Genomic DNA, 71,166 nt, shown 5'->3' on the forward strand with positions numbered 1-71,166 from the left:
CTACCAAGTCGATTTAAACAATTTGTCTACCGACTGTTCATTGTTTGCGTCAACACGATGACAGTTTAAGTCTATTTGGATGAAGTCTTTGAACAGTAGTCAGAACAACTATTTTGTGTGCATCTGTAGAGTTGTATTGAGATTACCCATTGAAACCCAGTGTGAAACCACACTAAACACCAATCATCTGAGAGGTTTGAATATTATACATAAATAACGCTTTATTTGAAAATATTTAAAGGAATCATTTTGTGATGTGTAAAAAGAATGCATCATGTATAATGAAAATAAAGATGGAAAAGCTGATCCATTGCAGCTAGTGGTTTTTGTGACAATTGTGCAATAGACCCTTCCCATGAAATATGTAAATTGCACATAGCGTGTGCGCACTAACGTTTTGGTTGGCAAAATGAGGGAACATCGCGCTGTTTTGTACACGGCTAATGGGTGCGTGACGCAGACGCGATTGCGCGTCTGCTTAGTGCACAACTCTATGGTGTTTGCCAACCAACAGGGTCTGTACGCATGCGTGAATGTAATTAACATTTCAGGGGATGGGTCCATTGCATCTTGTTCACCAAAAGCGTATAAGCATTTTACAATAATATTCATAAATACACGGGATAGTTTATCTATTCTGATTGGTCGAGAAAAAATCACACGGGCATGTTGAAATGTGCAACAATGGTGGGAAGTGCATTTTAACAATGGATGGTATGCAAGAATTTGCAGGTGCTTATTTATGCTTCATGCAATCAATACAGATTGGTACTCTATTATTAGTAAGCGTTGAGCATCGCATTTAATTTGACCATTCTCAAAATGGTGCCCAATGATGTGACAGAAAATGAAAATGTACACTCAGACTTCATGCTCCCCCTTATTATTTTGGAAACTGCATTGGTTTTTTTAAAAGCATTCTATAGGTGTTTTGGTCTTAGAAGCATTAGATTGTTTGATTTGGGTTTTATTTTTGTTGTAGAAGCATTCAATTGTTTTTGGGGTCTTAGAAGCATTAGATTGTTTGATTTGGGTTTTATTTTTGTTTTAGAAGCATTCAATTGTTTTGGGGGTCTTAGAAGCATTAGATTGTTTGATTTGGGTTTTATTTTTGTTTTAGAAGCATTCAATTGTTTTTGGGGTCTTAGAAGCATTAGATTGTTTGATTTGGGTTTTATTTTTGTTTTAGGAGCATTCAATTGTTTTGGGGGTCTTAGAAGCATTACATTGTTTGATTTGGGTTTTATTTTTGTTTTAGAAGCATTCAATTGTTTTTGGGGTCTTAGAAGCATTAGATTGTTTGATTTGGGTTTTATTTTTGTTTTAGAAGCATACAATTGTTTTTGGGGTCTTAGAAGCATAAGATTGTTTGATTTTTGTTTTTGATTTTTGTTTTGAAGCATTTGATTGGTTGATTTTTCGTCTATTGATTGTTTGATTTTTTTTTTTTTTTTGGGGGGGGGGGGTTCACTTAGAAGCATTCATGTGTTTGATTGTTTTTCTGTTGATTGTTCAACTGTTTTGGGGTTTAGAAGCATTTAATTTGGTTCCATTGTTTTAATCCAATAAAAATGTTTGAACGCAAAGTATACTTTTGAAAAGTATTCTTTGCCTTTAAACATTTTGTATCAATATGAAATCATTCATCATACCTGTACACTTGTTAGAACAAACTTGATTCCTAACTTTTAACTGAAGTTACAAACACTGCTTGTTTGTAAGTAAATGACGTTTTACTTGGAAATACTTTTAATTTTGTAAGAAAGTGTAATAGAGAATGCATCATGTATTTTGAAAATAAAAGATGGAAAAGCTGATCAAAGAATTAATACATTGCAGCGGTTAAATTTTTGTGACAATTGTGCCATTGCATCTTGTTCACCAAAAGCGTATATATATATATTGTGGTTTATTATTTTATATATATATATATACAGTGACTAGGGTGACAGCTATTGGAGAGAAGGTACTGGTGGGTGTCGGTGGGTTTACTGTAAACATCTGTGACAAGGCCATTAGGAGACTTGGTTATTGTCACATCTAGAAAGTTCACACTGGTGAGAGATTGTTCGGTAGTGAACTTTATGGTGGGGTGAAATGAGTTGATATGGGCAATAATATATATATATCAAATAATATATATATATCAAATAATAAACCACAAGGGAAACTGACTGGGAACATTTTTAAATGATTTTGGATTGAACAAAGAAAAATTGACTAGAGCGGGATTTGAACCAACGACCTCCGGTTTAATGTGCCGTCGCTCTACCAACTGAGCTATCTAGCCCTATGTTGGTGGTCTCCAAATTTTGTCAATATCTTTGTTCGGGGGTGCCTGTCAGAAGCCATTAAACCGCAAACTGCCGTGTAGCCAGGGATCACACCCGGGTAACGATACAACCTAGGAAGCGGCAGACAGGGGATCACCTGTCTATATATATATATATATAATGAATAGGGTAGATGGCCTTAGCTTTCGATCCAATCCGGACCTTCTTCAGAGGCATAAAACAAGTACAAACAAATACATATCCATTTATAGAAAAAGAGAGGGGGAAAGGGATTAAGGAAAGGATCCAGAAAGAAGCGGGAAAATAACAGCCAATCAAAGTTTCTATTTCAGAGACAATATTGGTGGCTATGAACCAATAGGAGTGAAGTGGCGAGGACAAAGTATGTTTAGAATGAAAGGATGGGTTACTGGACCATAAAAGTGGTAAATGTATTGTTCGACAACAATGCAGGGAGACATGAAAGGGTAGGATCAGAGAGCAAGTTGCATCATGATGCAAGTAACAATGGTCAATTAATAAGAATAGCAAGATCAAAGGTATGATGATTTTAAAAATAGGTATGAGGGACCTGTGGAAAAAAAGTGGGGGGGTGTTACTTACATCAGATAGTTACAGTGATGAATTTATAAAAACAACTTTAAACTAGATTAATTTATACTTTATGTACAGAATATATACAACATATAAGTTCTTAGGCAGAAGTGAAGTGGAGGGTAATGAGAAGTTATTTAACACCAGTGTTTATGTTAAGTCCAAAGGGTTTGACTGTCTTGAGTTGGTGAATCCAGTGTGATTCTCTATTCTTACGGTGTGTGTCATCACCATTGCAAGCTTCAATCACCAGAAGTTCAACATCAATGACACTATGATTGGGGCTGTTGAAGTGGATAGAGACTGGGTACGGTTTCTTAGTCTTTATGGAAGAGACATGATTCGCAAAGCGAAGACTAATATATATATATATATATATATATTAAAAAAATATTCATACCAAGGGTCCATTCTGTATGGTCGAGAGGAGATCATATTGGCATGTTTAAATGTGCGAAATAAACATGGTGAGAAGTGTTTCAACATAATGCATGGCATGCAAGAATTTACAGGTGCTTATTAAATCAGGTAATGATTGCTGACAAACAATTGAAAATGTATGTACAGTACTACTTGTACTTTTCATACATTACAAAGTACAGTGAACTTGAAAGCGTAAACTTTTGTTGTTGTTGCTGGATTAAAAACATTGACAACAAAGTGAAAAATGCGTTTACTTCGAAACCATGGCTTGGCTAATGGCTTCAGCTACCACGTAGGATCACTCAGTTATTTTGAAAACATGCCATTTCAGTAAGGGACTTCAATTAGGCAGGCAGAGCACTGTTGCCAGAGCCAAAACCATAGGTTTTAAGCATGAATGTGACACTCTGAAAGACTGGCATCCAGACCGAGATTACTGTTCATTGCGTGACTAGGTACATTTGTAAAGGTAGGAGGAAATAACATGCGTGGGTGTTTTTGTTCAAAATCAATTCATGCTAGAATATGCAAACTCATAAAATGAGGTTGTTTTGTCTGAATGGCTTGACATCACTAGTGAAGTATGCCATTTCTCATCAAGGGAACCCCCTTTTGGGAATAGATTGAGCAATAGCAGCTGAACTTTTACATAAAAAAGACCAACAGACTTTATAACTTTCAGAATTTCATCCAGACTTCTACACTGACAACAGAAAGGAAAATTAACTTCGAATAGTAACTCAAAAACATCTCTAAACATTTAGGATTGGTTTATGAAAACAGTACTTTGACTTCAAGGTGAGTATTAAGTGTTAAAAAAGCAAAGAACTAACTTTAAACCACTAAATAAATTCAAATAGATTTTCCTAAAGTGGATTAAATCAACTACCAGATGTAGCCAATTGTGGATGAATTAAAAAGAAAACACAAAGGAAGCTGACTAGCTAAATTTCAACTAATTTTGAATTGAACAAAGAAAAGTTGACTAGAGCAGGATTTGAACCTGTGACCTCCGGATTATCATGCCAGTGAGTTTACCAACTGAGCTATCCAGCCCTGTGTTGAAGATCTCATGCACATTTAGTTTTTTCCTTGACGTTATATACCCTGACTTACGGACATTGCCGAGTATCAAGTTAATTCAGTTAATTTTGTTTCTTTATTGTTACTTAGAAATAAACATGGATGTTCAGCGTGGACATTGCTGGCGTTGTGAAGTTCAACTGGAACAGACCATTCACTGTCCTGATTGCAAGATGGCGGAGTATTGTAGCTCAACATGTGAACACAGAGACAGAGTTAGACATAGGAGTAGAGAGTGCCCGTTATTTGGAACAAGATCATGCAACAAATGCAATAAGAAGGGTACAATGAAACAGGTAGGATGTATGTTGGCTTCTCCATGTAGCCCTACTTGAAGGTAAAACCCACAAATCTTTTCGAAAAAGCCCATTCTTATATGTGGTTTCCCCACCATTGTGGTTTCCCCACCACTGGTCAGGGCAGAAACCACTAAAATCTGACATTTTGGGGGAAAAATACCACCTTTTTGGTAAAAATATGTCATAACCATGTCAATTCTCATCACACATATGCAAATTTGGTATCAAAATGATGAGAATTGCATGCTGAAATCAATTCTTTTGTCAAAAATAAATTTTCTGAAATGTAAGTCACTGTAATTTTTATTATGTTATCGTGACCTTTGACCCAGTTTTTAAAATAATGTATCATTCCAAAAATCATTGAAATAAAATCACTTAATAGAGCATGTCTTCCTCTATCAGAATCCACTAAGAAACAGTTGGGCTCTTTAAAATTTACAACTTTATGACTATTTTTGTACAAGTCACCATGATCTTTAATATGTTGTCGTGACCTTTGACCCAATTTTTGAAACAAAACACCATTCCAAAAATCAACAAAATAAAAATCACTTGATAGAGCATGTCTTCCTCTATCAGAATCAACCAAGAAACAACTTGGCTCTTCAAAATTTACAATTTTATGACTATTTTTGTACAGTTGTTAGGTTACAAATTAGTCAATTTATATACTTACATAATAAATCCACCAACAAAACTCACTCTTCTGTTTTTAAAGTTACTTAAAGTGTTCATGGTGTGATTTTTGTCTTGTTGATGGCTGATGTGGTTTAACCAGAACCAGAATTTAAATTATCAGCAGTGACGCACCCAGGATTTTTTATTTTGGGGGGTGGGCCATATTTTCCCCAAATATTTCTTTCGAAGATTGTAAAATCAAAAATCAAAACAAATCAAACAAACAAATTGAATACCTTGGAGGGCTGGGATCAATCCCCAAAAAGGTGGTATTTTACCCTAAAAATGTCAGATTTTAGTGGTTTCTGCCCTGACCACATGGTAAGTCCGATCGGGCTAAAAATTTGTGTGCATTCATTGCTCATTAGGACCTACAAGCACAGCAATTTTTATCCAAATCGGAAGACATGAGGTAAAAAAGTGTGTCGGTCTGACATGGAATGACCCATTTAGAAAAAAGTGTTACCTTCAGGCACTATCAGTATCCCTATTTTACATCTTTTTGGTTCAAATCTAGGAATCACAAAAACATAATTTCCAAAATCAAGGTTTATATATTAAATCATTCATTCATTCTTTTCAGTGTGGAGGTTGCAACTACGCATGGTACTGTGACAAGGAATGTCAAAGAAGTGATCGGGCCAATCATAAGAAGTTATGCAAGAAGACAAAGGCAACTACAACAACAGCAGCAGCTAAACTAACACAAAAACACATTTTGATGCGTACCGATAGACTTGGTGGTGCCCCTTATTATTTTGGAAACTGCATTGCTGAAGACTTCTTGCAACTTGCTAACAATGAATGGTCTGATGGGTCAATAAAGAAAACTGACTTGAACAGAGATTATCATATATTGTCAGCTGGTTGCGGAGACTTACGCAACACTGTCTTAACAGCAGCTTCCCTTCCTGCCAGGTACCAAGGAAGTCTTTACATCACTCTCAATGACTTTGACCCTTTTGTCATGGCAAGGAATGTCTTGTTTCTCTTTATGTTGGTTCGGTTTGCAGACACTGAGGGAATTGAGAGCAGTCTGACTACCATCTGGTACTCAGTTCACATTACAAAGAAAGAGTATGACCTGATCAAGACCAGCTTGGATGAGCTCATTCAGATGACCCCTCAAAGCCTCCAAGAGGTCACTCAAGGGTTGGTCAAAGTTCAAGGTGGAGATCTTGCAGTCATGAGTCAAGTTTGGGACAAATGGAGATCACTAGAATGCCAACGAGGGAAACCATCCTCAATAAATCTCAGAAAACAAAGAAAAACTGCATTTGATCAATGTAATAAAGAAATTGGTAAGGGAAGGAAATTCATTCACACAAATTATTTAGAGTCATCCAGTGTTGAAAAGCAAATTGAAGAATGGTTTGACCATGGGATGTTCCTCCCCAAAGAAGAAAAACAAGAACTAATGTCATTTGATAACCCAACACTAACAGGGCGTGAAGCTGACATACCTCAGGGTTGTATAACTGAAATGAAATTCTCAGTCACTCAAAATATAAGCCCAAAGGATTATGCCTTTGTGTACTGTATCAAAACATATTTACATCCCTTCAAAGTGTGGGATTGCTTGAGAGTGAGGGAGTCCGAGACCAGACCCTGCTCATCCCCTATGGTGATGTACCACAACTACATCACAAAACTCCTCCAGAAATTCAAACATCTCATCCAGCAACAACGGCTTTCTTTCCAAATTTCTCTGGCTAACTGTATGGACTTTCCTTCGATTCATAAGTCTCTTAAAATGTCAAACTATGACAGGATATTCACATCCAATCTCAGTGACTACATCGGCTTTGCCAAGCTCCTGCAAAACTTCAAACCCCTTCTTAACCAAAGTAACCGCTCCTCAGTAATTGTTACTGAGACGATAAACTGGATTGAATTTTTCCCTAGCGACACATCTGACAAAGTTGAACTAATTGCTGAATCATACTTAAAGGACACAGGCAGGAATCCTGCCACCCTTCTTGCAAACCTAACTGACGTAGCACCGCCTACCTGGTTAGAGTACTTCGACAATGCCCCTTACTTCATTGCATATCTGCGTGCACAAATCATGGCAGGGGGTCTTGGGATACCACCATTGACTTATTTGCCATCATTTGGTGAAGTGATGAAGTACAATGGTCTAGAAATGCGTGACTTTCGTAAGAAGCTGAATCGTCTTGTCCCATTTCAGTATCGAACCAATGCTCGTGACTTGACCAGAATAAATGCAACTGACAGAGCAGTAGAGTGGTATCTGCCACATCATCTCATCATCATCATCTAGGCATTGTCCATCCACTGCAGGATGTAGCCCTCTGTCAGATCTTTCCAGGTATGCCGTTCCTTTGCTATCCTTGTCCAGGTCCCCCCCACCAACGTTGTTATGTCATCCCTCCATCTTTTCTTCGGTCTGCCCCTGGATCTTTTTCCTACTCGGGGTTGCCATTCTGTGGTTCTTATGGTCCATCTGTTATCTGTCATTCTTGACACATGGCCTGCCCACTTCCATTTCATTGTGCTGACATATTGGATAATGTCTTTGACTTTTGTTATATCCCTAATTGCTTGGTTGGGTATCCGGTCTTGCAGTTTAATCCCTAGCATCCTTCTTTCCATTGCTCTCTGCGTGGTGGCTAATTTCTTGTTTATCTGTTTGGTAGTTGACCATGTTTGGCATCCATATGTTATTGTTGGGAGTACACATAGGTCAAACATTCTTCTCTTCAGGGAAATTGGTAGTTGTTTGTCGCATAAGATTTCTTTGTATCTTCCAAAGAGACCCCATCCTGATTTGATTCTTATGGATACTTCTTCTTTGGTTGTGTCTTGCATTTTTAATGTTTGGCCAAGATACTTGTATTCATGCACTTTCTCTATAATGTCGTTATCGATTCTGACAAGACTTTGGGAGTCGATGTTGGTCATATATTTTGTCTTTCCTTTGTGCATTTTAAGTCCCAGTCGGTTGCTTTCTTTGTGGAGCCTGTTAAATTGTCTTTCCAGGCTTTCGATGGAGCTAGCGAATATAGCCACATCATCTGCAAATCGTAGGTTTGACAGCATCTCTCCATTGATGTTTATTCCTTCCTCCTCCATCTCTGCTTTCTTGAAAACTTCTTCAAGAGTAGCGTTGAAGAGTTTTGGAGACAGTGGGTCGCCTTGTCGGACCCCTCTGGATATCTTGATTTCGGTTGATATTTCATTGTCAAGATGAATTTTAGCTGTAGCATCTGAATATATATCTTCAAGGAGGTTGATGTAGGTTTCATTTATTCCTATGTTCCTTAATGCTCTAAACATTGCTGGATGTTCTATGGAGTCAAAGGCCTTTTCGAAGTCCACAAAGCCGATGTATAGTGGTAAGTTGTATTCGTTTGTCTTCTCTATGATCTGGTTAATTGCTTGCATGTGGTCTGTTGTTGAGTATCCCTTCCTGAATCCTGCTTGATCTCTTGGTTGATTCTCATCTAAGATCCTTTCTATTCTGTTGTGTATTACTCTTATGAATATTTTGTACTGGTGCGAAAGAAGGCTTATTGGCCTATAGTTCTTAACTTCGCTTTTGTCTCCCTTCTTGAAAAGTATGATAATTTTCGCTTCCTTCCAGTCTTTTGGAATCCTTGTTTTGTTCAGAATGTCATTGAATAAGGTGACCATTTCTTGAATGATTACTTCCCCACCTACTACCATTATATCAGTTGTCACTTGATCAGTGCCTGGAGCTTTGTTTCTTTTCATTTGGTTTATAGCTGTTTGGACTTCCGAATGTAGAATTGGTGGTATTTCTATTGCATCCGGGCTTGGTATATTTGTATCTTCTCCTGTCTCTACTTCTATTTTTGAAGCGTACAGTTCTGATCACTAAATTATAGTAAGCAAGAGCAGGTTGACATTACATCATTAAGAGTCGTTATATAAAAATGACTTTCCAAACTGTCACCTGTAAGTGTTACCAAAATCAATAATCAAAGAAATAGCTTAGTTTCAACAAAAGGAAAAATGTCTATGTTGGAAAATTGATGATTAAATCATCGGACTAAGCATTTAGATTTAAATACCAACTTGGTTTTGAGGCAATTTTGTAATCCACTTTAACTTGAGGTAACTTAAAAATGTTTACACTTCATGCTTATGTATATATTACATAAACTGACAATCATTTCAAAGATAGATGGTATCACCCTAATGTACCATCATTTGGTGAAATGATTAGGTAATGGTCTACAAATGCGTGACTTTTGTAAGAAGCTAAATGTGTGACTTTCGTAAGAAGCTGAATCTTCTTGTTCCAGTATTGAGCCAATGTTCATGACTTGACTCCAGTAATAAAAATGCAACTGGCAGAGCAGTGGAGTGGTATGTCCCACGTCCCACATACTGATGGCTAACACAAAAAGAAGTTTGACTTAAGTTCAATATAGCTTATTCTGATTGGGTACATGTATATCGTACTGTAAAGAATCATACTACCCAACATTTTTATGGAATATTTAATGAGGATTGAAGTGGTGTATTTACTCTTAAGTTTTTAGCATTAATTATTAATACGGATTTGCAAGCACCTCGTACATAAACTAAAGTTGTATAATGCCGCATAAATATAAGTAAGTTTTTTGCTTTCAAATGTAAATAACCATACAATTAAATACACAAGTATTGGTAAAGAGATCGTAAGTCAGTAACCAAGTAAATTGATGTATAGCACCTGGGTCAACTTTTGTTCATTCAGTCAAAAAGTTGCGTAACTTGTAGGAAGGTTATGAAGAGTGCATTCTACTTGTGTCATTTTAACTTGGAGTATAGAGCGATCAAACACACCCCTTTAAACATTAGAGACCTAAATTGCTTGTATGACTCAGCGACCAGTAAAAAAAAACCACTCTAATATAATTGTAGCTTTAATAACAATCTGATCAAAGCCAGATTTTAAGTTATAGTATTTAGACTGTAGGAACATTTTCAGTTACAAAGCAGGGTCTAATCTCTGTGGACAAACAATGAGTACAATTGAAACTTTATGAAGAAGTTGTTGGCCTTCGTAGCCTACAATGTTTATGCAAATAAATATGCCTTGCATGCTTTAGTAATTAATAACAATGCATTTTGTGGTGAAGGGTCAAACACAGTAACTAATTTTGACTGTCTGTCAGATATTTTATGCTTTATTATCCAAACTGCTTGTTAATATTTGATGGTGATGGGCTATTATTAATGTTGGAACTAAGAGAGTTATTGTAATTAATTTTATTTGTTTATTTGTTTCAATGATGATTATAATTATAACTTTATTAGCACTTTTTATAAAATCAATAAAAAGCGCTTAAAGGCAGTGGACACTATTGGTAATTGTCAAAGACTAGCCATCACAGTTGGTGTATCTCAACATATGCATAAAATAACTAACCTGTGAAAATTTGAGCTCAATCGGTCATCGAAGTTGCGAGATAATAATGAAAGAAAAAATTACCACTGTCACACGAAGTTGTGTGCGTTTAGATGGTTGATTTCGAGACCTCAAGTTCAAAATCTGAGGTCTCGAAATCAAATTCGTTGAAAATTACATCTTTCTCGAAAACTATGGCACTTCAGAGGGAGCCGTTTCTCACATTGTTTTATACCATCAACCTCTCCCCATTACTCGTTACCAAGTAAAGTTTTATGCCAATAATTATTTTGAGTAATTACCAATAGTGTCCACTGCCTTTAAGAAATACAAACGCAACCAAACAAAAGGGGTACAAAAACTACCCGTTTTTACAAACAATAACAATGCAATGTGTTTGAATTACAATCTAATACAAACAATCTTAAGACTGAAACTGTTTGTGTGCAAAGACGGTCTTACTTATTAACCACAATTATTGTCTACTTTTTAGTTGCAGTGAAATAGGAACAGTTAAACTAAAGGCTTGTTATTGTGAGCTTTGAACAGGACCCCCAAGTGTATGAATTGAAATCTTCCCCAAACCAATGGTGTAAAATATGTTGTTGTTATTGTAGTAAACCGGATTCATCAGTCAATTACATGTCAATACTTGATCAAAGTTACTTTACTTCCTCATTTAGGAAGAAGTTACATGCATGCTAGATAGAGCTAAAGTTTGAACTATGCGCAGAAACAATTTTTCCCCTGATAATTGTATACTAAAAAGGCGTTCAAAGATTGATAAAGATGAAATGACTGCTGAGTTTAAGAGAATAAAATATCAAGGTCTTTGGCAAATATATTTCAGTTTCCTTGGTTGTTCATTCAGGCTCAACTTTGTTGAGCCCTCCCATAAAAAATACTCTACAAGATTTTTTGAATAATAAAAAGCTAACGATATAAGCCTAGAATGCTGAATTAATCTTTTCAAAATTAAATTCAATAGTAAATTTGACACTGAACAAAGTTTGTATTTTTATAAGAATATATAAGAATGACAATGAATAGTGTGTTATCAAAGCCCTAAATATTTGTTCAGCAACATGGTACTTTTTATTATGAGGGTCATTGTGTTGTTTACATTGAATGAGAAAATGTCAACGCTCTAAAGTGTGGTGGCGCTATACAGCCAAGGTCAATGCTACTGTACAACTCTACACTAGTCTGGTTCAATGACCAAAGATTCCTTGACGTCTCTTGTTAAATTTGACAGAGCCTAGTTGGAGATTTTTGGGTCTGGGAACCAGACTAACTCTACAATGGGGAAATACCCAGCACAGTGCAATAACAACCAGGGCTGATACATGGTGCTACATGTCCAAGACTCCTTCTTCCTATGTACATGTATGGATGTTTTTTTTGTGTGCAATAAACCAACTAGAAGTCGACAACAATGAACTCATGATAATTCATCTGGATATCTGTATTAACTGACCCATTTAAAAATATTATACCAGGTGAGTAGGAAAATTGCAAGTTTTTGTTTAAATCGTTGTTAATGTGTAAAATTTGTATTTCAGTATAAGAAGAGTGTGTGTTTTCTATTTTTTTAATTTTTTTATTAAATGAATGCTAAGGTGTTGAATAACTTATAACTTTAATTTTAAACAAAAAACAGTGAGAATATATTCAGAATTTGTACTCAGTGCCATTTTTTATACAGAAGTTATTATCGAGATGCTTGTTTTAGTGTTTACTTATTCTTAAGGCAAGACAGACTTTGAATGTTTTCTTTGAAAAAACAAGTGATACAATGTAGGTAGAAAACATCTCAAAAGTGTGGTTTAATTTAGCAAAACTAAGGCCTGCGCTAAACGTCGCACTTTTGCCGAGCCGAACTCTAATGTTTTCAAATCGATTTGGCAAGAGCGCGACGTATGTCACCGCGTCGAGCCGTACCGTGTAGCACGATAAGGCTTGCCGTGCTACACGGCAGTGCCGAACTTAGGTTTGTGCTAAACGTCCCTCTTTTGTCTAATTTTTTTCCTAATTTTACAACTGTTTGAGTCGACACGACAAAAGTGCGACGTTTAGCGCAGGCCTTAATGTTTTACTATTTTTTTGTCTTTGTTTCTAAGAAATAAACATGGACGTTCAGCGTGGACATTGCTGGCGTTGTGAAGTTCAACTGGAACAGACCATTCACTGTCCTGATTGCAAGATGGCGGAGTATTGTAGCTCAACATGTGAACACAGAGACAGAGTTAGACATAGGAGTAGAGAGTGTCCGTTATTTGGAACAAGATCATGCAACAAATGCAATAAGAAGGGTACAATGAAAGAGGTATGTTGTGAATTTGGAAAGTTCAAGACAAGATTCTCACATATTGTCATGAATGCTGAATATAAGTCAAGCTCAATTCCTTACATCATAAAACTTAATGTGATGAATTGGGGACTATGGGCCACTAGGTGGCAGCAGACATACCAGAGTCTAATAATTTACATTGTTAAAACACTGGGTAGATTTTTGCTGTTTATACACAGAGAGCAAGTTCTAGTGCGCACATTTAGCCGACTACTGACCAGAAACGACCATGCGCAGTGATGCACTCACTCGAAAGACTCGTTTGGAACCTTAGTCAACCATCGGTACCACTGTATTCAACACTCCATTGCCTTCTGTGTTTTCGCTATAGTACCACTGGTTCCCTTCTGCCCTTTACACATATTAGTATGGAACAGGCTGTTGGGACCAAGGAAGAAACCATGGGCATGAGGCTGGTTCCAAAAATGGTCTACCACAGCAGTCAACCAATGGTCGACCAGCCTGGTTTTAGTAAAAAAAAGTCAATCTTTAGTTAACCTTGGTGCACAATCGAACTTGCTCATAGCCTTGGTAGAACGCCAGTATTCTCAAAACTACAACTAACACCCTCAGAATAAAGGCAACAAATGTTATAAAACATTTTTTCATTGGTTTACCTCATTGAAACTGAATCTTCGTTCACGTTCCTTGAATATCATACTTGCAGACTGTCTGGTTGAACAAATCTTTAAAATGTTTTGAGCACACTTTATTTTCATAAATAAAGTGAGAATTGGAGGGTTTTAAGACATCTATCAAAAACGTCTATTTTTATGACTCTTTTTTTAATTTAAGAAGTGTATCAAACATTCTCTATATCCTATCTAATGCGCTGCGTTCTTGACGTAGTGGCACTATACAAATGCCCTATATGTATGTTTGTATGTATGAATCTGTGTGTAAATTAATATTATGTGCATCTAATTCATGTGCATGCTAAAAAATATGCACAACAATGCGAAAAAAGGGCACAGTCTAGAAGAATGTTTCAAAAACTTTTCAAGCACCAAGAAAAGATTTGTTTGAAGGATCGTTTTTGTCAAACCTTATACTTTGATAGCTTTGAAATACTGCATTGAAACTTCTTTTTTACAGTGGGGAGGTTGCAACAATACATGGTGCTATTGTTTAATGTTTTCTCTGGTTTTGATAAATAACAATTGTGATTTTTTATTGGAAAAAAATGAATACACTAACCACTTCAAAATACTATCTATTTCTTTCAGTGTGCAGGTTGCAACATAGCATGGTACTGTAACAGAGAGTGTCAAAGTAGTGATTGGGTCAACCATAAAGCTTTTTGCATCAAGGCCAAGGAAGACATCAAATCAACAGCAGCTCAAATTGGACTATTAAACTTCAGAATGCAAAAAGACAGACAGGGTGGTTCCCCTTATTATTTGGGAAACACTATTGCCAAAGACTTCTTGCAACTTGATAACAATGAATGGTCTGATGGGTCAATAAAGAAAACTGACTTGAACAGGGACTATCATATATTGTCAGCTGGTTGCGGAGACTTACGCAATACTGTCTTGACAGCAGCTTCCCTCCCTGCCAGGTACCAGGGAAGTCTTTACATCACTCTCAATGACTTTGACCCTTTTGTCATGGCAAGGAATGTCTTGTTTCTCTTTATGTTGGTTCGGTTTGCAGACACTGAGGGAATTGAGAGCAGTCTGACTACCATCTGGTACTCAGTTCACATTACAAAGAAAGAGTATGACTTGATCAAGACCAGCTTGGATGAGCTCATTCAGATGACCCCTCAAAGTCTCACAGAGGTCACTCAAGGGTTGGTCAAAGTTCAAGGTAAAGATCTTGCAGTCATGAGTCAAGTTTGGGACAAATGGAGATCACTAGAATGCCAACGAAAGATACAATCCTCAATAAATCTCAGAAAACAAAGACAAACTGCATTTGAGAAATTTAGACAAAAGCATGGGGATAGTGTGAAGTATTGCTATACCAATCCTTCACAGTCACCTGCTGTTAAAAAGCAAACTGAAGAATGGTTTGACCATGGTTTGTTCCTCCCCAAAGAGACGAAACAAGGGACAATGTCATTTGATAACCCAACACTAACCGGACGTGGAGCTTCAACGGATCCAGGTTTTGACATGGTGATTTTGAAAAATCAAAATGCAAGCCCAAAGGATTATGCCTTTGATTACTGTGTCAGACCAGATTCACATCCCTTCAGAGTGTGGGATTGCTTGAGAGTGAGGGAGTCTGAGACCAGACCCTACGCAACCCCTATGGTGATGTACCACAACTACATCACAAACCTGATACAGAAAGTCAAACATCTAATTCAGCAGAGAAGACTTTATATGCAAGTTTCTCTGGCCAACTCTATGGATTTTCCTTCAATTCACAAGTCTCTTAAGATGTCCAACTATGACCGCATCTTCACATCCAATCTTGCTGACTATATTGGTTTTGGGAAGCTTTTACAAACATTTAAACCCCTTCTAAACCAAAGTAACTGCTCCTCAGTAATTGTTACTGAAACAATAAACTGGGCTGAATTTCTACCTCAGGCTGTCTGTAAACCTGAGCACAAAGAATACAAAAGATGTATTGTAGCATATTGTCTGGATACAGGCAGAGATTTAAAAAATCTACTACGTAAATTTGATATTGGACTTCATACCTGGATGGACTACTTTGATAGTTCCGCTTACTTTCTTGCATATCTGCGTGCACAAATTATGGGCGGGGGTTTCGGGGTACCACCATTGACTAAAGTGCCTTCATTTGGCGAAGTGATGAAGTACAATGGTCTAGAAATGCGTGACTTTCGTAAGAAGCTGAATCGTCTTGTACCATTTCAGTATCGAGTCAATGCTCGTGATTTGAACGTTATAACTGCAACTGACAGAGCAGTGGAGTGGTGTCTGCCACACACTGATGGCTAAGTTTAACAAACTTGGTGTATATTTATTGTTGATTTCTGATGTAAATCTTATTTTAATACCCTTGAAAGATGCACCGTCACATAACAAGCAGTGATTGAGTGGGACTTTTGAAAATCAGATAAGTCTTGTACACAGGAAATTACGATAGCTAATATAATTTGACTGAATGAAACCTGTATCAACAACTACAGTAAAAAAAAAAGTAGAGTCGAATCTCTGCAACAAAATAGCTGTAGACTTGAATTTTTGTTTTGAAGTTTTTGGCTTTTGGAGAAATACAATGATGTATGCGTAATAAATTAGTATGCCTGATGAATAGTGTCATTAATTGCAATTGCCTCATTAATTGCAATTGCTTAATAAAAAATTGTATTAAATTATAGATTTGGTAGCCGATTCAATACTAAATTAAGCTACACTTACTCAGAATTTGTGTTGATTGGGAGTGTAATGACGTGGCAACTGAAATAGTTTTTGGACTTGATTTGTTTATTTGCTCTATGTAAAATACTTGTTTACAATGAGTTTTTTAATTATTAACCATGATCATTTATTAATATTAAATTGTAGTGAAATGAAAATAGTTTTACTCGGGCCGCACTGCCATGCTTTTTATGGCACCGGCCACATTTACAAATTTGAGTTTTAAAAATCAATCAAGACTTTCCTTCAGTACATAATTCTCTAAAGATGCCAAACTATGATCGCATCTTCACATCCAATATTGCTGACTATGTTGGGTTTGCCAAGCTCTTGCAAGACTTCAAACCACTTCTTAATTCTAGTAATCACTACTCAGTACTTGTTACTGAGACAATAAACTGGTATAGACTTTTCATTCAGCCTGGGAATGAACTACAAGTTCAACTTTGTACTGAAGCTTACATTCAGGACACAGGCAGGAATTTAGCTGATCTTCTTGTGCTTGACACTGATGTAGCACCTTCTACCTTGTTAGAGTACTTTGATAATGCCCCTCACTTTGTTGGCTATCTGCGTGCACAAATCATGGCAGGGGGTCTTGGGATACCACCATTGACTTATTTGCCATCAAATGGTGAAGTGATGAAGTACAATGGTCTAGAAATGCGTGACTTTCGTAAGAAGCTGAATCGTCTTGTCCCATTTCAGTATCGAACCAATGCTCGTGACTTGACCAGAATAACTGCAACTGACAGAGCAGTAGAGTGGTATCTGCCACATACTGATCACTAAATTATAGTAAGCAAGAGCAGGTTGACATTACATCATTAAGAGTCGTTATATAAAAATGACTTTCCAAACTGTCACCTGTAAGTGTTACCAAAATCAATAATCAAAGAAATAGCTTAGTTTCAACAAAAGGAAAAATGTCTATGTTGGAAAATTGATGATTAAATCATCGGACTAAGCATTTAGATTTAAATACCAACTTGGTTTTGAGGCAATTTTGTAATCCACTTTAACTTGAGGTAACTTAAAAATGTTTACACTTCATGCTTATGTATATATTACATAAACTGACAATCATTTCAAAGATAGATGGTATCACCCTAATGTACCATCATTTGGTGAAATGATTAGGTAATGGTCTACAATTGCGTGACTTTTGTCAGAAGCTAAATGCGTGACTTTCGTAAGAAGCTGAATCTTCTTGTTCCAGTATTGAGCCAATGTTCATGACTTGACTCCAGTAATAAAAATGCAACTGGCAGAGCAGTGGAGTGGTATGTCCCACGTCCCACATACTGATGGCTAACACAAAAAGAAGTTTGACTTAAGTTCAATATAGCTTATTCTGATTGGGTACATGTATATCGTACTGTAAAGAATCATACTACCCAACATTTTTATGGAATATTTAATGAGGATTGAAGTGGTGTATTTACTCTTAAGTTTTTAGCATTAATTATTAATACGGATTTGCAAGCACCTTGTACATAAACTAAAGTTGTATTTTCCTTTAAAAATGCCGCATAAATATAAGTAAGTTTTTTGCTTTCAAATGTAAATAACCATACAATTAAATACACAAGTATTGGTAAAGAGATCGTAAGTTAACCAAGTAAATTGATGTATAGCACCTGGGTCAACTTTTGTTCATTCAGTCAAAAAGTTGCATAACTTGTAGGAAGGTTATGAAGAGTGCATTCTACTTGCTCCATTTTAACTTGGAGTACAGAGCGATCAAACACACCCCTTTAAACATTTAAGCAGCATGGCTCATCGCTAGATCAAAGAAGCAGAACCACATCACCCCCATTCTACAAGAAGTCCATTGACTTCCTGTCAGCGATCGCATACAGTACAAAGTCCTGCTCCTCACGTTCAATGCTGTCCATGGTCTCTCCCCTCATTACATCTCCGAAACTGATAACGCCATACACCCCGACAAGGTCCCTCAGATCCTCTTCACAGCTTCTCCTACAAGTTTCCCCATACAGAACAAAAACGTACGGTAAAAGAGCACTTGCCTTCAGCACACCCACCCTTTGGAACTCTCTTCCTGCTACACTCCGTTCTCAAGTAAACCCCGTCATCTTCAAATCACATCTCAAAACCCACATGTTCACTCAATCTTGTTTGTTATCTTATATTGTTTAGCTTATTTGTTGCTTTCTCTTATATAAATTTGTTTATTCGTTTGTATAGCTCATTGAGAGTACTTGCAGTTCTGAATTGCACTATATAAGTATTTCTTCTTCTTCTTTTTCTTATTATAATTCAAGACCTAAAATTAATCTTGATCATGTGCTTGTATGACTCAGCGACCAGTAAAAAAAAAAAAGACTCCAATATAATTGTTGCTTTAATAACAATCTGATAAAAGCCAGATTTCAAGTTTTAGTATTTAGACTGAATTTAACCTGCAGGAACATTTTCAGTTACAAAGCAGAGTCTAATCTTTGTGGACAAACGACTGTAGAAATGAAACTTTATGAAGAAGTTGCTGGCTTTTGTAGCCTACAATGTTTATGCAAATAAATATGCATTGCATGCTTTAGTAATTAATAGATGCATTTTGTGGTGAAGGGTCAAATACAGTAACTAATTTTGACTGTCTGTCAGATATTTTAATGCTTTATATCAAAACTGCTTGTTCATACTTGATGGTGATGGGCTATTAATGTTGGAACTAAGAGAGTTATTGTAATTAATTTTATTTGTTTATTTGTTAGTTTCAATAAAGATTATAATTATAACCTTATAAGCACTTTTTATAAAATCGATACAAAGCGCTTATTAAGAATTACAAAAGCAACCAAACAAAAGGGGTACAAAAACTACCAGTTTTTACAAACAATAACAATGCAATGTGTTTGAATTACAATCTGATAAGAACAATCTTAAGAATGAAACTGTTTGTGTGCAAAGAAGGTCTTACTTATTAACCACAGTTATGGCCTACTTTTTAGTTGCAGTGAAATAGGAACAGTTAAACTAAAGGCTTGTTATTGTGAGCTTGGAACAGGACCCCCAAGTGTATGAATTGAAATCTTCCCTAAACCACTAGTGTAAAATATGTTTTTGTTATTGTAGTCAATTGAATGTCAATACTTGATCAAAGTTACTTTACTTCCTCATTTAGGAAGAAGTTTCACGCATACTAGATAGAGCTAAAGTTTGAACTATACGCAGAAACAATTTTTCCCCCTTTAAATTGTATACTGAAAAGGCGTTCACAGATGAATAAAGATGAAATGAAAAACTGCTCTTTGGCAAACATATTTCAGTTTCCTTGGTTGTTCATTCAGGCTCAACTTTGTTAAGCCCTCCCATAAAAAATACTCTACATGATATTTTGAATAATAAAAAGCTAACGATATAAGCCTAGAATGCTGAATTAGATCTTTTCAAAATTAAATTCAATAGTAAATTTGACACTGAACAAAGTTTGTATTTTTATAAGAATCTATGAGAATGACAATGAATAGTGCGTTATCAACGCCCTAAATATTTGTTCAGCAACATGGTACTTTTTATTATGAGGGTCATTGTGTTTTTTACATTGAATGAGAAAATGTCAACGCCCTAAAGTGTGGTTGCCTATACAGCCAAGGTCAATGCTACTGTACAACTCTACACTAGTCTGGTCCCTGACCAAAGATTCCTTGACATCTCTTGTTAAATTCGACAGAGCCTAGTCAGAGATTTTCGGGTCTGGGAACCAGACTAACTCTACAATGGGGAAATACACAGCACAGTTTAATAACAACCAGGGCTGATACATGGTGCTACATGTCCAAGACTCCTTCTTCCTATGTACATGTATGGATGTTTTTTGTGTGTGCAATAAACCAACTCGAAGTCGACAACAATGAACTCATGATAATTCATCTGGAGATCTGTATTAACTGACCCATTTAAAAAGGTTATACCAGGTGAGTAGGGAAATTGCAAGTTTTTGTTTAAATCGTTGTTAATGTTTAAAATTTGTATTTCAGTATAAGAAGAGTGTGTGTTTTCTATGTTTTAATTTCTTAATAGACTGCTAAGGTGTTGAGTAAGTAATAACTTTAATTTTAAACAAGAAACAGAGAGAATATATTCAGAATTTGTACTCAGTGCTGTTTTTTTTTAAACAGAAGTTATATAGCGATGCTTGTTTTAGTGTTTCCTTATTTTGAAGGCAAGCAGACTTTGAATGTTTTCTTGAAAACACAAGTGATACAATGTAGGTAGAAAACATCTCAAAAGTGTGGTTTAATTTAGCAAAACTGAATGTATTACTATTTTTTTCTTTGTTTCTAAGCAATAAACATGGACGTTCAGCGTGGACATTGCTGGCGTTGTAAAGTTAAACTGGAACAGACCATTCACTGTCCTGATTGCAAGATGGCGGAGTATTGTAGCTCAACATGTGAAAACAGAGACAGAGTTAGACATAGGAGTAGAGAGTGCCCGTTATTTGGAACAAGATCATGCAACAAATGCAACAAGAAGGGTACAATGAAAGAGGTATGTCTGCTTTAATTTCCATCATTATCCCCTAATCATTTACAAAAAAGGCAATTTACATATAATGCTCTGATGATTTTGTTGCAAAAGAGAGGAATCATTCTCTAAATGTATTGTAAAACGAAACTTGGCAAATTGTTTTACTATGTTTCTTACTTAAAGGCAGTGGACACTATTAGTAATTACTCAAAATAATTATTATCATAAAACCCCACTTGGTAATGAGTAATGGGGAGAGATATTGATAGTATAAAACATTGTGAGAAAGGGCTCCCTCTGAAGTGACAAAGTTTTCGAGAAAGACGTAATTTTCCATAAATTTGATTTCGAGACCTCAAGTTTAGAATTTGAGGTCTCGAAATCAAGCATCTGAAAGCACACAACTTCGTCTGACAAGGATTTTTGTTTTTTCATAGTTACCTCGCAACTTTGATGACCAATTGAGCTTGAATGTTCACAGGTGTGTTATTTTATGTTAATGTTGAGATACACAAAGTGAGAAGACTGGTCTTTGACAATTACCAATAGTGTCCACTGTTTTTAAGAAATGTTGTTGTCTCTTGCATGCATGTCATGTAAAAGCTAGAAGAGACTATAATCAGAGTTCTAGAGGTACACTTGCACAAAAACTAGGAGGAGGATTCATAACGAAGAGATTTAAAATTACACATGGAGAAGTAACAAATTCTCTAACAGAGAGTTGATATATTTTATTCTGCTATAATGTCTTTTCAGTGTGCAGGTTGCAACTATGCATGGTACTGTAACCAGGAATGTCAAAGAAGTGATTGGGCCAATCATATGAAGGAATGCAAGGAGAAAAAGGCAAGAACAAAAAGAGCAGCAGATGAATTAAGAAAAGAATACATTTCAATGCGTACTGACAGACTTAATGATTTCCCTTATTATTTTGGAAACTGCATTGCTAAAGACTTCTTGCAACTTGATAACAATGAATGGTCTGATGGGTCAATAAAGAAAACTGACTTGAACAAAGATTATCATATATTGTCAGCTGGTTGCGGAGACTTACGCAATACTGTCTTGACAGCAGCTTCCCTTCCTGCCAGGTACCAGGGAAGTCTGTACATCACTCTCAATGACTTTGACCCTTTTGTCATGGCAAGGAATGTCTTGTTTCTCTTTATGTTGGTTCGGTTTGCAGACACTGAGGGAATTGAGAGCAGTCTGACTACCATCTGGTACTCAGTTCACATTACAAAGAAAGAGTATGACCTGATCAAGACCAGCTTGGATGAGCTCATTCAGATGACCCCTCAAAGTCTCACAGAGGTCACTCAAGGGTTGGTCAAAGTTCAAGGTAAAGATCTTGCAGTTATGAGTCAAGTTTGGAACAAATGGAGATCACTAGAATGCCAACGAGGGGAACCATCCTCAATCAATCTCAGAAAACAAAGAAAAACTGTACTTGATGAATCCCAAAAAAAATATGAACAAAAGTGTGGTAAGGGCAATAAATTCCGTTATACAAATCCTTTAGAGTCACCCAGTGCTAAAAAGCAATTTGAAGAATGGTTTGACCATGGGATGTTCCTCCCCAAAGAAGAAAAACAAGAAACAATGTAATTTGATAATCCGACACTAACAGGGCGTGAAGTTGATCTCCATTCCACTAAAAAGCCGAGCCCAAAGGATCATGCCTTTGTGTACTGTGTCCAAGCAGTTTTACATCCCTTCAGAGTATGGGATTGCTTGAGAGTGAGGGAGTCTGAGAGGGAGTCTGAGAGGGAGTCTGAGACCAGACCCTACCCAACCCCTATGGTGATGTACCACAACTACATCACAAAATTCCTCAAGACGGTAAAAAGCTTCATCCAGAATGGAAGACTTTTTATTCAAGTGTCACTAGCCAATTGTATGAACTTTCTTTCAGAACATATTTCTCTAAAGATGCCAAACTATGATCGCATCTTCACATCCAATATTGCCGACTATGTTGGGTTTGCCAAGCTCCTGCAAGACTTCAAACCACTTCTTAATTCTAGTAATCACTACTCAGTACTTATTACTGAGACAATGATCTGGGCAGAAATTCTATCTAAACTGGAGAACACAGACTATAAACCTTGCATTACATCATACTGCCGTGAAAATGGTGACATCCATAACTGGATGGAATACTTTGATAATGCCCCTCACTTTGTTGGCTATCTGCGTGCACAAATCATGGCAGGGGGTCCTGGGGTACAGTCATTGACTAATGTGCCATCGTTTGGTGAAGTGATGAAACACAATGGTCTACAAATGCGTAACTTTCGTAGGAAGCTGAATCGTCTTGTTCCATTTCAGTATCGAGTGAATAATCGTGATTTGACCCTGATCAATTTAAATGACAGAGCAGTGGAGTGGTGTCTGCCACACACTGATGGCTAAGTTCAAAGAAGTTTGACATTTAACTTAGATCGATATCTAATCTAATCTAATCAGGTGCATGGACAATGTAGATCTAACTTGACTTACATAACTGTCAAGGAATATTTAATGAGGATTTAAAGCCATTGGACCCTTTCTGTACAGAAAAAGAAATTCACAGATTTACAAATAACTTACAGGGTTTACAGAAGGTAGTGGTGAAAGACTTCTTTTGAAATATTATACCATGAAATGCTTTACTTTTTGAGAAACAGTCAAACAATATCAATTCTCGTATGGATTTATTTTAAACACATGTCATGACACAGCGAAACGTGCGGATACAAGGGTGGGTTTTCCCGTTATTTTCTCCCGACTCCGATGACCGATTGAGCCTAAATTTTCACAGGTTTGTTATTTTATATAGAAGTTGTGATACACAAAGTGTGGGTCTTGGACAATACTGTTTACCGAAAGTGTCCAATGGCTTTAAGTGGTAAATGTGGATTGAAGTAGTTTTTAGCTTTAAATATAGATATAGAGCTTGTAAGTGCTTAGCACACAAAACAAATTGTGTTTCCATCCAAAAGCCTCAAAAATATGCATGGTACCTGGGTCAACTTTTTTCCATTCAGTCACATGCAAGTTAAAATTTCAGCCAGCTAATTGTTTGATTGTTTTGGGGGTTTTACTAAGAAGCATTTGTGTGTTTGATTGTTTTTCAGTTGATTGCTCAACTGTTTTTGGGGTTTTCGAAGCATTTTATTGTTTTATACAAAATGTTTAAAGGCAAAGTATACTTTGCTATTAAATATTTTGTAACAATAACATCAAAGTCTTATATAGCGCACGTACCAACCAAACAAGGTACTCAAGGCGCTGAGTATATACAAACTTTCAGAAAGATAGGTTATTGCAGTGATGAATAGCAATATCAAATCATTCCTGTACATTAGTTGAAAGAACTTGATTCATTACTGTTAGCTTAAGTTACAAACACTGCTTGTATGTAAGTAAATACATGTATTAACGCTTTATTTGGAATAAACAAAGAATTTTGTAAGAATGTGTAAAAAAGAATGCATCATGTACAATAAAAATAAAAGCTGATCAAAGAATTAATACATTGCAGCTGTTACAATTTTGTGACAATTGTGCCATTCCATCTTGTTCACCAAAAGTGTATATGCATATATATTAAAACAATATTCATAAATACCAAGGATCCATTCTGTATGGTCGAGAGGAGATCACATGGGCATGTTTAAATGTGTGAAATAAACATTGTGAGAAGTGTTTCAACATAATGCGTGGCATGCAAGAATTTACAGGTGCTTATACTATGCTTCATGCCATCAATACAGACTGGTACTCTGTACTTGGTAAGCATCGAGTATCACATTTAATTTGACCAATTTCAAAGTGGTGCCCAAGGATGCGACAGAAAATGAAATTGTACAGTTTTTTTTTTTTGGGGGGGGGAGGGGGGGATTTTCTATCATTACCACACTTTTTAATAAAAAGAACAATTATGAATGGAAATAAAAAGTGGTGCCACAGTACTTACTAGCCGTTTAAGAACCTGCAGGCTCATGGCTAGGGATAAAGGAACTTGCCTTCAACTTGGTCCGTTATGAAATGGCTATGACCCTGTTGTTTTAAATGGTTTGAACCCCACTCTTTTATTACCATATTAAACAAAAATAAGATCAAATGGGAACTGTTTTGCAACCCTAGGTGGCAGCAGACTTACCAGGTGAATCCATTGTTCTAGACAAATATATAAGCATGCTCAAAACAACATAAACAATGGAAGTTTACCCAGTAAATCCGCTGCCCTCTACCATCTCAAATTAACATTCAGCCTATCACAGAATTCTTTTTCAATTATACTAAAATTCAAAACGGCTATTGAGGATGGCCTCAAAACTGTTAAAATCATTTATTAATTGCTGTGAACTACTTGTAAATGAATGTGCAGTACCCGGTAGGCCTTCTCCTAGTACTTTTCAAACATTACACAGAACAGTGAACTTGAAAGTGCTAACTTTACTGCTGGACAAAAACTTTGACAACAAAGTGAAAAATATGTTTGGTAACGGACAGTTACCCTACTGTGGCCTACTTCAAAACCATAAGCCCTTTTGAGGTATGGCGGAAGTGGTTTGGTTTGTGTGTAGCGCGCGCGTCACCCGCGGCGACTGATGCCACGCTCACCATGTTGGTGGGCAATAGGTTTACGTTCTATTTCTATGGTCAATAGACCAATCCAGGCACGCACCGGGCGCGCAAGTGTTGAGCACCAGTTCAACTTTTGTTGTTGTTGCTGGATTAAAAACATTGACAACAAAGTGAAAAATGTGTTTACTTCGAAACCATAGCTTGGCTTCAGCTACCACGTAGGATCACTCAGTTATTTTGAAAACATGCCATTCCAGTATGGGACTTCAACTAGAGCACTGCAGCCAGAGCCAAAGCCATAGGTTTATATTATATTAAAAGCCATTGACTCCCAAAATGGTGCATCAAGATTATTTTGATGAAAACATCAGTTGAATGGGGTCAATGCGTATGCCACCCTTGGCTAGAGGTAAAAAAGAAGGCTGCTCCTTCGCCTATTCTGTGTGCCACAAGTAAATAGATGTGCCTCACATTGTTTCATTATTGTTTTAGTTCTATAAGATGGCGACATGATGACTTCATTCCATAACGGTTTACTTAGCTGTTTTTGAAACCCTTAGGTTTATGTATGTTGTACTGCACAGCAACAATAAATTAAAGGAGTTAAAGTCATTGGACACTTTCGGTACAGAAAAAAAAATTAAAAGTTCACAGATTTACAAATAACTAACACGGTTTACAGAAGGTAATGGTGAAAGACTTCTCTTGAAATATTATTCCATGAAATGCTTTACTTTTTGAGAAAACATTAAAACAATATCAATTCTCGATATCGAGAATTACAGATTTATTTTAAACACATGTCATGACACGGGGAAATGTGCGGAAACAAGGGTGGGTTTTCCCGTTATTTTCTCCCGACTCCGATGACCGATTGAGCCTAAATTTTCACAGGTTTTTTATTTCATATAGAAGTTGTGATACACGAAGTGTGGGCCTTGGACAATACTGTTTACCGAAAGTGTCCAATGGCTTTAAACAGAACTTTGGGAGTATTCTTGTTCTTGATTATTTTATTCTTATATTGTGCAATTCAGTTTCTCATCTGCAACACTGATGTTTTTCAATAATTTGAATAAAATTGAAAACGAAAGGTCATGAACTGATCTTTTGCATATGAATCCTTTACGCAACGTTGATCAAACACTTGGGAACCCTTTCATTTCACATCTGGGAAAAACCCCTCACATTGCAATCTACATTATGTTGATCAATACATCCCGACACCATTATCCTTACCAAATGAACAGAGTATTATTCACACTTGACAAAACATTTTTGTCTGTGCAAGGTGGTGGTAATAGGTAAGATCAAGGTCTAATTTTTGCAGCAATGCATGATAGTGTTTAATCTAGACGGAGACAGAACATATCACAGTGATAACCGGACAGAGCTGATGTAGGATCCCTTTGTGGATTTACTCCAAAGAACTACCGTTAGTGGTTATTTTAAAGGGTGAGTTTCACTGTAATCTAAAATTGATTATGACTAACAACTTGTCTCTAGTCCCACCAAGTTACCTATCTTTCAAAAATGTTTTTCATACAAACTATTAACATAATCCTTCATGTTAACATTTTAAGCAAGATGCAGTGCCTAATACGCAATAATTTTGTGTTTTTACGACAGTGATACAGTACGGTTCGAAACTCGCATGTTTTTGCCTTTTGCGTTTTCATGAAGTGACTTATCTGTCAGATATAATGAAGTGTAGCGTTTCCATGAAGTGCAAGTGACTGTCTTACTACCTAAGTGCATTACCGTCTCTCAATTTAAAAAGTCTTGGAGAAAAAAGGAAAAAAAAAACGTTAATTAAGTGATTATTTATCTTCTTTTTGTCTCGATCTTTGGTTCTTAGATATAAACATGGATGTTCAGCGAGGACATTGCTGGCGCTGTGAAGTTTCACTGGAACAGACCATTCACTGTCCTGATTGCAAGATGGCGGAGTATTGTAGCTCAACATGTGAACACAGAGACAGAGTTAGACATAGGAGTAGAGAGTGCCCGTTATTTAGAACAAGATCATGCAACAAATGCAAAAATAAGGGTACAATGAAAGAGGTATATCTGCTTTTATTTCAATCATTATCCCCTATTCATTTTAAAGCCATTATACACTTTCGGTACAGGGGGGGAAAAAAAGTTTTACAAATAGGGTTTACAGAAGGTAATGGTGAAAGACTTCTCTTGAAATATTGTTTCATAAAATGCTTTACTTTTTGAGAAAACATTAAAACAATATATATTCTAGATAGCGAGAATTACGAATTTATTATAAACACATGTCATGACACGACGTAACGCGCGAAAACAGAAGTGTGTTTTCCCGTTATTTTCTCCCAACTCCGATGACTGATTGAGCCTAATTTTTAACAGGTTTGTTATTTTATAAATAAGTTGTGATACACGAAGTGTGGGACTTGGACAATACTGTATACCGAAAGTGTATAATGGCTTTAAAAAGAAAATTTACATAATGCTCTGTTGATTTTGTTGCAAAAGAGGGGAATAATTCAAACAAAACTTGGCAAATTATTTTCCTCTATTATGTTGCTTAAGGCCCTGTCATTCCTTGACGTAAACAAATTTCTCTAAAACGTTGGCATACGCTGACCTATCGATAGATTTTTCAATTTTGAGAGCGTATACAAAGCGTATTCATAACGAGTTCGACGTATGCATACCGTATTAGTAACTTACATAAAACGTTTCCAAAACGAATGCTTAGCGTGTTGCCGGCGTTCACAACTTATGTCCTACGATAGTGTAACTACTGCATAGCGCGCAACAGCGTATTGCCGACGATCATATGTATTAGCCTACAAAGTGGGTGTCTCTCTGCTGTGAACCCAGTTTGTATTTACCGATTCACATAAACGCTCCCAATACGCCATAATACGGAAGCTGTAAGTTAGAAACACGTTCAGTAAGTTCTGTGGTTGTCCGAAATACGTCAAATACGTTCGACATAGGTTAAAAGGACGTTACAGATGGGTTAGAAATACGTTTTAGGTACGCTAGACATTATCTCGACGTATGTCAACTTATGATTAACTTACAAGTAACGTGTGTGAACGTGTGGCAACAATCTTATAACTTACCTACAACTTATGCGGAACTTCTGAGCCACACGCTGGCATATGTCGAAAATTTGTGTGCATGCACAACATTTCTCGACGCATGCCTTACTTCGATGTATATCAGCGTGTTTCAGCTTGCTCTTAACTTATACAAAACTTACCCATAAATTATTCGACGTACGCCAGCGTAATTGCCTAAATTTTCATACGTCGGCATACGCTGGCTTAAGCGTCAAGGTGTGACAGGGCCTTTACTTTAAATTATGTCTATTGCATGCATGGCATGTAAAAGTCGCATCCCCTTAAGCTGATTCCCTGGCTGCCGCTTCCCATGTTGTATCGTAATTTGGGTGTGATCCCTGGCTACACGGCAGTTAACGGTTGTATGGCTTCTGACTGGCACCCCCGAACAAAGATATTGACAAAATAGGGACACCGCCAACATAGGGCTAGATAGCTCAGTTGGTAGAGTGCCGGCACGTTAGTCCGGAGATCGTTGGTTCGAACACACTCTTCAATTCTTTGTTCAACCCCAAAAATCATATTTCATTTTGCTATTATTATTTTTCAGTGTGCACGTTGCAACTACGCATGGTACTGTAACCAGGAATGTCAAAGAAGTGATTGGGCCAATCATAAGGAGTTATGCAAGAAGACAAAGGCAACTACAACAACAGCAGCTGATAAACTAACACAAAAACACATTTTTATGCGTACCGATAGACTTGGTGGTGCCCCTTATTATTTTGGAAACTGCATTGCTGAAGACTTCTTGCAACTTGCTAACAATGAATGGTCTGATGGGTCAATAAAGAAAACTGACTTGAACAGAGATTATCATATATTGTCAGCTGGTTGCGGAGACTTACGCAACACTGTCTTGACAGCAGCTTCCCTTCCTGCCAGGTACCAGGGAAGTCTGTACATCACTCTCAATGACTTTGACCCTTTTGTCATGGCAAGGAATGTCTTGTTTCTCTTTATGTTGGTTCGGTTTGCAGACACTGAGGGAATTGAGAGCAGTCTGACTACCATCTGGTACTCAGTTCACATTACAAAGAAAGAGTATGACTTGATCAAGACCAGCTTGGATGAGCTCATTCAGATGACCCCTCAAAGTCTCACAGAGGTCACTCAAGGGTTGGTCAAAGTTCAAGGTGAAGATCTTGCAGACATGAGTCAAGTTTGGGACAAATGGAGATCACTAGAATGCCAACGAAAGAAACAATCCTCAATAAATCTCAGAAAACAAAGAAAAACTGTGTTTGATCAATATAATAAAGAAATTGAACAAAACATTGGTAAGGGAAGGGAATTCGTTCACACAAATCAGTTAGAGTCATCCAGTGCTGAAAAGCAATTTGAAGAATGGTTTGACCATGGGATGTTCCTCCCCAAAGAAGAAAAACAAGAACTAATGTCATTTGATAACCCGACACTAACAGGGCGTGAAGCTGACATACCTTTTGGTTGTATAACTGAAATTAAATTCTCAATCAATCAAAATATAAGCCCAAAGGATTATACCTTTGTGTACTGCATCAAACAAGATTCACATCCCTTCAAAGTGTGGGATTGCTTGAGAGTGAGGGAGTCTGAGACCAGACCCTGCTCATCCCCGATGGTGATTTACCACAACTACATCACAAACCTCCTCCAGAAATTCAAACATCTCATCCAGCAACAACGGCTTTCTTTCCAAATTTCTCTGGCTAACTGTATGGACTTTCCTTCGATTCATAAGTCTCTTAAAATGTCAAACTATGACAGGATATTCACATCCAATCTCAGTGACTACATCGGCTTTGCCAAGCTCCTGCAAAACTTCAAACCCCTTCTTAACCAAAGTAACCGCTCCTCAGTAATTGTTACTGAGACGATAAACTGGATTGAATTTTTGCCTAGCGACACATCTGACAATTTTAAACTAAGTGCTGAATCATACTTAAAGGATACAGACAGGAATCCTGCCACCCTTCTTGCAAACCTAACTGACGTAGCACCGACTACCTGGTTAGAGTACTTCGACAATGCCCCTTACTTCATTGCATATCTGCGTGCACAAATCATGGCAGGGGGTCTTGGGATACCACCATTGACTTATTTGCCATCATTTGGTGAAGTGATGAAGTACAATGGTCTAGAAATGCGTGACTTTCGTAAGAAGCTGAATCGTCTTGTTCCATTTCAATATCGAGTCAATGCTCGTGACTTGACCAGAATAACTGCAACTGACAGAGCAGTGGAGTGGTATCTGCCACATAATGAGCACTTGGGCCCCGGTCCCACTGGACCCAGCCTTGATCTCTAAAATCGAGAAAAGGGCGATCACGACCCCGCAATTTCGGGAAAGGGGCGATCAAAGGGAAATAAGCGTAAGTGGGAATGCGAGGGCGATCAGGATCTGACCCTGCAATTTTAATCAACCTCGGGAATAGGATTAAAGCGGGATCTGATCGCCCTTGTGGGTTAAAAGGGTGATCAACGTCTAGTGGGAACGCAAAGGGGGGATCAGGACCCCGCAATTTGAGATCGAACATCCGGTGGGCTCGAATGGCGCAAAAAATTGACACTTGCGTGATTGTTCTCTACCTGTTGACTTCCATGGGGAAGAAACATCACAAATTATTGCCATAGAAAAAACACACGTCGTCTACGTGCCGAGTACGAAGCTCATCTAAAAGCTATTATTGTCTGACAATTTTAGAGACGTAGTTTGCACAAAACAATCCTCCTTCCCCATACAAACGCGACACACGCACTGTGGGACGGTGGCATCATGCACTAATCGGTACGAAATTGTAACACAAACACTCAATGACGCAGTGTATAAGTGACCAAAAAAAACACATTTCTCATTCCGATTCTCTGTGAATTTAAAAATAGAACTGCTGCAAACTTCAAACAAAGCATGTTTCTTTGCATGTGCATTATGTAAGCTACTCTACAAGTCAACTTGTAAATTTCTTCAACAAAACTATAATTATCCAGTGGCAAAGAAAACATGCCTCATTTTAGTCGGGATCCTGGTAGCGTTTTCTGCAACATGCCATGTGGAAGCGGAAAAGGTAATCACGTCTTTTTCTTCGTTGCAAAATCGGAAACATGCGGGGAGGGACGGCGCAATTTGATTTTGTTCGTACTAACAACAAATGCGGTGGATCAAGCCGTAAAACACAGTACTTATGCAACCTATTTAACTGTCGGTCTTCGGTACATTAAGCACCGTTTTTGGCGCCATCCTTTAACTGATATATCGAGTATACTCGATATTGAATTTCCGATATTTTGGGGTTATTATCGACAGACAAAATAATGGTGGCTGACGACGTCCCATGCAGAGCTCGAGCAGGCTGCGGAAAAGTCGCCATCGATGGGTACTTTGTACATGTACATATGCGAGCTGCACACTTGAATGACTTTTCATTAGTCAACTCCCGTTTCCAAAAGGCGGATCAATGCGCGATCATACTCAAGTGGGAATGCAACAGCTATTTCACGTCTGCGACTAATCCTTTTGTGGGATCATGATCTCGCAATTGTGGACCAGTGGGAACGCAGTCTGTATCATAATAATAATAATAATAATAATAATAATAACAGCATTTATAAAGTGCCATATATCCAAAAGATTGCTCAAAGGCGCTGAAAGGTAAAGAGATGCATACAGTTATTAGCAAGAGATGTTTGAGATTAAAGTAGTAAGAGTTGTTGTCTAAAAATTACTTCAAAACTGTGCATTTGTGAACAATAGCAATAACACAAAATAGTTTTTACAAAAAGAAAAATGTCTATGCTGGAAAACTGCTGATTAAATTTTTTCGGACTAAGCATTTAGATTTTAAATACCAACTAGGTTGTCGGGCAATTGTGTAATCCACTTTAACTTGAGGTAACTTGAACATTGTTACACTTCTTGCTTATGTATATATTACATAAACTGACAATCATTTCAAAGATAGATGGCATCACCGTAAAGCGCCATCATTTTGTGAAGTGATGAAATACAATGGTCTAGAAACGTGTGACTTTCGTAAGGAGCTGAATTGTCTTGTCCCATTTCAGTATCGAGTGAATGCTCTTGATTTGAACGTTATAACTGCAACTGATAGAGCAGTGGAGTGGTATCTGCCACATACTGCATGATAGCCAACACCAAAAGAAGTTTGACTCAAATTTAATATAGCTTAATCCAATTATTCACTGTAAAGAATCACACTACCCAACATTTGTTTGACTATTTAATGAGGATTAAAGTGGTAAGTGTGTATGTACTCTAAAGTTTTTAGCATTATTAATAATACGAAACTTGCAAGCACCTTCTACACAAACAAAAGTTGTATTTTCCTTTAAAAATGCCGCATAAATACAAGTAAGTTTTTTGCTTTCAAATGTAAATAACCATACAATTAAATACACAAGTATTGGTAAAGAGATCGTAAGTTAACCAAGTAAATTGATGTATAGCACCTGGGTCAACTTTTGTTCATTCAGTCAAAAAGTTGCATAACTTGTAGGAAGGTTATGAAGAGTGCATTCTACTTGTGTCATTTTAACTTGGAGTATAGAGCGATCAAACACACCCCTTTAAACATTAGAGACCTAAATTGCTTGTATGACTCAGCGACCAGTAAAAAAAAAACACTCTAATATAATTGTAGCTTTAATAACAATCTGATCAAAGCCAGATTTTAAGTTATAGTATTTAGACTGTAGGAACATTTTCAGTTACAAAGCAGGGTCTAATCTCTGTGGACAAACAATGTGTAGAAATGAAACTTTATGAAGAAGTTGCTGGCTTTTGTAGCCTACAATGTTTATGCAAATAAATATGCATTGCATGCTTTAGTAATTAATAGATGCATTTTGTGGTGAAGGGTCAAGTACAGTAACTAATTTTGACTGTCTGTCAGATATTTTATGCTTTATTATCCAAACTGCTTGTTAATATTTGATGGTGATGGGCTATTATTAATGTTGGAACTAAGAGAGTTATTGTAATTAATTTTATTTATTTTTTTTTGTTTCAATGATGATTATAATTATAACCTTATTAGCACTTTTTATAAAATCAATAAAAAGCGCTTAAAGGCAGTGGACACTATTGGTAATTGTCAAAGGCTAGCCTTCACAGTTGGTGTATCTCAACATATGCATAAAATAACTAACCTGTGAAAATTTGAGCTCAATCGGTCATCGAAGTTGCGAGATAATAATGAAAGAAAAAAATTACCACTGTCACACGAAGTTGTGTGCGTTTAGATGGTTGATTTCGAGACCTCAAGTTCAAAATCTGAGGTCTCGAAATCAAATTCTTTGAAAATTACTTCTTTCTCGAAAACTATGGCACTTCAGAGGGAGCCGTTTCTCACATTGTTTTATACCATCAACCTCTCCCCATTACTCGTTACCAAGTAAAGTTTTATGCCAATAATTATTTTGAGTAATTACCAATAGTGTCCACTGCCTTTAAGAAATACAAACGCAACCAAACAAAAGGGGTACAAAAACTACCCGTTTTTACAAACAATAACAATGCAATGTGTTTGAATTACAATCTGATAAAAGCAATCTTAAGACTGAAACTGTTTGTGTGCAAAGACGGTCTTACTTATTAACCACAATTATTGTCTACTTTTTAGTTGCAGTGAAATAGGAACAGTTAAACTAAAGGCTTGTTATTGTGAGCTTTGAACAGGACCCCCAAGTGTATGAATTGAAATCTTCCCCAAACCAATGGTGTAAAATATGTTGTTGTTATTGTAGTAAACCGGATTCATCAGTCAATTACATGTCAATACTTGATCAAAGTTACTTTACTTCCTCATTTAGGAAGAAGTTACATGCATGCTAGATAGAGCTAAAGTTTGAACTATGCGCAGAAACAATTTTTCCCCTGAAAATTGTATACTAAAAAGGCGTTCAAAGATTGATAAAGATGAAATGAAAAACTGCTGAGTTTAAGAGAATAAAATATCAAGGTCTTTGGCAAATATATTTCAGTTTCCTTGGTTGTTCATTCAGGCTCAACTTTGTTAAGCCCTCCCATAAAAAATACTCTACACGATTTTTTGAATAATAAAAAGCTAATAATATAAGCCTAGAATGTTGAATTAGATCTTTTCAAAATTAAATTCAATAGTAACTGAACAAAATTTGTATTTTTATAAGAATCTATGAGAATGACAATGAATAGTGCGTTATCAACACCCTAAATATTTGTTCAGCAACATGGTACTTTTTATTATGAGGGTCATTGTGTTGTTTACATTGCATGAGAAAATGTCAACACTCTAAAGTGTGGTGGCGCTATACAGCCAAGGTCAATGTTACTGTACAACTCTACAATGGGGAAATACCCAGCACAGTGCAATAACAACCAGGGCTGATACATGGTGCTACATGTCCAAGACTCCTTCTTCCTACATGTATGTACATGTATGGATGTTTTTTTGTGTGCAATAAACCAACTAGAAGTCGACAACAATGAACTCATGATTATTCATCTGGAGATCTGTATTAACTGACCCCTTTAAAAATATTATACCAGGTGAGTAGGAAAATTGCAAGTTTTTGTTTAAATCGTTGTTAATGTGTAAAATTTGTATTTCAGTATAAGAAGAGTGTGTGTTTTCTATTTTTTAAATTTTTTTATTAAATGAATGCTAAGGTGTTGAATAACTAATAACTTTAATTTTAAACAAAAAACAGTGAACATATATTCAGAATTTGTACTCAGTGCCATTTTTTATACAGAATTATAGCGATGCTTGGTTTAGTGATTCCTTATTCTTAAGGCAAGACAGACTTTGAATGTTTTCTTTGAAAAAACAAGTGATACAATGTAGGTAGAAAACATCTCAAAAGTGTGGTTTAATTTAGCAAAACTAAGGCCTGCGCTAAACGTCGCACTTTTGCCGAGCCGAACTTGAATGTTTTCAATTCGATTCGGCAAGAGCGCGCAGTTGTCACCGCGTCGTGCCACTACCGTGTAGCACGGTAGGGCTTGCCGTGCTACACGGCAGTGCCGAACTTAGGTTTGCGCTAACCGTCGCTCTTTTGTCGATTTTTTTTCCTAATTTTACAACTGTTTGAGTTCGACACGACAAAAGTGCGACGTTTAGCGCAGGCCTTAATGTATTACTATTTTTTTTTCTTTGTTTCTAAGAAATAAACATGGATGTTCAGCGTGGACATTGCTGGCGTTGTGAAGTTCAACTGGAACAGACCATTCACTGCCCTGATTGCAAGATGGCGGAGTATTGTAGCTCAATATGTGAACACAGAGACAGAGTTAGACATAGGAGTAGAGAGTGCCCGTTATTTGGAACAAGATCATGCAACACATGCAATAAGAAGGGTACAATGAAAGAGGTATGTTGTGAATTTGGAAAGTTCAAGACAAGATTCTCACATATTGTCATGAATGCTGAATATAAGTCAAGCTCAATTCCTTACATCATAAAACTTAATGTGATGAATTGGGGACTATGGGCCACTAGGTGGCAGCAGACATACCAGAGTCTAATAATTTACATTGTTAAAACACTGGGTAGATTTTTGCTGTTTATACACAGAGAGCAAGTTCTAGTGCAGACATTTAGCCGACTACTGACCAGAAACGAACATGCGCAGTGACGCACTCACTCGAAAGACTCGTTTGGAACCTTAGTCAACCATCGGTACCACTGTATTCAACACTCCATTGCCTTCTGTGTTTTCGCTATAGTACCACTGGTTCCCTTCTGCCCTTTACACATATTAGTATGGAACAGGCTGTTGGGACCAAGGAAGAAACCATGGGCATGAGGCTGGTTCCAAAAATGGTCTACCACAGCAGTCAACCAATGGTCGACCAGCCTGGTTTTAGTAAAAAAAAGTCAATCTTTAGTTAACCTTGGTGCACAATCGAACTTGCTCATAGCCTTGGTAGAACGCCAGTATTCTCAAAACTACAACTAACACCCTCAGAATAAAGGGAACAAAAGTTATAAACATTTTTTCATTGGTTTACCTCATTGAAACTGAATCTTCGTTCACGTTCCTTGAATATCATACTTGCAGACTGTCTGGTTGAACAAATCTTTAAAATGTTTTGAGCACACTTTATTTTCATAAATAAAGTGAGAATTGGAGGGTTTTAAGACATCTATCAAAAACGTCTATTTTGATGACTCTTTTTTTAATTTAAGAAGTGTATCAAACATTCTCTATATCCTATCTAATGCGCTGCTTTCTTGACGTAGTGGCACTATACAAATGCCCTATATGTATGTTTGTATGTATGACTCTGTGTGTAAATTAATATTATGTGCATCTAATTCATGTGCATGCTAAAAAATATGCACAACAATGCGAAAAAAGGGCACAGTCTAGAAGAATGTTTCAAAAACTTTTCAAGCACCAAGAAAAGATTTGTTTGAAGGATCGTTTTTGTCAAACCTTATACTTTGATAGCTTTGAAATACTGCATTGAAACTTCTTTTTTACAGTGGGGAGGTTGCAACATTACATGGTGCTATTGTTTAATGTTTTCTCTGGTTTTGATAAATAACAATTGTGATTTTTTATTGGAAAAAAATGAATACACTAACCACTTCAAAATACTATCTATTTCTTTCAGTGTGGAGGTTGCAACATAGCATGGTACTGTAACAGAGAGTGTCAAAGTAGTGATTGGGTCAACCATAAAGCTTTTTGCATCAAGGCCAAGGAAGACATCAAATCAACAGCAGCTCAAATTGGACTATTAAACTTCAGAATGCAAAAAGAGGGTGGTTCCCCTTATTATTTGGGAAACACTATTGCCAAAGACTTCTTGCAACTCTCTAACAATGAGTGGTCTGATGGGTCAATAAAGAAAACTGACTTGAATAAAGATTATCATATATTGTCAGCCGGTTGCGGAGACTTACGCAACACTGTCTTGACAGCAGCTTCCCTTCCTGCCAGGTACCAAGGAAGTCTTTACATCACTCTCAATGACTTTGACCCTTTTGTCATGGCAAGGAATGTCTTGTTTCTCTTTATGTTGGTTCGGTTTGCAGACACTGAGGGAATTGAGAGCAGTCTGACTACCATCTGGTACTCAGTTCACATTACAAAGAAAGAGTATGACCTGATCAAGACCAGCTTGGATGAGCTCATTCAGATGACCCCTCAAAGTCTCACAGAGGTCACTCAAGGGTTGGTCAAAGTTCAAGGTAAAGATCTTGCAGACATGAGTCAAGTTTGGGACAAATGGAGATCACTAGAATGCCAACGAAAGATACAATCCTCAATAAATCTCAGAAAACAAAGACAAACTGCATTTGAGAAATTTAAACAAAAGCATGGGGATAATGTGAGGTATTGTTATACCAATCCTTTACAGTCACCTGCTGTTAAAAAGCAAACTGAAGAATGGTTTGACCATGGTTTGTTCCTCCCCAAAGAGACGAAACAAGGGACAATGTCATTTGATAACCCAACACTAACGGGACGTGGAGCTTCAGCAGCTCCAGGTTATGAAACGCTAGTTAGGGATTGGAATGCACCAAAGGCAAGCCCAAAAGATTTTGCCTTTGAGTACTGCATCAGACCAGATTCACATCCTTTCAAAGTGTGGGATTGCTTGAGAGTGAGGGAGTCCGAGACCAGACCCTACCCAACCCCTATGGTGATGTATCACAACTACATCACAAACCTGATACAGAAAGTCAAACATCTAATTCAGCAGAGAAGACTTTATATCCAAGTTTCTCTGGCCAATTCTATGGACTTTCCTTCAATTCATAAGTCTCTTAAGATGTCCAACTATGACCGCATCTTCACATCCAATCTTGCTGACTATATTGGTTTTGGGAAGCTTCTACAAACATTTAAACCCCTTCTAAACCAAAGTAACTGCTCCTCAGTAATTGTTACTGAAATAATAAACTGGATTGCATTTCTACCTCAGGCTCTCTGTAAACCTGAGCACAAAGAATATCAAAGATGTATTGTAGCATATTGTCTGGATACTGGCAGAGATTTAAAAAATCTTATGCGTAAATTTGATATTGGACTCCATACCTGGATGGACTACTATGATAGTTCCCCTTACTTTCTTGCATATCTGCGTGCACAAATTATGGGCGGGGGTTTCGGGGTACCACCATTGACTAAAGTGCCTTCATTTGGTGAAGTGATGAAGTACAATGGTCTAGAAATGCGTGACTTTCGTAAGAAGCTGAATCGTCTTGTTCCATTTCAGTATCGAGTCAATGCTCGTGATTTGAACATTATAACTGCAACTGACAGAGCAGTGGAGTGGTATCTACCACACACTGATGGCTAAGTTTAACAAAGCTTGGCGTATATTTATTGTTGATTTCTGATGTAAATCTTATTTTAATACCCCTTAAAAGATGCACCGTCACATAACAAGCAGTGATTGAGTGGGACTTTTGAAAATCAGATAAGTCTTATACACAGGAAATTACGGTAGCTAATATAATTTGACTAAATGAAACCTGTATCAACAACTACAGTAAAAAAAAAAGTCGAATCTCTGCAACAAAATAGCTGTAGACTTGAATTTTTGTTTTGAAGTTTTTGGCTTTTGGAGAAATACAATGATGTATGCGTAATACATTAGTATGCCTGATGAATAGTGTCATTAATTGCAATTGCCTCATTAATTGCAATTGCTTAATAAAAAATTGTATTAAATTATAGATTTGGTAGCCGATTCAATACTAAATTAAGCTACACTTACTCATAATTTGTGTTGATTGGGAGTGTAATGACGTGGCAACTGAAATAGTTTTTGGACTTGATTTGTTTATTTGCTCTATGTAAAATACTTGTTTACAATGAGTTTTTTAACTATTAACCATGATCATTTATTAATATTAAATTGTAGTGAAATGAAAATAGTTTTACTCTGGCCGCACTGCCATGCTTTTTATGGCACCGGCCACATTTACAAATTTGAGTTTTAAAAATCAATCTGCCAAGCTTTTCTCCCAACTTTTTTTTTTAAGTTCATGCATTTTATGAGTGTTCAAATGCAATCTTTATAATTATTGGTAAAAATAGTCAGGAGGAAAAGGCAAAAAGGAACATCTCAGAACATCACCATGATCACAAAGCATGTCCAAGCAATATTTTTGTGGCCCTTAGGCAGGCCCTGGACCCCACAGAGGCACCCCCTCCCTCCCCCATCCCTTCAGTGCCGGCCAAGCTTAAATTTCTAAAACACAGAGCAAGTGGCAGAACTCATCAATTTCTTTATAGGTGCCAATGGACCAACTTCAAAGCTGAATTCATAAATACTTTTTGTTCAATACAAGAAATAGAAGAAATGACAAATGAAAACAAAGACTTTTTTCCCTTCAGATTTTCTCTTAGAAACGCTATGTCAAGCAACAAAGCAACGCTCAGTAGCATGCCTCTATCAGTGATAACCAACAATCGGATGTGGTATTGAAGCAGCATATGAGATTAATTCACATCTCTTGAACACATCTGACTCTTTTCTATGAATCTGTTGTAGTTTTTTCCTTTAAAAACAACAATAATTTGACTTTTTCCACTCAAAACCAATGATGTACCATCCCTTTAGAATCTTTCATTGTTATTGTAGTAAATTATATGGAATCAGCAGTCAATTACATGTCAATATTTTGAATAGAAATTATTCTCATGAGACGCAAGTTACAAGCATGCTTGAATGTTTGCATAAAATTACGTAGGAAAAATATTTTGTTCAGAAAAAGTAATTATTTAAGGAATTAATAAATTAGACTGTGTAATAAGAAGGCAGTCAGTTATTGATGAGGATAAAGTGAGAAGCTGCTGAATATATGAGAATAAAATATAAAGGTCTTTGTCAATCAATTAACAATTTTCTTGATTGTTCATTCTGGCTCGACTTTGTCAAAGAATTTGGGTACTTTTTGTAGGACACAAAACACATACCAGTTCTGGTAAACACATTGTAAGCTAAAACATTATTTTCATCTCACTGAGACGCAAACTAATTTTGTCACATTGTTTTACTCATTTCTCAAACACTACAGCACCTCAGCGAGTTATAATTTAAGGAAAGCTTTCTACCATTATATCTTCAAGCCGTGCAAGTTTAATGTAAATCTGTGGACATTGTGTTTTGTGTTCCAAAAGTACCCTCAAAGAGTATGTTTGAAACGTTACATAAACATATCAACAAAACGGCAAAAACCAAGCTTTGGTGATAATGTAGCATTTACTTTTCAAAAGTCAATTTGACACTAATAACAACTCCTTATTTGGGTACAGATTATGACTGGGGTGGCAGTATTAAATTGTCCATGGTGGCGCTATACAGTCCAGATGGTAAATTATACTGAAAGGGGAATTCCCAGCACAGTGCAATGGCATTGTGCAATAAATGTGCAATAAATGTGCAATGGCATTGTGCAATAAATGTGCAACAATTTCCCAGTCACACAAGGGAACTTCACGACATGTGTGAAGCTTCAATTCCATTTGCCACACCCTTGACATTCTGTTCAGTTCTCATTTAAACCAAACATAGACTTCTCTGATTTGAGGACTCAACTCCAGTTTTGTTTAAAGAATCATAAAAGGTGAGTACAATTTTTTTTAAACATTCGTTTTGAGGTTTTATTTTATTTTAATTAACGACTGCTGAATGTTGAATTACTTTAACTAATACAAAAATATTTGAACATATTTTCAGAATTTCTGAACTTGTATCAGAACCATACATCGAACAGTAAATCTTTTTAAAAACCTTTTGGTACTGGCAGGTAAATTTCCATTATTCCTGATCAAGATATACATAACATTAAATCTTCTAAAAAACAACTGAGAAAATATTTCAAAACTCTGATTGATAAAATAACAATAAAACTTTACAAAATGGCCAACCAGTGACAAAGAACCAAATTTATCCTTCCAATATAGAGATATTTTGCTCAATTTCCCCTATCTTTGTTTCTTAGAAATAAACATGGACGTTCAGTGTGGACATTGCTGGCGTTGTGAAGTTCAACTGGAACAGACCATTCAATGCCCCGATTGCAAGATGGCAGAGTATTGTAGCACAACATGTGAACACAGAGACAGAGTTAGACATAGGAGTAGAGAGTGCCCGTTATTTGGAACAAGATCATGCAACAAATGCAAAAAGAAGGGTACAATGAAAGAGGTATGTCTGCTTTAATTTCCATCATTATCCCCTAATCATTTACAAAAAAGGCAATTTACATATAATGCTCTGTTGATTTTGTTGCAAAAGAGAGGAATCATTCTCTAAATGTATTGTAAAACGAAACTTGGCAAACTGTTTTACTATGTTTCTTACTAAAGGCAGTGGACACTATTAGTAATTACTCAAAATAATTATTATCATAAAACCTCACTTGGTAATGAGTAATGGGGAGAGATGTTGATAGTATAAAACATTGTGAGAAAGGGCTCCCTCTGAAGTGACAAAGTTTTTGAGAAAGACGTAATTTTCCATAAATTTGATTTCGAGACCTCAAGTTTAGAATTTGAGGTCTCGAAATCAAGCATCTGAAAGCACACAACTTCGTCTGACAAGGGTTTTTTGTTTTTTCATAGTTATCTCGCAACTTTGACGACCAATTGAGCTTGAATGTTCACAGGTGTGTTATTTTATGTTAATGTTAAGATACAAAAAGTGAGAAGACTGGTCTTTGACAATTACCAATAGTGTCCACTGTTTTTAAGAAATGTTGTTGTCTCTTGCACAAAAACTAGGAGGAGGATTCATAACAAAGAGATTTAAAATTACACATGGAAAAGTAACAAATTCTCTAACAAAGAGTTGATATATTTTATTCTGCTATAATGTCTTTTCAGTGTGCACGTTGCAACTATGCATGGTACTGTAACAGAGAGTGTCAAACAAGTGATTGGGCCAATCATAAGGCGGAATGCAAGGAGACAAAGGCAACAAATAAAAAATTAGCAGCTCTTTTAAGAGAAGAATACACTTCAATGCGTACTGACAGACTTGATAATTTCCCTTATTATTTTGGAAACTGCATTGCTAAAGACTTCTTGCAACTTGCTAACAATGAATGGTCTGATGGGTCAATAAAGGAAACTGACAGGGATTTTCATATATTGTCAGCTGGTTGCGGAGACTTACGCAACACTGTCTTGACAGCAGCTTCCCTCCCTGCCAGGTACCAGGGAAGTCTTTACATCACTCTCAATGACTTTGACCCTTTTGTCATGGCAAGGAATGTCTTGTTTCTCTTTATGTTGGTTCGGTTTGCAGACACTGAGGGAATTGAGAGCAGTCTGACTACCATCTGGTACTCAGTTCACATTACAAAGAAAGAGTATGACTTGATCAAGACCAGCTTGGATGAGCTCATTCAGATGACCCCTGAAGGTCTCCAAGAGGTCACTCAAGGGTTGGTCAAAGTTCAAGGTGAAGATCTTGCAGTCATGAGTCAAGTTTGGGACGAATGGAGATCACTTGAATGCCAACGAGGGAAACGATCCTCAATCAATCTCAGAAAACAAAGACAAACTGTACTTGATAAATCGAAAAAAGAAATTGAACAAGAGCATGGTAAGGGCCAAGTATTACGTTATACAAATCATTTAGAGTCATCCAGTGCTGAAAAGCAATTTGAAGAATGGTTTGACCATGGGATGTTCCTCCCCAAAAAAGAAAAACAAGAACTAATGTCATATGATAATCCGACACTAACAGGGCGTGAAGCTGATCTCCCAATCACTAAAAAGCAGAGCCCAAAGGATTATGCCTTTGTGTACTGTATCAGCACGTTTTTCCATCCCTTCAGAGTGTGGGATTGCTTGAGAGTGAGGGAGTCTGAGACCAGACCCTACCCAACCCCTATGGAAATGTACCACAATTATATCACAAAACTACTAAAGAAGGTAAAAAGTTTCATCCAGAATGGAAGACTTTTTATTCAAGTCTCACTGGCCAATTGTATGGACTTTCCTTCAGTACATAATGCTCTGAAGATGCCAAACTATGATCGTATCTTCACATCCAATATTGCCGACTATGTTGGGTTTGCCAAGCTCCTGCAAGACTTCAAACCACTTCTTAATTCTAGTAATCACTACTCAGTACTTATTACTGAGACAATGAACTGGGCAGATTTTATACATGAACCTAAGGACACAACAGACTATAAACCTTGCATGAAATCATACTGCCTGGATACAGACCGGGATTATAATGACCTTAACACTGGACCTTTCATCTGGATGGAATACTTTGATAATTCCCCTATCTTTCTTGCATATCTGCGTGCACAAATCATGGCAGGGGGTGTTGGGGTGCAGCCATTGACTTATTTGCCATCATTTGGTGAAGTGATGAAGTACAATGGCCTAGAAATGCGTGACTTTCGTAAGAAGCTGAATCGTCTTGTCCCATTTCATCATCGAGTGAATAATCGTGATTTGACCCTGATCAATGTAACAGACAGAGCAGTGGAGTGGTGTCTGCCACATTCTGATGGCTAAGTTCAAAGAAGTTTGACATTTAACTTAGATCGATATCTAATCTAATCTAATCAGGTGCATGGACAATGTAGATCTAACTTGACTCACATAACTGTCAAGGAATATTTAATGAGGATTTGAAGCCATTGGACCCTTTCTGTACAGAAAAAAAAAATTCACAGATTTACAAATAACTTACAGGGTTTACAGAAGGTAGTGGTGAAAGACTTCTTTTGAAATATTATTCCATGAAATGCTTTACTTTTTGAGAAAACAGTCAAACAATATCAATTCTCGTATGGATTTATTTTAAACACATGTCATGACACGGTGAAACGTGCGGATACAAGGGTGGGTTTTCCCGTTATTTTCTCCCGACTCCGATGACCGATTGAGCCTAAATTTTCACAGGATTGTTATTTGATATAGAAGTTGTGATACACAAAGTGTGGGCCTTGGACAATACTGTTTACCGAAAGTGTCCAATGGCTTTAAGTGGTAAATGTGGATTGAAGTAGTTTTTAGCTTTAAATATAGATATAGAGCTTGTAAGCGCTTAGCACACAAATCAAATTGTGTTTCCATCCAAAAGCCTCAAAAGTATGCATGGCACCTGGGTCTTTTTTTCCATTCAGTCACATGCAAGTTAAAATTTCAGCCAGCTAATTGTTTGATTGTTTTGGGGGTTTTACTAAGAAGCATTTGTGTGTTTGATTGTTTTTCAGTTGATTGCTCAACTGTTTTGGGTGTTTTCGAAGCATTTTATTGTTTTATACAAAATGTTTAAAGGCAAAGTATACTTTTGAAAAGTAAACTTTGCTATTAAATATTTTGTAACAATAACATCAAAGTCTTATATAGTGCACGTATCTACCAAACAAGGTACTCAAGGCGCTGAGTATATACAAACTTTCAGAAAGATAGGTTATTGCAGTGATGAATAGCAATATCAAATCATTCCTGTACATTAGTTGAAAGAACTTGATTCATTACTGTTAGCTTAAGTTACAAACACTGCTTGTATGTAAGTAAATACATGTATTAACGCTTTATTTGGAATAAACAAAGAATTTTGTAAGAATGTGTAAAAAAGAATGCATCATGTACAATAAAAATAAAAGCTGATCAAAGAATTAATACATTGCAGCTGTTACAATTTTGTGACAATTGTGCCATTCCATCTTGTTCACCAAAAGTGTATATGCATATATATTAAAACAATATTCATAAATACCAAGGATCCATTCTGTATGGTCGAGAGGAGATCACATGGGCATGTTTAAATGTGTGAAATAAACATTGTGAGAAGTGTTTCAACATAATGCGTGGCATGCAAGAATTTACAGGTGCTTATACTATGCTTCATGCCATCAATACAAACTGGTACTCTGTACTTGGTAAGCATCGAGTATCACATTTAATTTGACCAATTTCAAAGTGGTGCCCAAGGATGCGACAGAAAATGAAATTGTACAGTTTTTTTTTTTTTTGGGGGGGAGGGGGGGATTTTCTATCATTACCACACTTTTTAATAAAAAGAACAATTATGAATGGAAATAAAAAGTGGTGCCACAGTACTTACTAGCCGTTTAAGAACCTGCAGGCTCATGGCTAGGGATAAAGGAACTTGCCTTCAACTTGGTCCGTTATGAAATGGCTATGACCCTGTTGTTTTAAATGGTTTGAACCCCACTCTTTTATTACCATATTAAACAAAAATAAGATCAAATGGGAACTGTTTTGCAACCCTAGGTGGCAGCAGACTTACCAGGTGAATCCATTGTTCTAGACAAATATATAAGCATGCTCAGAACTACATAAACAATGGAAGTTTACCCAGTAAATCCGCTGCCCTCTACCATCTCAAATTAACATTCAGCCTATCACAGAATTCTTTTTCAATTATACTAAAATTCAAAACGGCTATTGAGGATGGCTTCAAAACTGTTAAAATCATTTATTAATTGCTGTGAACTACTTGTAAATGTATGTGCAGTACCCGGTAGGCCTTCTCCTAGTACTTTTCATACATTACACAGAACAGTGACCTTGAAAGTGCTAACTTTACTGCTGGAAAAAAACTTTGACAACAAAGTGAAAAATATGTTTGGTAACGGACAGTTACCCTTCTGTGGCCTACTTCGGAACCATAAGCCTTTTGAGGTATGGCGGAAGTGATTTGGTTTGTGTGTAGCGCGCGCGTCACCCGCGGCGACTGATGCCACGCTCACCATGTTGGTGGGCAATAGGTTTACGTTCTATTTCTATGGTCAATAGACCAATCTAGGCACGCACCGGGCGCGCAAGTGTTGAGCACCAGTTCAACTTTTGTTGTTGTTGCTGGATTAAAAACATTGACAACAAAGTGAAAAATGTGTTTACTTCGAAACCATAGCTTGGCTTCAGCTACCACGTACGATCACTCAGTTATTTTGAAAACATGCCATTTTAGTATGGGACTTCAAATAGGCAGGCAGAGCACTGCAGCCAGAGCCAAAGCCATATGTTTATATTATATTAAAAGCCATTGACTCCCAAAATGGTGCATCAAGATTATTGTGATGATGACATCAGTTGAATGGGGTCAATGCGTATGCCACCCTTGGCTAGAGGTAAAAAAGAAGGCTGCTCCTGAAGTGTTTGAGTTACATTTGCTGGAAGTGTTCATGCCAGCTTCTAACTTCTTGTGTTTAACTTGATTATTCATATCTTGTGTTGTATTTCCTGTAAGTGAATTTGCTTCAATTTTGATTTGTGAATCAAATTACTTTATTTTGTGGTTTTAAATACTGGAATAAAAGGGTAGCAACAAGTTCTTAATCGGCCTTTTAAAACCAACTGGGTCGTGGCCATGCGATAAAGGCCCAAGCCGTGGGCCTTTATCACACGGCCACAACCCTGCAAGGTTTTAAACGGCCGGTTAAGAATGAGTCACTACTCTTTTATTCCCATTCATGAATCCATGTGCGAGTCCTGGTACTGACAGCCCTAACTTTGCAAGCTTTGCTTCTAAATTGTCACGGTGTATGTAAGAATGACTGTTTAATGTATTTTGGTTTTTTTTCCTAATGAAGAGTTATTTACTAAGTGATCTTTGAACTACGGTGTAGTGTGTTTAGCTCAGTTTTTAGTCTATTTTTTTAATAGTTGGGACTGGTTTTTATTTTATTTTTTAGTTCAGATCAGTTTTGGGTATGCTTTAAGTTTGTTTTATAAGAATCATCTATTTGAATAAAAGTCTTTGAACAGCAGGAAATCAGAACAGACAATAATTTTGTGTGCATCTGTAGTGTCGTTTAAGTTTACCCTCTGTTGAACTCTGTGTGAAACCACACCAAATATCCAGAGGCTGGATTATACAGCATTATTATTATTATTTCATTTAACCACAGCATGCAAAGGAAGATCAAAATTTCTTTTGTGCCTTTACCTCCTAGAGTCAGGCAATGTTAAAATGCGGGATACTTACATGATGAGATCATGTTTTAAACAAACGCCTTGCGTGCAGGAGCTAACTTACATGTATGCACAAAGCAGTCAATACATAGGCTGGTTGTCAAATTAAAAATCTGTTAGTATGCGCGCGCATGCACAGCCGTAGTTGTAGCATGCAGTTAGACCCTTCGCAAAACAGAGCCAGAGGAAGCGACAGAAAATGAAATTTACAGGAAAGTTTTGAAGATTTTTTCATCATTATTACGCCTTTTAACATAAAGGGTTTTATGAATGGGAAATAAAGAGTAGTAATTCTGTATAACCGGACATTTAAAACTTTGCAGGGTCATCGCTACAAGAGAGGAACTCACCTTTTGTCTGTTTAAAACTGCTGGTATAAGAATGAGTTCAAATGGAAACCTTTTCGCAACACTAGGTGGCAGCAGACTTATCAGGTAAATCCATTATTCTAGACAGAGTGTGCACATGCTCAGAGCTACAGAAACAACGGAATACTACCTGGTATGTCTCCTGCCAGGTACCGTCCCAAAGTTACATTGAGCCTAGCAGAGAAACTATTTTAAATTATATTTCAAATTGTCTAAATCACTGCCTCAATAAATTCAAATGTATTTTCCTGAAGTGGATTTCTTAAAAAAGAAAGAAAGAACAAATTATTTGAGCGTTCAGGTTTTTCGAGGACATTGCTGGCTTTGTAAGGTTTATGTTGAACAGACCATTCATCATCCTGATTGCGGAGATGTGCAATTCAGTGTCTTAACTGCAACATGTCTTTCATTAATTTGCGTACAGTTTAAAACCAAAGGTCATTACCAGATAAAATTGATCCTTTGCATATGGGCAATTCCATGGTCAGTCGCATTACACTTTTCTGTGTCATTTTTTGATCTTGGTGCTAATAGTTCTATGTGAGATACTATTTCCACTAAGTTTAAAGACTGATTTGTACTTGACACCCATGGCTTTGAATTGATGATATTAGAAATGTTGTGGGCTTTGTGCTCTGGGTGTTATAACATTGTAAAAAGCGGTCAGTCGCATTACACAAAAAGAACATGGTAAAAAATACACTAGTTACAATTCAAAAGTTTCCTCTAACTAAACTCTTATACATGAGTATCCAACAGGATACTTATAAATGGTCAGGAACTTGAACTTTTAGGAATACATGGGAAAACCATGGTCAGTCGCATTACCGTCAGTCGCATTACAGTTTTCCAGACAATGTAGCCACGCCTACAGCCCAAGCTGAGTTCTTATTTGGCAAAATTGGGTTCATTCCTTGTCAACAACTAAAAAATAAACTGGTTTCATATGTTACCTATAACTTCTAAGTGGAAAGAAAGTTGTGACAAAAATTTTATTTTTTGGTGTCATGTCCATGTTTGCTTGGAATTGCCCATATGAATCCTTTATGCAACTTGATCAAACACTTCAAAGTGTATTTCACATCTGGGAACTTCCCTTCACATTGCAAATACATTTATGCATTGTTAATAATTAGATCTCTGACACTTAGATCCGCTATCCTCACAAAACAAATAGAGAGTTCTTCACACTTGACAAAACATTTTTGTGTGTGCAAGGCAGTGGCAACAGGTAAGATCAAGGTCTAATTTTTGCAGCAATGTATTTAATGTAGACGGAGACAGAACATATCACAGTGATAACCGGACAGAGCTGATGTAGGATCCCTTTGTGGATTTACTCCAAAGAACTACCGTTAGTGGTTATTTTAAAGGGTGAGTTTCACTGTAATCTAAAATTGATTATGGCTAACAACTTGTCTCTAGTCCCACGAAGTGACCTATCTTTAAAAAAAAAAATTATAAAAACTGTTAACATAATCCTTCATGTTAACATTTTTAGCAAGCTGGTTTATACTAACTGAGAATGCGATGCGAATTTGACGTGAATTTGACCTCACAACTCTATTTTCGCAGCGATATTGGCAAGAGAATTGAGCGCACCGCAACTGCTGCGAATTATTCGTTGCGAATATGTGACGTCAACATTCATATTGCATTCGCAGGAAGTATGAACCAGGCTTTATACGCAATAATTTTGTGTTCCTACGAAGTAATCTATCATAACACGTCCTTTCACTTATGACTTACTAGTGCTACAGTACAGTTCGAAACTCGCATGTTTGACTTTCGTGTTTTCATGAAGTGACATATCTGTCAGATATATTGAAGTGTAGTGTTTCCATTAAGTGCAAGTGACTATGTGAGTGCATTGGAGTCTCTCTATTTACAAAGTCTAGGGGGGAAAAAAATATATAAAAAAATCAACATTATTTGAGTGATTAATTATGTTCATTTTGTTTCTCTCTTGTATGTTAGAAACAAACATGGATGTTCAGCGAGGACATTGCTGGCGCTGCGAAGTTCAACTGGAACAGACCGTTCACTGTCCTGATTGCAAGATGGCAACGTATTGTAGCTCAATATGTGAACACAGAGACAGAGAAAGACATAGGAGTAGAGAGTGCCCGTTATTTGCAATAAATGCAATAAGGAGGGTATCATGAAAGAGGTATGTCTGCTCAAACCTCTATCCGCACTTCTTATTTTAAAAAGAAAATTAATAACATTGCTTAAAGCCATTGGACCCTTTCGGTAAACAGTATTGTCCAAGGCCCACACTTCGTGTATCACAACTTATATATAAAATAACAAACCTGTGAAAATTTAGGCTCAATTGGTCATCAGAGTCGGGAGAAAATTAACGGGAAAACCCACCCTTGTTTCCGCACGGATATGACTCCTGGCCAATTAAAACTGTGGTTTATCTCTGCATTTCTCATGAACAAGCTCCTTTTCAACACCCATGTTAGGCCATGAATACTATTCTTTACATCTATTCTTGATAATCTTATAGTCTTATCTGAAGGCAAAACAAAATACACTCTTCGAGTAAATGTAAATATAGCTTTAAAAACAATGAAATTATCACATAAAAGCTTATAAAATGTAACATTTTACTGTTCAATTTTTTTTAATCTAAAAAGTCATGGTTTCCAAGAGGATGCACCAGGGTGAGGGGGGGCAAGTTCATTAACTGGGCGTACACATTGAGTAAGCTAGGGAAGGGTGGTCAACACCTGACCATCCCGCTGTCCATTATTATTATTATTAACAACAACGACAACGACAACGACAACGACAACGACAACGACAACGGCAACGACAACGACAACGACAACGACAACAACAACAACAACATGCGTTTTATTTACACAAAGTGTTAACCCATATACAAGCAATCATTCGTTTATTCTTTCCAGTGTGGAGGCTGCAACAACGCATGGTACTGTAACAAGGATTGCCAGAGAAGTGATTGGGCAAATCATAAGTCGTCATGCGACAAAACAAAGGCAGCTATAGTGACAGTTGCAGCTCAATTAAGGGAGTTATATTGTACAATGCAAACGGACACACTTGGTGGTTCCCCTTATTATTTTGGAAACACTATTGCCGAAGACTTCCTTCAACTTGACAATAATGAATGGTCTGATGGGTCCATGAAGAAAACTGACTTGAACAGGGATTATCATATTTTGTCAGCTGGTTGCGGAGACTTACGCAACACTGTCTTGACAGCAGCTTCCCTTCCTGCCAGGTACCAGGGAAGTCTTTACATCACTCTCAATGACTTTGACCCTTTTGTCATGGCAAGGAATGTCTTGTTTCTCTTTATGTTGGTTCGGTTTGCAGACACTGAGGGAATTGAGAGCAGTCTGACTACCATCTGGTACTCAGTTCACATTACAAAGAAAGAGTATGACCTGATCAAGACCAGCTTGGATGAGCTCATTCAGATGACCCCTCAAAGTCTCACAGAGGTCACTCAAGGGTTGGTCAAAGTTCAAGGTAAAGATCTTGCAGACATGAGTCAAGTTTGGGACAAATGGAGATCACTAGAATGCCAACGAAAGAAACAATCCTCAATTAATCTCAGAAAACAAAGACAAACTGCGTTTGAGAAATTTAAACAGCAGCATGGGGAGGGCGTTAAGCATTGCTATACAAATCTTTCACAGTCACCTGCTAGTAAAAAGCAAACTGAAAAATGGTTTGACCATGGGTTATTCCTCCCCAAAGAGACAAAACATATAGCAGTGACATTTGATAACCCAACCCTAACAGGACGTAAAGCTGTAGCAGCTCCTGGTTACGATGTTGTACCTGTACCGTGGGCTGGCCCCAAAAAGCCAAAGGATTATGCCTTTGAGTACTGCATCAGACCAGATTCACATCCTTTCATAGTGTGGGATTGCTTGAGAGTGAGGGAGTCCGAGACCAGACCCTACCCAACCCCCTATGGTGATGTATCACAACTACATCACAAAACTCCTCAAGAAGGTAAAAAGCTTCATCCAGAATGGAAGACTTTTTATTCAAGTGTCACTAGCCAATTGTATGGACTTTCCTTCAGTACATAATTCTCTAAAGATGCCAAACTATGATCGCATCTTCACATCCAATATTGCTGACTATGTTGGTTTTGCCAAGCTCCTGCAAGACTTCAAACCACTTCTTAATTCTAGTAATCACTACTCAGTACTTGTTACTGAGACAATAAACTGGACACAAATTCTACCTCAGGCTCGCGGTCAACCTGGGCAGAAAGTATATGCATCTTGCATTGTATCATACTGTCTGGACACAGGCAGGGATTTGGGCGACCATAGTTTTGACATTGGACTTGACAACTGGTTAGAGTACTTTGATAATGCCCCTCACTTTGTTGGCTATCTGCGTGCACAAATCATGGCAGGGGGTCTTGGGATACCACCATTGACTTATTTGCCATCAATTGGTGAAGTGATGAAGTACAATGGTCTAGAAATGTGTGACTTTCGTAAGAAGCTGAATCGTCTTGTCCCATTTCAGTATCGAGTGAATGCTCGTGATTTGACCCTGATCAGTGCAACTAACAGAGCAGTGGAGTGGTCTCTGCCACACACTGATGGCTAAGTTCAATGAAGTTTGAGATTTAAGATCAATATAGCTTAAAGTCACCTGGAAGTGGTATTTTGTCAAAATATAGCTTTTGTCACTAAAATATGTGTTTTGATGAGTGGAATATGAATAAACAATTAACTAAGGTACTTAAAAATTAGTTTCCATTTTATTTACAAATTTAAAAGTAGGCCCGACCCGAGAGGGCGCTGTTCGTGACGTCAATCGAGGCGCGATATTTGAAGAGAAATGTGTAGTCTGGCCCCGTACACTACGTCTGGATACCTGATTGTATGATGCTTACGTACAGAACTACGATCACGGAGCAGACTGCACGCACTGTATGGCTGCTGTGCGGACGGTCCACTCGGATTACCAAGCACGGTGAATCGCATGCAGTGCCAACACAAGATAGTGACGCTTGGCGCAAGCTAAAAACATGCCCTCAAAGTTGAAACAATACCGGATTGTTTTCAAGTTTTCAGGCAAATGCTCCTTTAGGTTTGTCACGTCTTTCAGGTACCTTCTTCGACTTCCCACTAGCTGCAAAAATTGTTGGGATGGCGTCATGTTTTAGAAAAGATCTTTTCTCTTCATGTCAAAATGGGTGGCACGACAGCTTTGCAAACTGACCCCATCTTTAGTTGTTTTGCTGCATCCAGCAGCAATACACCTGGTCGACATTGCCGGAGGAAAAATGCAAGAAAAAAACCTTTTTTGAAACGTACAAACTCACGACTAGGACTTGCATGTACTTGCACCTACGTGTGTTCGATGTTCGATCAAGGCAAAGTCTGCCTGGATTGACGTCACAAAAGGGGTAGGCGGAGTCACCCCCAAACAACTTTAATTTTTTTTTAACATATAAATCGTTAAAAACAATTACTCAAAAAATTATTTTATTGTTCATAAACAATATACTCTAATTTTTGAAGAAAAAAATTATATTTTCAGGTGACTTTAATCTAATCAGGTCCATGTACAATGTAGATCTTACTTCTCACTGTAAAAAGTTATACTGTGCAAAACTGTCAAGGAATATTTAATTAGGATTGAAGTGGTAAATGTGGATTGAAGTAGTTTTTAGCTTTAATTATAAATACACGTATGGAGCTTGCAAATTCCTCACAAAATGTTCCCACAAAAGAGCTAGCAAAACTGCTGACCAAAAGTTAATATGTTCACATGTTTCAACAAGGGTAAGATAAATATATATACAGAGTGACCAGCTGAAGACAAACTAATTATAATGATTTCTACACAAACCCACTGCTTAAAGGCAGTGAACACAATTGGTAATCGTCAAAGACTAGCCTTCACAGTTGGTGTATCTCAACATATGCTTAAAATAACAAACCTGTGAAAGTTTGAGCTCAATCGGTCATCGAACTTGCGAGATAATAATGAAAGAAAAAAACACCCTTGTCACACGAAGTTGTGTGCGTTTAGATGGTTGATTTCGAGACCTCAAATTCTAAATCTGAGGTCTCGAAATCAAATTCGTGAAAACTATGGCACTTCAGAGGGAGCCATTTCTCACAATGTTTTATACCATCAACCTCTCCCCATTACTCGTCACCAAGTAAGGTTTAATGCTAATAATTAGTAATTACCAATAGTGTCCACTGCCTTTAAGGGAGTTTTCCCATATGTTCCTACAAGGGAGACATAGATGTATGGAAATACAGAGTGAAAAGTTAATTATAACACTTTCTATGTAAGATCATTGTGTTAAGGTAGTTTTCGAGAATAAAAACTACATGTACTTCCTTATTGCCACATATTCTCTTGTTCAAGTGGAAGGGATTAGTGTCCCTCTAGGACTGCTAGTCTCCAGCCGTGGCCTTTTCAGTGATTTTATGGGTCAAGTTGAAATAAGTTGAGATATATTGAGTTATACAAGGAGAAATTCCTTTGTCAGCAAAGAAATATTGAGGTACATCACCACAGGATCGGTGACCAATGTCAAAGAAAGTGATGAACAGACCAATAGTAATCATCAAATTCAAATTTAGTTGTATAAATATTCAGTGAACTTTTGAACTAACCAATCTCGTCTGGCATCAGTGACCAGCCAAAGTTAAGGCTTTAAAAGTCATGCACAGTATAGGCATCAGGAGTCATTCCAAATTGATGAGCACAGTGGTAAACCTGTGAGATGGAAGATCGGGTTCACCATAGCCATAGCTTTGGGTGAGTTTTTGATCTTTGATGTTATAAGTTGTAGTTTTAACAGTCAGTTATTTTGGAATTGATATTACCGTATTGGTTGTAGTATTTCTTGTGTTTATGTGAGTTTACTATAATACAAAATGTATAACTCTTCCTCAAGAACTTTTGTTCCATCCAAATATCTAGAATATTGTGACTGTGATTATGTTAACCTTTTTTTACAATCAGGGAAAACAATGTTAGGTTTCATTGATGTGGAACTGATTGTATTCATTGTCTCATGCTTCATTTATATTGAGAGTTACTCCATTTTATTATTATCTTAAATATCGGTCTGAGTTTGGTCATACTGATGAGTTGTAAGAGTAACATTTGCTGAAAGCTTCCGTCTTCTTGTTTCACAGGTTTGTCTTGTATTTCTGCTAATTTAAAATGTTTTACAGTTGAAGTCTATTTTGGGAGAAGTGGTTTCGATTGAGAATTGTTAAAGGGTGTATGTAACTTTTGTAGGACAAAAAGCACAATGTCCACAGATTTACACTAAACTTACACAGTTTGAAGATAATGATAGTAGAAAGCTTCCCTGAAAATATTACGTGCTGAGGTGCTGTAATTTTGGGGAAATGAGTAAAACAATGTCATGGTAATAATTTTCGTCTCATGAGACGAAAATTATTTTAAGCATTACAAATGTATTTTCATGACATTTATTTACTAATTTCTCAAAAACTACAGCACCTCAGTAAGTAATATTTGAAGGGAAGCTTTCCACTATCATTATCTTCAAACCCTGTAAGTTTAATGTAAATCTATGGACATTTTGAAAAGGTACCCAAATCCTTTAAATCAAATTGCTTAATTTTGTGGTTATAACGTTAATGTTGATTGTATCACACAGCACTATAGTTCAAAGAGTTGTAATCATTCGCATCACAATGTCTTTATTTTGGCCTCGTGCATGTATGTAGTATTGCATAAATCCATCTGTGAGTCCAGTCCTGGGTTTTGAGAACAAGGACAAAGCTCTAACAACTATCCAAGTTTGCTAATAAGACTGCTTTATGACTTGTTTTGATTCCTAATGAAGGTTGTTCACAAAGTGACCTTTGAACTACAGTGTTTATCTCAGTTTATGGTAATAAAGATGTGTATTCTAAACACTTGTTCTCTATTTACTCTCTATTAACAGGGGCCTGTTTTCCGCAGTTAGAGTCTGTTTTGAAAGACTCTGCTTTTCACACTAAGGTCGGCTTGAGTCTATTTTCTATTTTAGGTTGTTTTGAATATCGATTTCGTCTAGTTCAGATCTAATTCTAGATCTGTATCAGTTCATGTCATCTCCCACCGGTGATGTGTGTTTGCTACTTTTTGAATGTTTCTCTTCTGTTTTTAGTTCATCCTTTTTTGCATATGTCACAAATCAGTGACCACAGCAAATCACCTGCTGGCATCTTAGGAATTTTGTTTAGGGTGTGGCAAGACTCTTTTTCAACACAGGTACCTTGCTGTCGGTATTTCTTATCTCTTCTCTTTCTGGTTCCGTTTTGGTTAAGTTTGCCGTATTTTCCGCAGTCAACCCCAGCTAGTTTGTCATTGACAATTTCGTAAGTAGTATATTTCTACATTGTATAATATTTAATGTCACTTATTTCAATTGTATAAATGTATTGGTTATGGTAAAATTACTTCCTGTCTATTTCGATGATTTGGGCCATTAGAAGTTATTTTTCTGTGCCACTGGCAAAGTTGTTTTATTCTTCAAAGTCTTATTTTGGACACAAAATGTTTGTTTCTTAAATTACGTTTATTATACTGTTTGTATTTCCAAACAGTTTTGTTCTATCCTATCCCAGGTTGATTCTATCCCAGTTCTATTCTAAACTCCCGTAAACCTCTGTACATAACTGTTACGTCTCACTGTGTTGATTGAAGTGATTTTCCCCGGTAACAATTTGTAAGTGTTAGATAAGTTTGGTCTATAATTGTTATAACTGTTCATCGTTTGTTATCGAATTGGTTCAAAGTAGATTTGATGAAGCCTTTAATAATTGCTTTCTTTAATCAATCTGGAAACCCACAATTGCTCATTTTCTTTAATCTTTTTGGAGGGTATTGATTGTTTATTTTCTTATAATCTTTCCGGAAACCTTCAATTGCATTTTCTTTAATATTTCTGAGAACCTCTGATTGCTTGTTTTCTCTAAATACCCTTCATGTATTTTTGATTTGATAATTGAGTAAATTAATTACCTATTTCATTATTTGTTATTTTAGTTCACCTGCTCCTCGCCGAGTTATAAAATAAACTACCAAGTCGATTTACACAATTTGTCTACCGACTGTTCATTGTTTGCGTCAACACGATGACAGTTTAAGTCTATTTGGATGAAGTCTTTGAACAGTAGTCACAACAACTATTTTGTGTGCACCTGTAGAGTTGTATTGAGTTTACCCATTGAAACCCAGTGTGAAACCACACTAAACACCAATCATCTGAGAGGTTTGAATATTATACATAAATAACGCTTTATTTGAAAATATTTAAAGGAATCATTTTGTGATGTGTAAAAAGAATGCATCATGTATAATGAAAATAAAAGATGGAAAAGCTGATCCATTGCAGCTAGTGGTTTTTGTGACAATTGTGCAATAGACCCTTCCCATGAAATATGTAAATTGCACATAGCGTGTGCGCACTAACGTTTTGGTTGGCAAAATGAGGGAACATCGCGCTGTTTTGTACACGGCTAATGGGTGCGTGACGCAGACGCGATTGCGCGTCTGCTTAGTGCACAACTCTATGGTGTTTGCTAACCAACAGGGTCTGTACGCATGCGTGAATGTAATTAACATTTCATGTGATGGGTCCAATGCATCTTGTTCACCAAAAGCGTACAAGCAAATTACAATAATATTCATAAATATACGGGATAGTTTATCTATTCTGATTGGTCGAGAAAAATAACATGGGCATGTTGAATTGTGCAACAATGGTGGGAAGTGCATTTATTTTTTACAATGGATGGTATGCATGAATTTGCAGGTGCTTATTTATGCTTCATGCAATCAATACAGATTGGTACTCTATTATTAGTAAGCATTGAGCATCGCATATAATTTGACCATTCTAAAAATGGTGCCCAATGATGTGACAGAAAATGAAAATGTACACTCAGACTTCATGCTCCCCCTTATTATTTTGGAAACTGCATTGTTTTTTTTTTAAAGCATTCTATAGGTGTTTGGTCTTAGAAGCATTAGATTGTTTGATTTGGGTTTTATTTTTGTTTCAGAAGCATTCAATTGTTTTTGGGGTCTTAGAAGCATTAGATTGTTTGATTTGGTTATTTTTGTTTTAGAAGCATTCAATTGTTTTGGGGGTCTTAGAAGCATTAAATTGTTTGATTTGGGTTTTATTTTTGTTTTAGAAGCATTCAATTGTTTTGGGGGTCTTAGAAGCATTAGATTGTTTGATTTGGGTTTTATTTTTGTTTTAGAAGCATTCAATTGTTTTTGGGGTCTTAAAAGCATTAGATTGTTTGATTTGGGTTTTATTTTTGTTTTAGAAGCATTCAATTGTTTTGGGGGTCTTAGAAGCATTAGATTGTTTGATTTGGGTTTTATTTTTGTTTTAGAAGCATTCAATTGTTTTGGGGGTCTTAGAAGCATTAGATTGTTTGATTTGGGTTTTATTTTTGTTTTAGAAGCATTCAATTGTTTTTGGGGTCTTAGAAGCATTACATTGTTTGATTTGGGTTTTATTTTTGTTTAAGAAGCATTCAATTGTTTTTGGGGTCTTAGAAGCATAAGATTGTTTGATTTTTTTTCTATTGATTGATCAATTTTCTTTTTTTTTTTGGGGGGGGGGTTCACTTAAAAGCATTCATGTGTTTGATTGTTTTTCTGTTGTTTTTCTGTTTTTCTGTTTTGGGGTTTAGAAGCATTTAATTTGGTTCCATTGTTTTAATCCAATAAAAATGTTTAAATGCAAAGTTTACTTCTAAAAAGTATACTTTGCCTTTAAACATTTTGTATCAATATGAAATCATTTATCATACCTGTACACTTGTTAAAAAAACTTGATTCCTAACTTTTAACTGAAGTTACAAACACTGCTTGTATGTAAGTAAATGACGTTTTACTTGGAAATACTTTTAATTTTGTAAGACAGTGTAATAGAGAATGCATCATGTATTTTGAAAATAAAAGATGGAAAAGCTGATCAAAGAATTAATACATTACAGCGGTTAAATTTTTGTGACAATTGTGCCATTGCATCTTGTTCACCAGAGCCAAAACCATAGGTTTTAAGCATGAATGTGGCACTCTGAAAGACAGGCATCCAGACCGAGATTATTGTTCATTGCGTGACTAGGTACATTTGTAAAGGTAGGAGAAATAACATGCGTGGGTGTTTTTGTTCAAAATCAATTCATGCTAGAATATGCAAACTCATAAAATGAGGTTGTTTTGTCTGAATGGCTTGACATTACAAGTGAAGTATGCCATTTCTCATCAAGGGAACCCCCTTTTGGGAATAGATTGAGCAATAGCAGCTGAACTTTTACATAAAAAAGACCAACAGACTTTATAACTTTCAGAACTCAATCCAGGCTTCTACACTGACAACAGAAAGAAAATCAACTTCCAATAGTAACTCAAAAACATCACATAAATATTTAGGATTGGTTTATGAAAACAGTATATTGACTTCAAGGTGAGTATTCAAAGTTTTTTAAATGCCAAGAGTTAACTTCATGCTTTAAAGGCAGTGGACACTATTGGTAATTACTCAAAATAATTATTAGCATAAAACCTTACTTGGTAACGAGTAATGGGGAGCTGTTGATAGTATAAAACATTGTGAGAAATGGCTCCCTCTGAAGTAACGTAGTTTTCGAGAAAGAAGTAATTTTCCATGAATTTGATTTTGAGACCTCAGATTTAGAATTTGAGGTCTCGAAATCAAGCATCTGAAAGCACACAAAGGCGTTTTTTCTTTCATTTTTATCTCGCAACTTCGACGACCAATTGAGCTCAAGTTTTCACAGGTTTGTTGTTTTATGCATATGTTGAGATACAGCAAGTGAGAAGACTGATCTTTGACAGTTACCAATAGTTTCCAGTGTCTTTAAATCAAATAAATTCAACCATGTGTTCCTAAAGTGGATTTAAGTCAACTACCAGATGTATCACATTATGGATAAATTAAAAAGAAAACACAAAGGAAACTGACTAGCTAAATTTCAACTAATTTTGAATTGAACAAAGAAAAGTTGACTAGAGCAGGATTTGAACCTGTGACCTCCGGATTATCATGCCAGTGAGTTTACCAACTGAGCTATCCAGCCCTGTGTTGAAGATCTCATGCACATTTAGTTTTTTCCTTGACGTTATATACCCTGACTTACGGACATTGCCGAGTATCAAGTTAATTCAGTTAATTTTGTTTCTTTATTGTTACTTAGAAATAAACATGGATGTTCAGCGTGGACATTGCTGGCGTTGTGAAGTTCAACTTGAACAGACCATTCACTGTCCTGATTGCAAGATGGCGGAGTATTGTAGCACAACATGTGAACACAGAGACAGAGTTAGACATAGGAGTAGAGAGTGCCCGTTATTTGGAACAAGATCATGCAACAAATGCAATAAGAAGGGTACAATGAAACAGGTATGATGTTTGTTGGCTTCTCCATGTATCCCTACTTGAAGGTAAAACCCACAAATTAAAAACTATTTAAATTGACATTTCTTTTCGAAAAAGCCCATTCTTATATGTGGTTTCCCCACCACTGCTTTTAAATATTAGGACTTTGCCTAAAACAAAAGGTTTTTCATTTCCCATTACCCCAAGTCTGAGTAAATTCTGCGGCAGTTATCTTGGCATCCAATGAATTAGCATTTAGAAAAAAAGTGTTACCTTCAGGCACTATCGGTATCCCTATTTTACACCTTTTTGGTTCAAGTCTAAGAATCACAAAAACATAATTTCCAAAATCAAGGTTTATATATTAAATCATTCATTCATTCTTTTCAGTGTGGAGGTTGCAACTACGCATGGTACTGTGACAAGGAATGCCAAAGAAGTGATTGGGCCAATCATAAGAAGTTATGCAAGAAGACAAAGGCAGCTATATCAACAGTAGCTGATAAACTAATATGCTTACATCGGCATTTAAAACTTTTACAATTTCCATTGATAAACAGACTTGGGGATTTCCCTTATTATTTTGGAAACACTATTTCCAAAGACTTCCTTCAACTAGAAAACAATGAATGGTCTGATGGGTCAATGAAGAAAACTGACTTGAACAGGGACTATCATATTTTGTCAGCTGGTTGCGGAGACTTACGCAATACTGTCTTGACAGCAGCTTCCCTCCCTGCCAGGTACCAGGGAAGTCTTTACATCACTCTCAATGACTTTGACCCTTTTGTCATGGCAAGGAATGTCTTGTTTCTCTTTATGTTGGTTCGGTTTGCAGACACTGAGGGAATTGAGAGCAGTCTGACTACCATCTGGTATTCAGTTCACATTACAAAGAAAGAGTATGACCTGATCAAGACCAGCTTGGATGAGCTCATTCAGATGACCCCTCAAAGTCTCACAGAGGTCACTCAAGGGTTGGTCAAAGTTCAAGGTAAAGATCTTGAAGTCATGAGTCAAGTATGGGACAAATGGAGATCCTTAGAATGCCAACGAAAGAAACAATCCTCAATCAATCTCAGAAAACAAAGACAAACTGCATTTCAGAGATTTAAAGATAAAGAAGGAGATGTCAATTTTACAAATCCTTTACAGTCATCCACAATTAAAAGAAAAATGAAAGAATGGTTTGACCATAGGATGTTCCTCCCAAGAGAGACGGAGCAAACAACAATGCCATTTGACAACCCAACACTAACAGGATTTGAAGAAAAAGCAAGTGAAGGTTATGAAAACCAAAAAAGTTGTTACCTTCCATTGAGCCCAAAAGATTTAGCCTTTGTGTACTGCATCAAACAAGATTCACATCCCTTTTTAGTGTGGGATTGCTTGAGAGTAAGGGAGTCCGAGACCAGACCCTGCTCATCCCCTATGGTGATGTACCATAACTACATCACAAACCTCCTCCAGAAAGTCAAAAGTCTCATCCAGCTAGGAAGACTTCACATCCAAATTTCTCTGGCTAACTGTATGGACTTTCCCCAAGAACACAAGTCTCTCAAGATGTTAAACTATGACCGCATCTTCACATCTAATCTCAGTGACTACCTTGGGTTTGCCGGGTTACTACAAAATTTCAAAATGCTTCTTAATTCAAGTAACCACTTCTCAGTAATTGTTACTGAAACAATGAAATGGACAGATCATCTACCTCAGGCTGTCTGTATGTATGGACATAAAGAATATGTATCATGCCTTAAATCATGCTGGAGGGATACAGGCAGGAATCCTGCGCAAAACCCTATGCAAGCTAATGAGGTTAGTTTTCATATGTCTATGGAATACTTTGATAATTGCCCTTACTTTATTGCATATTTGCGTGCACAAATCAAGGCAGGGGGATTTGGAGTACAACAATTGACTAAAGTGCCTTCATTTGGCGAAGTGATGAAGTACAATGGTCTAGAAATGCGTGACTTTCGTAAGAAGCTGAATCGTCTTGTCCCATTTCATCATCGAGTCAATGCTCGTGATTTGACCATTATAAGAACTGCTGACAGAGCAGTGGAGTGGTGTCTGCCACACATCGATGGCTAATGGCAAAAGAAAACTTACATTTAAGTTCAATATAGCTTAATCTGATTGTGTACATGTATGTCTCACTGTAAAGACTCATTCATACTAGGGTCAAACTTTGTTCATTCAGTCAAAAAGTTGCTTAACTTGTGTGAAGGTTATGATGAGTGCATTCTACTTGCTCCATTTTAACTTGGAGTAAAGAGTTTACCAAACACACCATTTTCAACATTTATCTTGATCATGTGCACATTTGACTCACACATCAATAGAAAAAAGACTCTAAAAATTGTTCCTTTAATAACAATCTGATAAAAACCAGATTTCAGGTTATAGTATTTAGACTGAATTCAACCTGCAGGAACATTTTCAGTTACAAAGCAGAGTCTCATCTTTGTGGACAAACAACCTGTAGAAATGAAACTTTATGAAGAAGTTGCTGGCTTTTGTAGCCTTCAATGAGGATTCTGCAAACAAATATGGCTTGCATGCTTCAGACAATGCATTTTGTGGTGAAGGGTCAAATACAGTAATTAATTTTGACTGTCTGTCAGATATTTTAATGCTTTATTATCCAAACTTCCTGTTAATATTTGATGGTGATGGGCTATTATTAATGTTGGAACAAGAGAGTTATTGTCATTAATTTTATTTGTTTATTTGTTTATTTCAATAATGATTATAATTATAACCTTATTATATTAGCGCTTTCTATAAAATCGATACAAAGCGATTAAGAAATACATAAGCAATAAAACAAAAGGGGTACAAAAACCTTTTTTACAAACCATATAAATGCAATGTGTTTGAATTACAATCTAATAAAAACAATCTTAAGACTGAAACTGTTTGTGTGCAAAGAAGGTCTTACTTATTAACCACAATTATTGTCTACTTTTTAGTTGCAGTGAAATAGGAATAGTTAAACTAAAGGCTTGTTATTGTGAGCTTTGAACAGAACCCCTAAGTGTATGAATTGAAATCTTCCCTAAACCACTAGTGTTCACTGGCAAAGTTGTTTTATTCTTCAAAGTCTTATTTTGGCCACAACATGTTTGTTTCTTAAATTACTTTTATTATACTGTTTGTATTTCCAAACAGTTTTGTTTTATCCTATCCCAGGTTTATTCTATCCCAGTTCTATTCTAAACTCCCGTAAACCTCTGTACATAACCGTTACGTCTCAAAGTGTGGATTGAAGTGATTTTCCCCGGTAAAAATTTGTAAGTGTTAAATAAGTTTGGTCTATAATTGTTATAATTGTTCATCGTTTGTTATCGAATTGGTGCAAAGTAGATTTGATGAAGCCTTTAATAATTGATTTCTTTAATCAATCTGGAGACCCACAATTGCTCATTTTCTTTAATCTTTTTGGAGGGTATTGATTGTTTATTTTCTTATAATCTTTCCGGAAACCTTCAATTGCATTTTCTTTAATATTTCTGAAAACCTCTGATTGCTTGTTTTCTCTAAATACCCTTCATGTATTTTTGATTTGATAATTGAGTAAATTAATTACCTATTTCATTATTTGTTATTTTAGTTCACCTGCTCCTCGCCGAGTTATAAAATAAACTACCAAGTCCATTTACACAATTTGTCTACCGACTGTTCATTGTTTGCGTCAACACGATGACAGTTTAAGTCTATTTGGATGAAGTCTTTGAACAGTAGTCAGAACAACTATTTTGTGTGCATCTGTAGAGTTGTATTGAGTTTACCCATTGAAACCCTGTGTGAAACCACACTAAACACCAATCATCTGAGAGGTTTGAATATTATACATAAATAACGCTTTATTTGAAAATATTTAAAGGAATCATTTTGTGATGTGTAAAAAGAATGCATCATGTATAATGAAAATAAAAGATGGAAAAGCTGATCCATTGCAGCTAGTGGTTTTTGTGACAATTGTGCAATAGACCCTTCCCATGAAATATGTAAATTGCACATAGCGTGTGCGCACTAACGTTTTGGTTGGCAAAATGAGGGAACATCGCGCTGTTTTGTACACAGCTAATGGGTGCGTGACGCAGACGCGATTGTGCGTCTGCTTAGTGCACAACTCTATGGTGTTTGCCAACCAACAGGGTCTGTACGCATGCGTGAATGTAATTAACATTTCATGGGATGGGTCCATTGCATCTTGTTCACCAAAAGCGTATAAGCATTTTACAATAATATTCATAAATACACGGGATAGTTTATCTATTCTGATTGGTCGAGAAAAAATCACATGGGCATGTTGAAATGTGCAACAATGGTGGGAAGTGCATTTTAACAATGGATGGTATGCAAGAATTTGCAGGTGCTTATTTATGCTTCATGCAATCAATACAGATTGGTACTCTATTATTAGTAAGCGTTGAGCATCGCATTTAATTTGACCATCCTCAAAATGGTGCCCAATGATGTGACAGAAAATGAAAATGTACACTCAGGCTTCATGCTCCCCCTTATTATTTTGGAAACTGCATTGGTTTTTTTAAAAGCATTCTATAGGTGTTTTGGTCTTAGAAGCATTAGATTGTTTGATTTGGGTTTTATTTTTGTTGTAGAAGCATTCAATTGTTTTTGGGGTCTTAGAAGCATTAGATTGTTTGATTTGGGTTTTATTTTTGTTGTAGAAGCATTCAATTGTTTTTGGGGTCTTAGAAGCATTAGATTGTTTGATTTGGGTTTTATTTTTGTTTTAGAAGCATTCAATTGTTTTTGGGGTCTTAGAAGCATTAGATTGTTTGATTTGGGTTTTATTTTGTTTTAAAAGCATTCAATTGTTTTGGGGGTCTTAGAAGCATTAGATTGTTTGATTTGGGTTTTATTTTTGTTGTAGAAGCATTCAATTGTTTTTGGGGGTCTTAGAAGCATTAGATTGTTTGATTTGGGTTTTATTGTTGTTTTAGAAGCATTCAATTGTTTTTGGGGTCTTAGAAGCATTAGATTGTTTGATTTGGGTTTTATTTTTGTTTTAGAAGCATTCAATTGTTTTGGGGGTCTTAGAAGCATTAGATTGTTTGATTTGGGTTTTATTTTTGTTGTAGAAGCATTCAATTGTTTTTGGGGTCTTAGAAGCATTAGATTGTTTGATTTGGGTTTTATTTTTGTTTTAGGAGCATTCAATTGTTTTGGGGGTCTTAGAAGCATTACATTGTTTGATTTGGGTTTTATTTTTGTTTTAGAAGCATACAATTGTTTTTGGGGTCTTAGAAGCATAAGATTGTTTGATTTTTGTTTTTGATTTTTGTTTTGAAGCATTTGATTGGTTGATTTTTCGTCTATTGATTGTTTGATTTTTTTTTTTTTTTTTGGGGGGGGGGTTCACTTAGAAGCATTCATGTGTTTGATTGTTTTTCTGTTGATTGTTCAACTGTTTTGGGGTTTAGAAGCATTTAATTTGGTTCCATTGTTTTAATCCAATAAAAATGTTTAAACGCAAAGTATACTTTTGAAAAGTATTCTTTGCCTTTAAACATTTTGTATCAATATGAAATCATTCATCATACCTGTACACTTGTTAGAACAAACTTGATTCCTAACTTTTAACTGAAGTTACAAACACTGCTTGTTTGTAAGTAAATGACGTTTTACTTGGAAATACTTTTAATTTTGTAAGAAAGTGTAATAGAGAGTGCATCATGTATTTTGAAAATAAAAGATGGAAAAGCTGATCAAAGAATTAATACATTGCAGCGGTTAAATTTTTGTGACAATTGTGCCATTGCATCTTGTTCACCAAAAGCGTATATATATATATTGTGGTTTATTATTTGATATATATATATATATATATATATATATATCAAATAATAAACCACAAGGGAAACTGACTGGGAACATTTTTAAATGATTTTGGATTGAACAAAGAAAAATTGACTAGAGCGGGATTTGAACCAACGACCTCCGGTTTAACGTGCCGTCGCTCTACCAACTGAGCTATCTAGCCCTATGTTGGTGGTCTCCCAATTTTGTCAATATCTTTGTTCGGGGGTGCCTGTCAGAAGCCATTAAACCGCAAACTGCCGTGTAGCCAGGGATCACACCCGGGTAACGATACAACCTGGGAAGCGGCAGACAGGGGATCACCTTAAGGGGATGCGACTTTTTATATCAGATATCAAATAATAAACCACAAGGGAAACTGACTGGGAACATTTTTAAATGATTTTATATATATATACTAAAAAAATATTCATACCAAGAATCCATTCTGTATGGTCGAGAGGAGATCACATGGGCATGTTTAAATGTGTGAAATATAAACATGGTAAGAAGTGTTTCAACATAATGCTTGGCATGCAAGAATTTACAGGTGCTTATAAAATCAGGTAATAATTGCTGACAAACAATTTTAAAATGTATGTACAGTACTACTTGGACTTTTCATACATTACAAAGTACAGTGAACTTGAAAGCGTAAACTTTTGTTGTTGTTGCTGGATTAAAAACATTGACAACAAAGTGAAAAATGCGTTTACTTCGAAACAATGGCTTGGCTAATGGCTTCAGCTACCACGTAGGATCACTCAGTTATTTTGAAAACATGCCATTTCAGTAAGGGACTTCAAATAGGCAGGCAGAGCACTGCAGCCAGAGCCAAAACCATAGGTTTTAAGCATGAATGTGGCACTCTGAAAGACTGGCATCCAGACCGAGATTATTGTTCATTGCGTGACTAGGTACATTTGTAAAGGTAGGAGGAAATATCATGCGTGGGTGTTTTTGTTCAAAATCAATTCATGCTAGAATATGCAAACTCATAAAATGAGGTTGTTTTGTCTGAATGGCTTGACATCACTAGTGAAGTATGCCATTTCTCATCAAGGGAACCCCCTTTTGGGAATAGATTGAGCAATAGCAGCTGAACTTTTACATAAAAAAGACCAACAGACTTTATAACTTTCACAACTCAATCCAGGCTTCTACACTGACAACAGAAAGGAAAATCAACTTCCAATAATAACTCAAAAACATCACATAAATATTTAGGATTGGTTTATGAAAACAGCACTTTGACTTCAAGGTGAGTATTCAAAGTTTTTGAAAAGCCAAGAGTTAACTTCATGCTTTAAAGGCAGTGGACACTATTGGTAATTACTCAAAATAATTACTAGCATAAAACCTTACTTGGTAACGAGTAATGGGGAGCTGTTGATAGTATAAAACATTGTGAGAAATGGCTCCCTCTGAAGTAACATAGTTTTCGAGAAAGAAGTAATTTTCCATGAATTTGATTTTGAGACCTCAGATTTAGAATTTGAGGTGTCGAAATTAAGCATCTGAAAGCACACAAAGGCGTTTTTTATTTCATTTTTATCTCGCAACTTCGACGACCGATTGAGCTCAACTTTTCACAGGTTTGTTGTTTTATGCATATGTTGAGATACAGCAAGTGAGAAGACTGATCTTTGAAAATTACAAATAGTTTCCAGTGTTTTTAAATCAAATAAATTCAACCATGTGTTCATAAAGTGGATTTAAATCAGATGTATCAAATTATGGATAAATTAAAAAGAAACCACAACGGAAACTGGCTGGATAAATTTCAACTAATTTTGCATTTAACAAAGAAAAGTTGACTAGATCAGGACAACTGCAAACTCCGGTTAATAGTGGTTTACCAAATGAACTATATCTAGCACTATGTCGGCGATCTGGCCCACTTATTAAAAAAACTTTGTTCAGGGGTTGCCAGTCAGAAGCCGTTCAAGGAGTAACTGCCATATTTTTAGAGATAATTTAAGTTAATTTTGTTTCTCTTTTTGTGTCTTAGAAATAAACATTTTTTAAACAGCATTCTATAGGTTTTTTGGTCTTAGAAGCATTAGATTGTTTGATTTCGGTTTTGTTTTTGTTTTCAAAGCATTCAATTGTTTTTGGGGTCTTAGAAGCATTAGATTGTTTGATTTGGGTTTTATTTTTGTTGTAGAAGCATTCAATTGTTTTTGGGGTCTTAGAAGCATAAGATTGTTTGATTTGGGTTTTATTTTTGTTGTAGAAGCATTCAATTGTTTTTGGGGTCTTAGAAGCATAAGATTGTTTGATTTGGGTTTTATTTTTGTTTTAGAAGCATTCAATTGTTTTTGGGGTCTTAGAAGCATAAGATTGTTTGATTTGGGTTTTATTTTTGTTGTAGAAGCATTCAATTGTTTTTGGGGTCTTAGAAGCATAAGATTGTTTGATTTGGGTTTTATTTTTGTTTTAGAAGCATTCAATTGTTTTTGGGGTCTTAGAAGCATAAGATTGTTTGATTTGGGTTTTATTTTTGTTTTAGAAGCATTCAATTGTTTTTGGGGTCTTAGAAGCATAAGATTGTTTGATTTGGGTTTTATTTTTGTTTTAGAAGCATTCAATTATTTTTGGGGTCTCAGAAGCATAAGATTGTTAGATTTTTGTTTTTGATTCTTTTTTTTTTGAAGCATTTGATTGGTTGATTTTTTGTCTATTGATTGTTCGATTTTTGGGGGGGTTTCACTTAGAAGCATTCATGTGTTTGATTGTTTTTCTGTTGATTGTTCAACTGTTTTGGGGTTTAGAAGCATTTAATTTGGTTCCATTGTTTTAATCCAATAAAAATGCTTAAACGCAAAGTTTACTTCTGAAAAGTATACTTTGCCTTTAAACATTTTGTATCAATATGAAATCATTCATCATACCTGTACACTTGTTAGAACAAACTTGATTCCTAACTTTTAACTGAAGTTACAAACACTGCTTGTATGTAAGTAAATGACGTTTTCCTTGGAAATACTTTTAATTTTGTAAGAAAGTGTAATAGAGAATGCATCATGTATTTTGAAAATAAAAGATGGAAAAGCTGATCAAAGAATTAATACATTGCAGCGGTTAAATTTTTGTGACAATTGTGCCATTGCATCTTGTTCACCAAAAGCGTATATATATATATATATATATAGTAAAAAAATATTCATACCAAGAGTCCATTCTGTATGGTCGAGAGGAGATCATATTGGCATGTTTAAATGTGCGAAATAAACATGGTGAGAAGTGTTTCAACATAATGCGTGGCATGCAAGAATTTACAGGTGCTTATAAAATCAGGTAATAATTGCTGACAAACAATTGAAAATGTATGTACAGTACTACTTGTACTTTTCATACATTCCAGAGTACAGTGAACTTGAAAGCGTAAACTTTTGTTGTTGTTGCTGGATTCAAAACATTGACAACAAAGTGAAAAATGCGTTTACTTCGAAACCATGGCTTGGCTAATGGCTTCAGCTACCACGTAGGATCACTCAGTTATTTTGAAAACATGCCATTTCAGTAAGGGACTTCAAATTGGGCAGGCAGAGCACTGCAGCCAGAGCCAAAACCATAGGTTTTAAGCATGAATGTGGCACTCTGAAAGACTGGCATCCAGACCGAGATTATTGTTCATTGCGTGACTAGGTACATTTGTACAGGTAGGAGGAAATAACATGCGTGGGTGTTTTTGTTCAAAATCAATTCATGCTAGAATATGCAAACTCATAAAATGAGGTTGTTTTGTCTGAATGGCTTGACATCACTAGTGAAGTATGCCATTTCTCATCAAGGGAACCCCCTTTTGGGAATAGATTGAGCAATAACAGCTGAACTTTTACATAAAAAAGACCAACAGACTTTATAACTTTCAGAATTTCATCCAGACTTCTACACTGACAACAGAAAGGAAAATTAACTTCGAATAGTAACTCAAAAACATCACATAAATATTTAGGATTGGTTTATGAAAACAGCACTTTGACTTCAAGGTGAGTATTCAAAGTTTTTGAAAAGCCAAGAGTTAACTTCATGCTTTAAAGGCAGTGGACACTATTGGTAATTACTCAAAATAATTACTAGCATAAAACCTTACTTGGTAACGAGTAATGGGGAGCTGTTGATAGTATAAAACATTGTGAGAAATGGCTCCCTCTGAAGTAACATAGTTTTCGAGAAAGAAGTAATTTTCCATGAATTTGATTTTGAGACCTCAGATTTAGAAATTGAGGTGTCGAAATCAAGCATCTGAAAGCACACAAAGGCGTTTTTTATTTCATTTTTATCTCGCAACTTCGACGACCGATTGAGCTCAACTTTTCACAGGTTTGTTGTTTTATGCATATGTTGAGATACAGCAGGTGAGAAGACTGATCTTTGACAATTACCAATAGTTTCCAGTGTTTTTAAATCAAATAAATTCAACCATGTGTTCATAAAGTGGATTTAAATCAGATGTATCAAATTATAGTAAATTAAAAAGAAACCACAACGGAAACTGGCTGGATAAATTTCAACTAATTTTGCATTTAACAAAGAAAAGTTGACTAGATCAGGACAACTGCAAACTCCGGTTTAATAGTGGTTTACCAACTGAACTATATCTAGCACTATGTCGGCGATCTGGCCCTCTTATTAAAAAAACTTTGTTCAGGGGTTGCCAGTCAGAAGCCGTTCAAGGAGTAACTGAAATATTTTTAGAGATAATTTAAGTTAATTTTGTTTCTCTTTTTGTGTCTTAGAAATAAACATGGATGTTCAGCGAGGACATTGCTGGCGTTGTGAAGATCAACTGGAACAGACCATTCAATGCCCCGATTGCAAGATGGCGGAGTATTGTAGCTCAACATGTGAACACAGAGACAGAGTTAGACATAGGAGTAGAGAGTGCCCATTATTTGGAACAAGATCATGCAAAAAATGCAAAAAGAAGGGTACAATGAAAGAGGTATGTTGTGTGTTGGTAAAAGGACAGGACAAATTTCCATCAC

At 36.4% G+C, this 71,166-nt stretch overlaps 8 protein-coding genes and 1 non-coding gene across 12 annotated transcripts in view; 8 read left to right on the forward strand and 1 right to left on the reverse strand.

The window, feature by feature from the left end:
• Positions 1–2,217: 2,217 nt before the first annotated feature.
• Positions 2,218–2,290, reverse strand: Trnan-auu. The gene has a single exon. It is a non-coding gene; the product is annotated as a tRNA-Asn (tRNA).
• A 1,639-nt stretch (positions 2,291–3,929) lies between these two features.
• On the forward strand, positions 3,930–7,658 carry LOC117306602. Its single transcript, XM_033791088.1, has 3 exons — positions 3,930–4,109; positions 4,485–4,690; positions 5,958–7,658. Exons 2-3 carry the CDS (start codon positions 4,493–4,495, stop codon positions 7,656–7,658), a joined length of 1,899 nt encoding a protein of 632 aa, XP_033646979.1. The 5' UTR covers positions 3,930–4,109; positions 4,485–4,492.
• A 4,401-nt stretch (positions 7,659–12,059) lies between these two features.
• Positions 12,060–16,046, forward strand: LOC117306597. The gene is made up of 3 exons (XM_033791081.1): positions 12,060–12,256; positions 12,878–13,083; positions 14,334–16,046. Exons 2-3 carry the CDS (start codon positions 12,886–12,888, stop codon positions 16,026–16,028), a joined length of 1,893 nt encoding a protein of 630 aa, XP_033646972.1. The 5' UTR covers positions 12,060–12,256; positions 12,878–12,885; the 3' UTR covers positions 16,029–16,046.
• A 648-nt stretch (positions 16,047–16,694) lies between these two features.
• Positions 16,695–17,599, forward strand: LOC117306601. The gene has a single exon (XM_033791087.1). It carries the CDS (start codon positions 16,719–16,721, stop codon positions 17,241–17,243), a length of 525 nt encoding a protein of 174 aa, XP_033646978.1. The 5' UTR covers positions 16,695–16,718; the 3' UTR covers positions 17,244–17,599.
• Positions 17,600–19,848: 2,249 nt separating this feature from the next.
• Positions 19,849–33,744, forward strand: LOC117306596. 2 transcript variants are annotated; one of them, XM_033791079.1, is made up of 3 exons: positions 19,849–20,389; positions 20,761–20,966; positions 29,175–33,744. In XM_033791079.1, the coding sequence occupies exons 2-3, from the start codon at positions 20,769–20,771 to the stop codon at positions 30,912–30,914; spliced, it is 1,938 nt and encodes a 645-aa protein (XP_033646970.1). In that variant the 5' UTR covers positions 19,849–20,389; positions 20,761–20,768; the 3' UTR covers positions 30,915–33,744. The 2 variants fall into 2 exon arrangements, with proteins under 2 accessions (XP_033646970.1, XP_033646971.1); XM_033791080.1 differs by lacking the exons at positions 19,849–20,389; positions 20,761–20,966 and adding exons at positions 26,733–26,975; positions 27,379–27,584.
• Positions 33,745–34,985: 1,241 nt separating this feature from the next.
• On the forward strand, positions 34,986–40,469 carry LOC117306598. Of its 2 annotated transcripts, none has more exons than XM_033791083.1 (3): positions 34,986–35,153; positions 35,772–35,977; positions 37,227–40,469. In XM_033791083.1, the coding sequence occupies exons 2-3, from the start codon at positions 35,780–35,782 to the stop codon at positions 38,919–38,921; spliced, it is 1,893 nt and encodes a 630-aa protein (XP_033646974.1). In that variant the 5' UTR covers positions 34,986–35,153; positions 35,772–35,779; the 3' UTR covers positions 38,922–40,469. The 2 variants fall into 2 exon arrangements, with proteins under 2 accessions (XP_033646974.1, XP_033646975.1); XM_033791084.1 differs by having other exon boundaries at positions 35,778–35,977.
• Positions 40,470–41,047: 578 nt separating this feature from the next.
• Positions 41,048–44,190, forward strand: LOC117306599. Its single transcript, XM_033791085.1, has 3 exons — positions 41,048–41,196; positions 41,575–41,780; positions 42,458–44,190. The coding sequence occupies exons 2-3, from the start codon at positions 41,583–41,585 to the stop codon at positions 44,111–44,113; spliced, it is 1,854 nt and encodes a 617-aa protein (XP_033646976.1). The 5' UTR covers positions 41,048–41,196; positions 41,575–41,582; the 3' UTR covers positions 44,114–44,190.
• A 15,113-nt stretch (positions 44,191–59,303) lies between these two features.
• On the forward strand, positions 59,304–62,909 carry LOC117306594. The gene is made up of 3 exons (XM_033791075.1): positions 59,304–59,404; positions 60,156–60,361; positions 60,728–62,909. Exons 2-3 carry the CDS (start codon positions 60,164–60,166, stop codon positions 62,432–62,434), a joined length of 1,905 nt encoding a protein of 634 aa, XP_033646966.1. The 5' UTR covers positions 59,304–59,404; positions 60,156–60,163; the 3' UTR covers positions 62,435–62,909.
• A 4,404-nt stretch (positions 62,910–67,313) lies between these two features.
• The window catches only part of LOC117306595, a 6,111-nt gene continuing 2,258 nt past the window's right edge, over positions 67,314–71,166 (forward strand). The window contains exons 1-2 of one of the 2 annotated variants that reach the window (XM_033791077.1): positions 67,314–67,433; positions 70,918–71,123. In XM_033791077.1, the coding sequence (XP_033646968.1) occupies positions 70,926–71,123 (198 nt within the window). In that variant the 5' untranslated portion in view covers positions 67,314–67,433; positions 70,918–70,925. Of the gene's footprint in view, positions 67,434–70,058; positions 70,168–70,917; positions 71,124–71,166 lie in introns of those variants that run through there. The other variant, XM_033791076.1, reaches the window with a different exon arrangement.

Source organism: Asterias rubens, unplaced genomic scaffold, assembly GCF_902459465.1.
Source record: "Asterias rubens unplaced genomic scaffold, eAstRub1.3, whole genome shotgun sequence".
Taxonomy (NCBI): Eukaryota; Metazoa; Echinodermata; class Asteroidea; order Forcipulatida; family Asteriidae; genus Asterias; species Asterias rubens.

Excerpts from the sequence above, each read along its gene's own strand:
- LOC117306602 (XM_033791088.1), top strand. The coding sequence starts at position 4,493 with ATGGATGTTCAGCGTGGACATTGCTGGCGTTGTGAAGTTCAACTGGAA. Across the intron at positions 4,691-5,957 it reads AGAAGGGTACAATGAAACAG|TGTGGAGGTTGCAACTACGC; the intron begins GTAGGATGTATG and ends CATTCTTTTCAG.
- LOC117306597 (XM_033791081.1), top strand. The coding sequence starts at position 12,886 with ATGGACGTTCAGCGTGGACATTGCTGGCGTTGTGAAGTTCAACTGGAA. Across the intron at positions 13,084-14,333 it reads AGAAGGGTACAATGAAAGAG|TGTGCAGGTTGCAACATAGC; the intron begins GTATGTTGTGAA and ends TATTTCTTTCAG.
- LOC117306601 (XM_033791087.1), top strand. The coding sequence starts at position 16,719 with ATGCCAAACTATGATCGCATCTTCACATCCAATATTGCTGACTATGTT.
- LOC117306596 (XM_033791079.1), top strand. The coding sequence starts at position 20,769 with ATGGACGTTCAGCGTGGACATTGCTGGCGTTGTAAAGTTAAACTGGAA. Across the intron at positions 20,967-29,174 it reads AGAAGGGTACAATGAAAGAG|TGTGCACGTTGCAACTACGC; the intron begins GTATGTCTGCTT and ends ATTATTTTTCAG.
- LOC117306598 (XM_033791083.1), top strand. The coding sequence starts at position 35,780 with ATGGATGTTCAGCGTGGACATTGCTGGCGTTGTGAAGTTCAACTGGAA. Across the intron at positions 35,978-37,226 it reads AGAAGGGTACAATGAAAGAG|TGTGGAGGTTGCAACATAGC; the intron begins GTATGTTGTGAA and ends TATTTCTTTCAG.
- LOC117306599 (XM_033791085.1), top strand. The coding sequence starts at position 41,583 with ATGGACGTTCAGTGTGGACATTGCTGGCGTTGTGAAGTTCAACTGGAA. Across the intron at positions 41,781-42,457 it reads AGAAGGGTACAATGAAAGAG|TGTGCACGTTGCAACTATGC; the intron begins GTATGTCTGCTT and ends ATGTCTTTTCAG.
- LOC117306594 (XM_033791075.1), top strand. The coding sequence starts at position 60,164 with ATGGATGTTCAGCGTGGACATTGCTGGCGTTGTGAAGTTCAACTTGAA. Across the intron at positions 60,362-60,727 it reads AGAAGGGTACAATGAAACAG|TGTGGAGGTTGCAACTACGC; the intron begins GTATGATGTTTG and ends CATTCTTTTCAG.